Source organism: Paroedura picta, chromosome 13 (genome assembly GCF_049243985.1).
Source record: "Paroedura picta isolate Pp20150507F chromosome 13, Ppicta_v3.0, whole genome shotgun sequence".
Lineage (NCBI taxonomy): Eukaryota > Metazoa > Chordata > Lepidosauria > Squamata > Gekkonidae > Paroedura > Paroedura picta.
Genome location: NC_135381.1, coordinates 33326677 through 33398765, shown reverse-complemented (window position 1 = coordinate 33398765; position 72089 = coordinate 33326677). Strand labels below are relative to the sequence as shown.

Genomic DNA, 72089 nt, shown 5'->3' with positions numbered 1-72089 from the left:
GACCACTGCAAAAAAACAGACGTCACAGTTACAATGGATGGTGAAGAGATCGAATGTGTTCAAGAATACATTTTTTTTGGATCACAAATGGATATGAGTGGCAATTGCAGTATGGAGATGAAACATCGAATTGCTCTGGGTCGCTCAGCAATGATGAGCTTGAACCGAACAAGGAAAAGCAAGGACATAAGCCTGACTAACAAATGTAGATTAGTCAGATATATCATATTTCTAATAGCCACTTATGGCTGTGAAAGTTGGAGGATGAAAAAATCAGACAAGAGAACAGATTCATTTGAACTCTGGTGTTGGAGAAGGCTTCTGCAGGTCCTGTGGACAGCAAAAGTCACAAACAAGGAAATACTACAGTGCATAAAGTCTGATATATCACTGTCAGTCAAAATCACGGAACTCTGGCTCACTTACTTTGGCCTTATCATGCAATCCAACTCAATGGAGAAAGGAATTTTGCTAGGACTGGTCAGTGGGGAAAGGAAAGCCAGCCGACAAAGAGTGCAGTGGTTGCACACAATCAAGGTGGACACCTGTGAGGACAGTTGGGTATTTGGTCTCTACATAAGCACCCCCCTTTTTTTCTTGTCCCTGTTCACTTTGCAAAGTCCCATGGCAAAACTAGTTACAGCAGCTTGGGGTGCTTTAAGAGTTGTTCAGAGAGGATCCCCTTTTTGGTTGGCCTCTTACATCAGCAGGATTGGGCTGTAGATTCACCCCTTGAGGTCTTGGGACTTTCCAAGGGTCCCCATAAATCAATTCATAAATTGTATCTCTGTCTCATTGTCCTTGTCTCAGGGCCATCTCATGGTGAACATGCCAGAATTTGGACAGAACATGGAGTTGCAACCCCTCTGGCCCTTTACCTACAATCCCACTCAGGGATCTCCTGCTGGCTGGTATGCATCTTGTCCAAAGTGGAATCAGGGCCTCAGGAGTGTGGGCTAGTGTTGAGCTCCCAAGTCTACTTTACCACCAATATTGCTTTTGCTGTTCTCTTGCCGGCTGGACATGGGCCAGTTGAGGATACCTATCTAGCTATTTGAGCTAGACGTGCATGCCGGGTTCGATTCTGCACTCCCCCACAGCTGGGTGACCTTGGGCTTGCCATGGCACTGATAAAGCTGTTCAGACCAAGTAGTGATATCAGGGCTCTCTCAGCCTCACCCACCTCACAGGGTGTCTGTTGTGGGGAAAGGAAAGGGAAGGTGACTGTAAGCTGCTTTGAGACTACTTCGGGTAGAGAAATCTGACATATAAGAACCAACTCTTCTTCTTCTTCTGGTGTTTGAGCCTTGTGTCTCATGGGAAAGAATACTGCATCAAGGCGAACTGTTCTGTCAGCCTTAAATTGGAACTCAGGAGAGGTGTGTGGGTGACCACCTCTCTCTAAAGGTATGATGTAGGGAGGCGGGTGAGTGACCATCTCCCAGAGGCAAAGAGGGTGAGGGCTGTCCCACACCCAGAAACCATGTCCACAACTGGGGGACTTCACTCAGGTGGATCCACGGTGAATTTCATATCTCTAGCACACTGGGAGATAGCCCACCACATCATGAACCCAACAAATTGAACCAGTCCATGAACACGATGGAGTTTATGTAAGTTTGGGGTTCGATGTTTGTGATACCCTTCGACCTGCGAACCTGCACGAGCCTCCATCTTTCAAGTTCATGCCCTCCCCTACTCACAATGTTGCAAAAGTGCTGGAATATTCCTCAGAGCGCTCTTCTGGAAACTCAGCACAGTCACACCATATATTGAAAGGCTGGGAGAATTTGAGAAAAGCCCACTGTTTGGATGGATGCCCTGCGCTTCTTACAATGTGCCGCTTCACCTGTCTTCCCAATGACTGAGGTCAAACTTCAGACTGCAGTCCTGTAAGAACCAGAAGAAAAGCAGGCCAAAATACAAGGTGACCTTGCCTTTTATGTGCCCAGCAAGACAAGAACAATACCTCCGTGGATAAAGCGTTGGCAAGTGTGGCAAGGGCTTTGAGAATGAAAGCCATCCCTCCCCAAAGAGCCAGAGCCTGACTTGCATCTTCCTTAATCTTTTCTGTAGCCCAGTAACCTTTCGGTCCTCAGTGGGAGAAATTCCATATTTGGGGACAATTGTTTGCCAACATGCAGTGGTACGGAGCCCAGAGAGAAATCTGCAGCTGACAACAGGGAACAAATAGGCAGCTCGCTGCAGTGCAAAGCCGTGATTAGACACCATGAGAAGGAACACAAAGTGGTTTGAAAAGGACTTGCAGAAAGGGAAAGAAAAATTAAGCCAGGAGCCGCAAAGATCAATGAAAACAATCAGTGTTTTCTGCCAAGGAATGTATAAAAAAGATTGAAACCAAGGATGTAGATAAGTGGCTGAAAATTCCTCACTTTCTGTCTTAATCTGCAACCAAGGATAAGGCTGGGTATTTGGTACACTGGAGGCCAAATTGGAGAGGATATGACACCAAAGGGCTAGCTAGATCAAGGCTTTCCTCCAGACTGAAGGGTTGCTACCACTGGCTGGGGATACAGAGGAATTCATCAGGTGAATATTCCATTGTTGACAGCTGCAATCACTGGTTAATCACCTCTCCTTGCCACCATTGGAACTGAGAATTACAACATGAAAAAAGGAAGGTTCACAATGGAAAATCAACAGAAAAACAAGGAACCTTTCCAAGGCAATATATTTGTGGTCAGATTTTGCCACTTTTGATACAACAAACTGCTTTTGGAGGATTGGAGGACTCAACCACTGATGAAGTCAATGAAAACGGAATGTATCTAGAAACCGTGATGGTTGTTCCTTCTGGTATATAAAAGAAATTGTAAAAGGAATTGTATTGAAGTTCAATATATACATTATCACAAATATATTGCCTCTCTCTTCAAAGTTCTCTTCCGCAGGTTCTGGTTTTAACTCTTAATATTTTAACTCTTAATATTTTAAACTCTTTTAATAGTTTTAACTCTTAATATTTATATCCAGAAAATCTTTTTTGGTCTTCTACTGGGCTTGACAAACATGGCTACCCTCCTGAAACCATCCTCCATCCACTATGCTAAGGAGAGTTATAAATTTAAGCCTGTTGATATTGTTGGTAGAGTTTAAATATGCAACGAGGAAGTAACCACCAAGCTGTTTAAAAGAATAAAACCATTTTATTAAGAAGAGAAATAATTTTGTTAGGAAAAAGGAGAGTTAAATTCCTAACTAACTATCTCACTGTTGTTCTGCATTCATTCAGCCTGTTCTGGAGGCAAGCAAGGAGGAAGTGTGCTCAAAGGAGCAGGAAGACTCCAACTGGGCCAGTCAAGGCATAGGAAGAGACTATTTGAAAAATATCAGGAAGTTCCTGATGCTAAATACTCATCCCTTCTGATGCTTCCTGCAGGATATTCTTCATGTACTTATAGTCATGCATACTATACATCTCACATAGTCCAACAGAAGTCTGCTTACCCCTTTCTGAGGATGCCAGCATAGTATAGTGGTTGACATTTTATTTTTATATGTATTTTAAATATTTTATTCTACTGTAAGCCTCCCTGAGTCCCATAAGATAGGATAGATGATGATGATGACTACGATAACAATATAAAACAGATTTGATTCCCCACTCTACATGGGTGACCTTGGGTTAGTGTAAGTTCTCTTAGAGCTGTTCTCACAGAGCAGTTTACTTAGAGCTCTCTCAGCTCTCACAGGGTGCCTGTGGTGGGAAGAGGAAGGGAATGGTGATTGGAAGCTATTTTGGGACTCCTTCAGGTAGTGCAAAGCAGGGTATGATGACAATTTGTTTTATTAAAATTCACTTATTTCAAAATTCTGCAGATGTTTCACCCAAAAGGAGATCTCCAGGTGCACATCAAATCTCACAATTATATTTAGGGGCAATTGACAGATTGTTCCATACATCCGGAAATTTTGTTGGTCAGATAGACATTTCTGAAAAAGAGTCATTCTTGAAGGATACAACAATTTAATTATATATATATTTTACTTTGTTCCCATATTCCGGATTGATTGAGAGTTTGGGGGTAATTTTGTTTTTTAAAAAGTGAAAAGGAAAAATAGCTGTAAGTGTGTGTGAGTGCATGAAATCTATGTGAGAGTAAGCTCTGCACTGTCAACATGTTTCATGCTGTCTTCCTGCCAAGAACCCATTAAAGACGAGCTTACAAAAATTCCCAGCTGTCTCCCCTCCCCATCTAGCACACAAAGGAAGGAGCCCCTCCACTGAAATGTGCGTTGTGGGAAGTTCTAATGTGTTAATGAAGCATTTGGTTCAAAGCCCTGTGTGGCTGCTGGCGGGGCCTGAAATAACTCCAGGTCCTGATATTTTAATTAATTCCATTATGATGAGGCTGTCTCTGCTGTTCGTGTCTAATCTCCTGGCTTTTGTGTTCCCTGTTTGCTTCTAATGGTTGTGCAGCTCCCCCTCGTCCCTTTCCCTAAATCCAATGATACGATCGCATCTTTTTTTCCATCTGGTTTTTAATTTATTTCTCCTCTTTTTACATGAGATTTCTTTCCTCCCCCCCCCCACTCCCAAATGTCATGACAACAGCTTGACTTCTCCTCATCCAAGATGTATTTACACATTCTGTTTCAATTTGGGCCACTTTCACGTTCCGCTTATTGTCACTCCCGTGAGTTTGTGCCTGGGTTGGCTTTGGAGTGGGGTTACGCTTGACCACTGATGATTGAAACAAGAGTTTTGCAAAACGCTTTCTAGTCTTTCTTGTATTCCCTTTCTCAGCAGCCATTTGAGGCGGGTCACTGATGTTGTGAGCCACATTGCTGTCTCCTTTTCTGCCAGTTTGGTGTAGTGGTTAGGAGTGCGGACTTCAAACCTGGCATGCTAGGTTCAATTCTGCACTTCCCCACATGCAGCCAGCTGGGTGACCTTGGGCTCGCCATGGCACTGATAAAACTGTTCTGACCGGGCAGTGATATCAGCGCTCTCTCAGCCTCACCCACCTCACAAGATGTCTGTTGTGGGGAGAGGAAGGGAAGGGGATTGTAAGCCGCTTTGAGACTCCTGATAGAGCTGTTCTGACGGAGCAGAAATATCAGGGCTCTCTCAGCCTCACCCACCTCACAGGGTGTCTGTTGTGGGGAGAGGAAAGGGAAGGCGATGGGAAGCCACTTTGAGACTCCTTCAGGTAGAGAAAGTGGCATATAAGAACCAACTCTTCTTCTTCTTCAGTAATATCAGGGCTCTCTCAGCCTCCCTCCCTCACAGGGTGTCTGTTGTGGGGAGAGGAAAGGGAAGGCAACTGTAAGCCGCTTTGAGCCTCCTTCGGGTAGGGAAAAGCGGCATATAAGAACCAACTCTTCTTCTTCTAAATAGCCCTTCTCTTTGGTTTCAGTGTGCATGGGTCATTGATTAGTAACCATGGACCCTTATGGGCAATCCTTTTGGCTCAAGATCTGAGTCTTGCTGGGATCCTAAGCAGCACAAGCAAGTCATTTTGTGTCTCCCACACTGCAATCCTTGCATAAAAAGAAGTTAGATGCAGGGGAGGGGACTGATTATTTTACTTGCTGTGAAATTTCCCCATGGGCTGCTGCCCTGGTAGACCCGTGGTGGCTGGAAGCATGCCAAGCCAAGTCCTGGCAAATGTGCCAGTGCTTCAGGGACACTTAGCTTAGCTTGTTGAAGGGCAAGGTCTACTTCCCAGTCCAGTCCAGGATGGATGACACAAGCGATGTCCTCGATGGGTATATAGGTATTTCTAAAATTACTTCTAGTGGCTGTATTATGCAATTCAGTTAATTATTTTAGTGTTCTAATTAACTGGATTGCATAATACAGCCATTAGAAGAGCTTCATATTTAAATGCAAAGGATTATTAATATTACAACTTTGGGTTTTACTCTCTTTAGACACATTTACAGTTATAGGTTTTTCAGTGCACATGAAGCTTTACTATATAAAATAACAATACTGGGTTTTTTCCCTAACTCCCAATCCATTCCTCCCCCCCCCCCAAAAAAAAATAGCCTTGCAGCATTCTATTGTTCAAAAATTATTAGTAGTAGTACTATTCTGCTTATGTGTTGGTTTTTTTTTTTTTGGATCTCACTAAAAGTAACATTGTTTCCCTGTTTTAAGTGAAGAAGAGCTCATTATGTGAAAATTTCAAAGCGCCCCCTAAATCCTTTTACTGCCTGTATTCAGGAGATAAGCAAAACAGACTGATGGTTTGGAAAGACTATGAAGGAAGATGTGAGGCAACAGTAACATGCCCCAGTAATTTTTTTGGGGGGTGTACATCTTTTCAGGGAGGTACACAGAAGAGTGCTCAAATGGCAACATTGCAATAGATGGGGATTAGGTTTAGGATGGGGATTACGTTTAGGTTGATTAGGATTAGGTTTATTAAGTCAGTCCTAGAGGAGATCAGCCTTGCCTGCTCCTTAGAAGGCCAGATCCTGAAGATGAAACTCAAATACTTTGGCCACCTCATGAGAAGGAAGGACTCCCTGGAGAAGAGCCTAATGCTGGGAGCGATCGAGGGCAAAAGAAGAAGGGGACAACAGAGAATGAGGTGGCTGGATGGAGTCACTGAAGCAGTAGGTGCAAACTTAAATCGACTCCAGGGAATGGTAGAGGACAGGAAGACCTGGAGGATCATTGTCCATGGGTTCGTGATGGGTCGGACACGACTTCGCATCTAACAACAACAAGATTTAGGAAATTCACTAGCTTGATATTTGGGAGAAGGGCTATTACGGGAAGGATGCTGGAGCTGTTGAGGTTTGCTGTGTATATAGCATTTTTGTCACACGCTTACTAGGAGGTTTTAGGTTAGGTTCCAACCTATCCTGGAGGAGCCTGAAGATCTCCTGGAATTACAACTGATCTTTAGATTACAGATATCAAGGCCCCTAGAAAAAAGGCTGAATTGTTTACTGCAGCGGCCCCCAACCTTTTTAAGACTGGGGACGGCTAGCAGGGGTTGGGGGGAGAGTGTGGCCCGGGGCGCTGCGCATGCATGGCTGCTCTGCACAAACACGCATGTGCAGAGCTGTCACACACATGCATTTGCACCCGCCGGGCATGATAGTTCTGCGTGACAGCTCTGCGCATGCAAATTTGCACAGGCCGGCGTGCTGGCAGCCGCGCCTCCCTCCTCCCCCGCAGTGAGAGCCGGGCCGCAAGCAAATGGCTGGGGGGGTGGGGAGAGGGAGGCGTGGCCGCCAGCGGCTTGCTGCCAAGGCTCTTGTAGCCCGACAGCGGGCCACGGCCCGGGGGTTGACGACCCCTGGTTTACTGGATTGAATGGCATTATACTCTATTGCAATTCTTCCCCTCCCTTCCCCAAATCCTGCCCCCAAATCTCTGGAAATTTCCCAACTCAGAGCTAGCAATGTTTTTTGAGTTAAACCATTGTCTTTCAAGCGTCAGTCCTTCACCTGCAATCTGAGAATAATAAAGCTGACCAGCCTTGCAGGGTTATTATAAAGATTATACTGTGATAATCTCTGCAGGATGCTTTGAAAATGGAAAGTGCCAAACACATTTTAAAATGTACATTCCAACCCATTAAAATCATGGGCCCTGCTATTTCCAATAATGTAGAGAAATGGAGGCCAAATTTAGAAGTAACTTTATTGCTTCTGTGTAGGGGTGCCAGCCTCCAGGTGGGACCTGGGGATCCTCTGGAATGGCAGCTCATCTCCAAACTACAGAGATTAGTTCCTATGGAGAGAAAAAAAGTTGCTTTGTAAGTGGACTCCATTATTTCAAGTGTATTTGTGCAGGTGTTGTTTGCTCAAATGGCATTATAGGTTTTGGATTCTTAAATTTCTACCACTTGACTAATCAGGATTATGTTTGTTCTGTCACAGAGCCCAAGCAGGGTGGCTCATTCATAGACAGTGTCAAATGAAGATTAAACTCGTACTAAATCACATTTATTAGGTATCTCATAGCAACAGACTTACCTGGTTGCTGGAGCTCATCAACCGCCCACAGCCGTATGGAAGGGTGGTAAAGGTAAAGGTAAAGGTAAAGGTATCCCCTGTGCAAGCACCGAGTCATTTCTGACCCTTGGGGTGACACCCTCCAGCGTTTTCATGGCAGACTCAATACGGGATGGTTTGCCAGTGTCTTCCCCAGTCATTACCATTTACCCCCCAGCAAGCTGGGAACTCATTTTACCGACCTCGGAAGGATGGAAGGCTGAGTCAACCTTGAGCCGGCTGCTGGGATCGAACTCCCAGCCTCATGGGCAAAGCTTTCAGACTGCATGTCTGCTGCCTTACCACTCTGCGCCACAAGAGGCCCAAGGTTGGCATAGAAATCTAAATAAATAAATAATCAGATGGTGATTCAGTGTTGTCTGGTGGAAAAGAGTGTGGGTTTCAACAACTAGCTGCTAGCTAGGAAATTGGGCTGATCTTCCAATCACATTCTAGGGAACAAGAGCCATTTGACTACAATACCCAGCATCTTAAAGCAAAAGGGAAGAATATATCTTAATTCTAGTATTTTGACTAATGGCTATCTGGACACCACAATGTTTGTTATTGACTAGTCTTGGTGGTAGCTTTGCATGCTTCCATTATATTCTAAGGGTGGAGTTCCAGAAATGAGAAAAAAAAATTAGTCTACTGAATACATATAGTAGTTAAAGATGGGCAGTCCTTTTTGCTGCCCTCGAGTTGGCAGCCAGCCAGAACAGAGCATGGGCAAGGCAGAACAGGGATTGCAAAGCAAAAGAGGGCTAGTTCAATTTCAAGACCAGTTGGAAGTATAATGGTTCCGTGCTTCAGTTTCCAGCAAATGTTGCAATCATGCTTTCAAGCAGTGGCTTCTGCTTCACACTGAGTGGGATTTTAGAGTGTAATGTTAAAAAGTCAGTGATTCTGCCTGCTAGTTACTAGCTCACTGGCCAGCAATTCTAAGGCAAGAGGTTTTATCAGTAGGTACAGCTTCCCACATCCTTGCCTTTCTCTGGGTTTGATTCCCCACTCCTCCACATGCAGCCAGCTGGGTCACCTTGGGCCAGTCATAGTTTTCTTAGGGTTGTTCTTACAGAGCATTTCTGTCAGAGTTCTCTCAGCCTGACATACTTTACAGGGTTTCTGGCATGGGGAGAAGAAGGAAAGGTGACTGTAAGCTGCTTAGAGACTCCTTGTGCTGCCCCAGTGGTAGTCCTGATACAGTGGTCCCCAACGCCCATTCCAGGGACCGGTACCAGGCCATGGATCAGTTGGTACCGGGCTGCAGCTCATCCTCGTCCTCCACCCCGGCTGCTGCCTCAGGTCTGCCCTGCCACTCTGCCGCCGGATCACCTTTGGTACTGTCCAGTGTCCACCATGGCTGGGGCTCCCCCTCGGCATGGCACTGCACAGCTGCTGCTGGCAGCGCCCCCCAGCAGGTGGCAGGAAGTCAGGGGCGCTGGTGGAAAAGCAAGTGGAGCAAAAGCTCAGGCAGCAGTGACATCCCTCAGTAAAAGACTACCCCTCCCTCTGGGCCTCAGCAAAATTGTTAAGCATTGACCGGTCCCCAGTGATAAAAAAGTTGGGGACCACTGTCCTGATATATAAGCTCTTGGCAGGTAAACCAAGCCCAAATCGTAAACCGCTTAGCAAAGTCAGAGTCCAGTCCGGGACTTAGCACTAACTGAGGCAACCAAAGTCCAAGGGGAATATCAAAGAGCCAGCTGAGTTCGGGAACTGGGAAAGTGGAATCAGGAGCCAAAACCAGTCCATTTGCCAGAACTGCTGTCCAAAATCCACAAACGAATAAAAACCAGAGATCAAATGAACAGAGCTTCACTGGAGTGAGGGTAAGTCAGGAACTGGTGATCAGACCAATGTGAGGGCTTACACACAGTTGCACCCACAAGAAGGAACCAACTCCTTAAATACTGCTGAGGACCAGCCTTTAAATGCCTGTACCTGGAACCTCAGGCATTGCCCGTCTAAGTGTCTTCACTTGGGCTCCATCTACATTGACAGCGTACCCTGAGCTGGGTGCTCCAGTGGCGCTCTGAGAGATTCGCCCTTCTCTGCTGTCTCCTGCACTCTGGCGAGCTGTCCGGGCTGTGCTGGGGCCCTGGCATGGTTGGAGCTGGGGCTAGAAGAGGCAGCACTAGGTTTGTTTGGCCACGTCCCTGGGTCAGAACTCAGATTGTGCCAATCTCCTTCCTGCCCTTCCTCATTTGTCCCTTCCCCCTCTGTCTCCTGTTCTGATATCCTTGGAGGTGGTGGAGTCAGCCGTACAAGCGTATCTGGGTCCTCTTGCATGGCAACAGCTTGGAGACTGGAGACGGGGTCATGAACAGAGGTGGGGGTGGGATCCCCCCCGGGGTCATGAACAGAGGTTGGGATCCCCCCCATTGGTCGGGACCCAGTTTGGCTGGGAATTGGGAATGGAAGTCCTGAACCAGATCTGGCACCTGTACCTTGCTGTCAGTGTGCGCGCCAAGTTATGCACTGGCACCCGTGCCTCCCCCCCCCTGCAGTGCTGGCTATGTCATCATCGAACGGCCAATTCAGACGCCGCCACGCAGAACTCTAATGCAGAGGGAATGTCTCAACACAGAAGGAGCTGGCTCTTTCTAATGGAACCATATGATCTAACTCCTACTGCTGGTTCAAGCGGAAGACATTTCTACATGGGAACCTAAGATTTAAGAGGCAACATACATGAGCGACCATCACAATGACAGAAGTGACAGTCACAGAAGTGCACAGGATTCATCACAAGGGCTGTGTATGTTGTGAAGCAGAGGACTTTGTGAGATCTGACTTGTTACTTTTTGAAGACTGAGCATTACCTTTCCTAGACGTTTCAGAGAGCAATCCTCACCAGTTCTAATCACAATCGTACTCAGTTCTGTTCTCAGGAAAATGTTGTTAGGTTTGCACTGTCAGCCATTTTAAGGTCCTCAAAACAGTCCTACTTAGCAAATGCAATGTTGACTTTGATGGAAAAGTAAGAGATATGGGCGATTCATGCTTGGGAATTAAATGTACATAACCTTAGTCAGTGGAAAAGTTATTTCCGTTCCGATGTAAGATTGTCGTATTTAGTTAGAAAACCTGCTTCAGCGAAATTTTGGATATGAAATGCTCTTCCATTTAACATCTATCAAACCATCAAGTATGACACAAAGATGTGAGCCTCAGACAATGGCAACAGAGCATCAATGCTGCTAAACTAATTTCGTGTTCTTTAGGGAATATAGCCTGTAGATAGCTATAGATCGCATATGCAGGTAATCCTCAGAAACAAGAAAAAGATTGTACACTTCATCTCGTTTTGGTTACTAAGCTCTGAATAATCAATTGGTGGCTTTGGCACTGGTGATTTCCCTTGAAGCTGGGCAGGAGGTGATATTCTGGAGAAAGAAAGAAAAAACATAGTTGTCATGCCAGTAACCGTTAATAATTTTAACTAGTTCAACAAAAAAAATTTTGAGCATTATTTTAATGCAGTTGGACATCTCTTGCAACGGCAGCTGGAATTATTTTTAGTTACAAGTTAATACAAATATCCTGAGCCAAAGATTTAATTTAAGTCTGAACTATTAATAATCTTTTGTTTATTTTTCTCATTTAATTCCATTGTACCATACTCTTTCCTTATTTCATATTAGATTAATCGTGGCTCATAGAAACTCAATTGTTTCATGACAATCAATTTCCTTTGCTGAGAACTCTGTCTTATAATTTCGTCTTGATTTGTAACAATCCCAGTAAAGCTGTAAATGCTAAGAGTGGTTCTTTTTGTGACTGAGAGATGGCAGACTTGCTGGGAAGTAAAGCTGGAGTTATATATGAATATAGGATAATCTCCTACATCATGTCAGGCCATTGATCCACCCAACACAGTACTGTCTGTTCTGAATGTGTTAGTTAGGGACCTAAAAAGTTGAACAGCGGCAAAATAGGTATTATAAGAAATTAAAATGCAAATATTTATTTTAATACATGTGCACATATAAAACTTAAAAACATCAACATATATCACTCTCTATTGCACAAATCCAAAACATTTTGACTCATTAGTTTACCGCCTTATAATCCCCATTATATCACATGAGTGCATTTAAATATTAGACCACTGAAAAAGACCACAAGAGGGGATGAAATGTGCTTGGTTATTTGGTCATTTATCCATGTGTCATACAGTTGGCATTCCTTCTCCTGGTGTATCCCAGCGATTTTTGCTTGCTGGGTTTCAAGTTCCTGGGCTGTTGGTATGTTGATAAATCAGTGCCAATGTGGTGCTGGACTGCATGCGCTGCATTTGAAGCATTCAGCACCTTCCTGGAATGAGAAGTGAAGGACAGGAAACAATTCCAGGAGGCACTTCTTGGATGATTTCCTGTTTGCAGGTGTGAGAGGATCCAGGGACTGTGCGGACCAGCTAGAGGCCTTTCAGGCCCTGGCAGATGAGCTGGGGGTGCCCCGAGCTCCTAACAAAATGGAGGGCCCTTTGATCACACTCACATTCCTGGGTATCCAGCTGGACTCTGTCACTGGCACCTCCCGACTGCCAAAGGACAATTTGCAGGCTTTGAAGGGACTCATTGGTGATGCACTCAGCAGGCGGAAATGCACGTTGAGAGAGATTCAGGTGCTTCTAGGGCACGTTAACATTGCCTGTAAGGTGATGTCCCCTTGCAGAGCCTTTGGCGCAAGATTAGCCAGGGCAATGGCTGGTGTGCAGGTTCCACCTAACCACATCCGGCTGACAAAGGCCATCAAAGAGGACCTGGAGGTATGGCAGGTTTTCCTGCAGCAATACAATAGAGTGTCTGTCTGGCAGAACCATCTGACACTGGGTCAAGCCCTGCAGGTGTATTCTGATGCTGCAGGCACTCTGGGGTTTGGGGTTTTTTATGCCAACAGGTGGTGTGCGAGCAGAGGGCCCGTGCACTGGGGCCCTGAGGTCCTTAGGGATCTCACTTTCCTGGAATTGTTACCAGTTTTAGCAGCAGTAGTAATCTGGAGGGATCTATTTTCCAATAAGAGAGTAAGGTTCTGGTGTGATAACCAGGCGGTGATGAGGGTGGTCGGTAAGCAGACATCAGCCTCAGAGCGGGTCATGAGTAAGCACATGCAGGCTTGCGCTTACCTGTCTATTGAGCAACATCATGTATAGTGCTAGACACATAGTGGGCATACAAAATGAGAAGCTTTATCTTATTTTCAGACTGGAAGATTTTGGCAGCTGGTGCCAGGGGTGCACCAGGACCTGGAGGAGTTCCCCGTCAAGCTTTGGAGCCTTGGTGATGCCTGAGCTTCCAAGAGGCACTGAGCTCAGTGGCCATGACAATGTGGCATGCATACAAGGGAGCAGCCAGGGGGGTTTGCACAAAGGATAGGCCATACAGCTGCCTGACCTATGTGAGAACCACTGATGCTGTGGTATCTGGCACACCTACAGCAGCAAGGGAAGTCACTGGGTTCAGTGCAAATTCACTTGGCTGGCCTGTCTTTCTTTAGCAGTCTTTTGGGCACCTGGAGGCTTTCCTGGCCCATTGCTCACAAGTCCCTGGGAACCTGTTTGCGCATGCAGATGGGACATAACTGTCTCAGGCAGGTTGAGAGAGGTTCACACCTCCTTAGGCATCCCAGGCATTCACTAGGTTGAGCAGACCCTGTGGCAAAGGGACCCTTGGTAGGATAACAGAACAGGTCCCCAGGGTGTCATTAGGGTAGTTTGCTATTAAGGATCTAAGGATCCAGGTACAGGCTCCCTCTCCCCTTGCTGACAAACACACCCAAAAATGTTAATGTTAAAATGTTAATAAACCTGTGGCCTGTTTGCCATAAGAAAGTGCGTGTGACTAGTCTCCTTCCACCCTCAGAGTGCCTGCCTGCAAGTCAACAATAATAATCAATTCCCAAAAGATTCAGGAAAGAAACAGCAGTGATCAGGCTAATCTGAACTTTGCAGTCATTGGTGTTATGGTAGGATAGGCGCAAGTCTGCTGGAACATTGAAAATAGAAGCTGGTCAACGCAGACACCATTCCGTCCTTTCCCCCATTCTTGATCCTAGCTTGAGCACATCTGACTGGGCATACATGCATACATAAGACCTTTATTGGCATTACTAGTATCAAAGTCCATTTTAAAAATGGGCGTTGTGACCCAAAGGAAAGGGAATCCTCCCCTCCCCCACCCTGCCACTTCACTTTGGGCTGCAACAGGAAGGGGGCCAACGGGAAGGGAAATGTCACCCTCCCCCCACTGTCCCCCACCCCCCCGGGCACTTACATGTGTCCTGGGGAGCATCCAGTGGCAATCTGCCAATAATGGTGGCAGAGAGCCCCTGGCCAGCTGGGTGGGTGGGAGTGGCCATGGCCTGTGCAAGGCATGGCCCAATCGGGACACACCTCAGACTGGCCAAGCCCACTCTCTGCCCACTTAGCCCTTAGCGCTTTATTTATTAACAGCGAGCCCACTGTTACAGATACGAAAGAAAACAAATTGACAATAGTATATAAAACAGATAAAATTCCAATTATAATCTTAACAGCACCTCTGATGAGTAAACGGAATACTCTGTAGGTAATTAGCTGTGTTTTCAAGTCTCTCAGGCACCATATCAACCATAAGACTATGGAGGTTGATTAAATTGGAGATATTAGTATTCTCGGCTAAAAAACTCTCCATGTAAAATTTACGTTGAGGGTCATAAAAGGCACAATAAAACAGCATATGGGCTAGGGACTCACTGGCACCAACAACACAGGGACCTAATCTATCTTCAGAGGGTATCCTTCAATATCTGCCTTCCAGGATAGCAGATGGCATTATATTGAACCTCGCCTATGAAATAACTACGCAGATTTGGGTTGGTTAGGATACTGGTGCATGGGGCCATTTAACCTGGATGAGGGAGGATGATGATGTTTTATAAGCTTCAATTATTAGTTTTTGGTAATCAAGCTCAATTAGCCTTTTTTAAATACAAGAGACGATTTCCCTCTCTGGTTGAAGCAGTAAGAGGTCAAAATCGAATTTGAGTTCATTAAGTTTGCCCTCCACAGTTCAATACCAGCTAGACGTTTCAGATTCCTTCAGCAAAGTCAGACTTCCCTCATTACTATTGACACAAACCCTTAACCAAAATTTGAAGACCATAATCCAAGCTTTAATTGTTAGGAGGATTCGACCCGTTTCAGGACACAGGGCAGCATATGGGACACATTTCAGCAGACTCATAATCTTATATAAAAAGTTGGACTGAATCTTCTCAATATCTCTGTTCAGGCCACTTATCCAGATGGGACAGCCATTTGCCATCCTTCCGCAGGACCTGCAAAACAGAGCTCTTCCGCCAGGCTTATGGTTGAGGCTGGTTCCTTCCCTTTTTAGATCAGCCCCCCCCTCTACATCAGCAGTGACCCCTGGTTTCCCGCATAGTTCCGCCGCCATCAGGGGGGTAGGTTGGGGGGGGTTGGGGATTGTTTTTAGGTGTTTTTATGTATTAGGGGTTTTATGGGGTTTTTACATGTCACCCGCCGCGAGCCTCAGGGGAGCGGCAGGTTAGAAATCCAAAATAAAATTAAAAAATTAAGTGACTGGTATGTCATTTTGACATTAAATACTTGAACAACAGCTGAGATAAACTGGTTGCCCCGACTAAACTGAAATCTTGCAAAGAGTGAGATACTAGTGTTAGAGACATTGATTGCTATGTCTATCAGTTCACCATGAACTATTTTGATGGAAGTGAAGTCTAAGATATTTAGGGGACTTAACCTGTTCTAAATCTTGTCCTTCTACTGACCACCTGTGATTTTCTGCACTTTCCTAAGACTATGATCTTAAATCTGTTGGAATTGAGTTCTAACTTCCTGAGTACGCAATATTTAGTAGTCTTTTTAGTCCTATGTGGGTATGGGAAATAATAACGGCATCATCAGCATAGAGGAGTATATGTACTCTCTGGGAGGCAGTTGACGGGGCATGACCATCTATTGAAAGCAAAGAATGGTCTAGGTTGTGCAGAAAAAGATTTACAAGGATGGGCACAAGAGGGCAGCCCGAGCAAGGCTGTTAGACATGTTGGAGGGCACCAGTTCATAGGGTCACCGGATATTAGAAACGGCTTGATGACACATAACACAATCAGACTTAGGCTTTGCGGTCCTTCAAGTAATGTGAACTTCCTAATCAACATATCATCTCTTCTATTGCAGTGGTCCCCAACCACCGGGCCGCGGCTCCCTCTCCCTGCCCCCCCCCACAGTAAGAAACTTCCCAGGCCGCAAGCAAATTGGCCGCAAAAGCGCAGGCACGGCAATGCGCATGCGCAACAGGTCCATGCATGTGTGCTTGCGGCCACGCATGGCACAAATGTGCATGTGTGGACCTACCACGCATGCGCGGCTTCGCATGCATGCCATGCGTAGCCACATGATCGCCCTCCCCACCACTGCCAGTCCACGGCCGTGGAAAGGTTGCAGACCACTGTTCTATTGCATGGCAGAGACAGGTCAATCATTAGTGGTATGCAGCCAGTGATCATGCTGGATCAATATACTCGACTTTGGCTGTGAGTCTACAGAGTATCTACAGGCAGGATACGGTATCTTACAACCACAGTTACCTGTAGCCCTTTATGTAAACATTCCAAGGATGAAACTTGCTTGGGCCCTCTGCATGCAAGGCATGAACTCTGCTCCTAAGTTAAAGTCCTCCAAGAGACATTCTATTGTAATGAGTATAGTTCTGGCTGTTCTACATTCGAACTTACCAAATTCCTAACTGTTATTTCACTGGTCAAAGGCCAGCCCCTTTTCTCTTCTATTGGGTAATGAGAAGAGCAATTGGGTCTTCTGTTTGCCTTCAATAAAAAAGCTGTAGGGAGCCACTGCTCTGTTATCAACCTAGAGCTTTAAGCACTGCAGGCTTGTGTGATTTGCAGTTCCATAAAATTAAAAAAAAACACAATCATGGCTTTTTATATATATAATTGAAAAGTAAATAATCGACGGCAAGTTCAGTCTGAGGAATTGCTTCAAAACCTCAGAGATATAAATGTCTCCGGTGCAGTAAGCTAGCGCTGCATGACTTGTGTTAATAAAAGTCTAAAAATAAGGCAACATTATTTTTAAATAGTAAAAAGGACCAAGCCCCCCTCCCCGCCCCCAAACACCCTTTCCAATTATATTACCATCAGGGAGCTGAGCAAAAAACCCAGACTTTTTCCCATCTTGCATTGAAGGCCCTGCTTGTAAACTTCCTGGGAGAATTTGGCTGGTCACTCTTGGATACAAGAGAGATTTTGCTTGCTTTTCCCCTCTGATTAAAATTCTAAAATATCTTCTTCTGCTGACAACACCAAGATATAGAAGGGCATTTATGTTACCATGGTTGAAAGCCTTGTGGCCTGCAGTTTTAAAGGGAAGATATCAAAGTATACCATTTTCTGGATAGATTTTTGTATCTGTGGTTTAGATTAAAGGTAAAGGTAAAGGTATCCCCTGTGCAAGCACCAGATCATGTCTGACCCTTGGGGTGATGCCCTCCAGCGTTTTCATGGCAGACTCAATACGGGGTGGTTTGCCAGTGCCTTCCCCGGTCATTACCGTTTACCCCCCAGCAAGCTGGGTACTCATTTTACCGACCTCGGAAGGATGGAAGGTTGAGTCAACCTTGAGCCGGCTGCTGGGATCGAACTCCCAACCTCATGGGCAGACAGCTCCAGACAGCATATCGCTGCCTTACCACTCTGCGCCACAAGAGGCTCATGTGGTTTAGATTAGACAGACTTTATTGACCATATGGTGTTAGTCCTATTTTTCTTTTCCAGATTTAAGATCAACCTTCATTCCTCTATGGAGTTGTCCTTGATCCTCCAGATGAGAAAATTTCTTGGTTATTCCCAAAATGTAGCAAATCACGGCACTGTACAGGTGGATAAATATTTGGCAGCAGGTATTTAATAAAGATTTTTCTCTGATTGGCTCTTCTTAGGCCTTTCAATATGAACCTATGAACTTTGGTTCTTTCTATACTTTCTTACTTGAAGAAGACTTTCGTATCCTCATTTATATTTCTAATTTACAAGTACAAGTATACTTCATTGCGTATGGCCATAGGTCTTTGCGAATTTTATGCACAAACATAAAATACATTCCAATAAAAATTTAACACACCAAAAATGAGATATATACGATGGGCAAAATATTTGCAATTATCTGATTCAAATGAGTAGCCGTGTTGGTCTGAAGTAGTACAATAAAACCGGAGCCCAGTAGCACCTTTAAGACCAACAAGGATTGATTCCGGGCATGTGCTTGCACTCGAAAGCTCCCAAGCCATTATCAGACAATGAAAATGGTATATAAAGTTTTACTACTAAAAGGGTGCTGCATACTGTCTCCCAAATGAGAAGGCACATAACCATTTCTAAGGTGTGGGGTTAAGGGAGAAGGGTGGCACAGCATCTCAGCTGAATCCTTATTGTGGGTTGTTGGACCCATCTTTGGCACAGCATGAGATGCCGGTGTTGGGATACGGTTGACCTTTCTGGCCATGTTATGCCCATGCAGTGTGCAAGGTAGGCAGCATCAGTTAGTTGTTGCTTACTCCATGTGTTCATGATTGACAATGAGAACATTGAATGCATTGATGATTTCATCTTTTTTGGCTCTATGATCAATCAAAGTGGTGGATGCAGCCGTGAAATCAAATGTCGAATAACGCTGGACCGGAATGCAATGTTAGGCACAAACCGAGTAAGAATGTTAGCCATAATACGAAGTGCTGGCTAGTCAATACCATTGTCTTCCCCATAACAACCTGTGGATGCAAAAGTTGGACCCTGAAGAAGGAAGACAGGAGGAGAATAGATGCTTTCGAATTATGGTGTTGGAGATGAATGCTGCGAATACCATGGACAGCCAAAGTTACCAAGAAGAGAGAGGAGCAAACCAACTATGTAATTAGAAGGCAAGATATTACGGCTGAAGCTCACTTACTTTGGACACATCGCTAGAAAAATCATTAATGCTCGGCATAGTCAGCGGCAAAAGGAAACGTGGTCGCCAAAGGATCTGCTGGCTCGACATGATCAAAGATGATACAGGGATGACCAACTGAAAGAAGCAGTCAGAGACAGGGGGTACATGGCAAAGACTTTCCTGTAGAATCGCCGAGGGTCAGTCACAACTGAACAGATAACATCATCATCATCACTCCATGTGTTCCAATTTTGAAAAAGACTCTGGGGGAAGTGCTATGGCATGCCACATTGGTCATCTCCAGACCAGCCCCTACTGAGCTAGCTCATATTTTCATAGGTTACCAGCATAACTTTCCCCAACATTTCCAGGGAGAGACAAAACTGGCATAGCCAATGAAATTTGCCATGGACACCTGCTTTTTCTTTTGGTAGATGTTTCAGTAATAGGTTCGTAGCATGGGATGGGTTCCCTGGACTCATAGTCCTGGAAGGAATAATCTCTTTTGCTTTCCCTGCCCTTGCCATGCTTGGGCTATGAACCTTGTTCTTATCCTCTTTCCTTCTTTGGTAGCATTCTTAATGCTTCCATGCACATTCATATAGAAAAGCAATACCTATGGTCTATTAAGCTCAGTTATGCTGGGTGGTATACCAACATCTCATCACATGTGCCACTTAATAAGGAATGTCTCATTTCTTTACCAGTAAAATTCTTCCTTTGACATCTCTGAAGTCGAAGTAAAAAGAACCATGTGTGTACGTAAAATGATTGACTGGAATTTATATCTTTTCCTTATCTTCTTTCTTTTTCCCTTCAGCATCCAAAAGCATTCTAGAGTCTAATATATTTCCCTTTTAAGATCTGGCAAACTTTGGCTTGTCCTGGCTTGTCCCCTTATGACAAATTAGAAGAGAACTGATAATAACAGGAAGATTAGAATAGTTCTTTTTTTATTTCATGCTCAGGCTACACTTCTAGATAAATCCACATTCAGAGCAGCTTCATAAACTGAAAATAAATACAGGCTTCCTCTCTTTTCCATGATTGCCGACTTAGCAAATGGATTGCTCAAAATCACAACGAGGGGAAGAGATATTTTCTCCTGAGCTGCTCGACTGGAAATACAATTTTGAGCAAAGCAGAGCGGTATTTTCTTTTTCTCCCCCACTCTTTCTATTTTACTCAGGTTGATCTTCACCTCTAGGGACGTAGCATTTCTGATTCTACTCGTTCCTTTGGCTCAATCCACTTTCTTCCTTCTTTACTCTTTCACAAAAGTCCTGACAGGACAGGGAAGTAGAAAAAAACACTCTTCCATTGTTCTATTTCTGGTAATTGGTGGGGCTGTGAATGAGCTACAGATGAGTATTTCTTAGACTATGTGGCTGGGAGGTGGGGAGGATGCCAGACTCCCCTGAGGAAGCCGACTAGGCTTAACAAAACTCTTTTGGCTTCTTTTAAACTCCCTTGGATGTTTTGCCTAGGGACAATCAGATCTGTCCCTTCAGTTCTTTCAGTATTCTTTGGGTTAGCTCTAACTTGATTTCCATTCCCCCTCAAGTCCAGTTTAAAAAGGTAAAGGTATCCCCTGTGCGACCTCGGAAGGATGGAAGGCTGAGTCAACCTTGAGCTGGCTGCTGGGATTGAACTCCCAGCCTCATGGGCAAAGCTTTCAGACGGCTGCCTTACCACTCTGCACCACAAGAGGCTCTTATGGGAGCATATTCAGTTTGGGGTCATTGTTCATTTATTTCCATTCTTTTGTGACTCCCCCCCCCCCCCGGTATTGGGTTGGATGGCTAGTCTGATCTGGGAAGCTAAGCAGAGTCACTCCGGGTTAATATTTGGATGGGTGACCACCAGGAAATTCCTGGGTTACTATGGAGAGGAAGGCATCAGCAAACAAACGTTGTTCATGGTTTGCCTTGAAACCTTAAGGGGTTCCCATAAGTTGGCTGCAACCCGTTGGCATTTTACACCACACATTGGATTGGTTTCAGCTTCTGAAAAATGGAGAAGGAAGTCCATTTTGGTCGCAAGAAAGTCATGAGTTTGTGAAGCTGCCTTATACTCATTCAGGTTGTGGCCATCTCGGTCACTGTAGTCTACTCAGACTGGGAAAAGCTCTCTGGAATCTCAGGCAGGCATCTTATGTAACTTATTGCCACCCATCCCCTTGCTGGTGGCCAGGAGGGACCTGGCAAACCCTAGTTCTGTGCCTTTAACAACTTTGGGAAATAGAGGGGATGCCAAACAGAACATTCTCGATAAGCTTTCTGAACTCCAAATATTCTTTTTGTAAGTGTGCAAACTAAAAAAAAAGATCTAAGATTATAGTAAAACAAAGCTCCACACAATTTCTAGGTTGGATACAAACTGCTGGAAAAGGAATGAAATGTAAACACTCCATGTAGGTTCAAACAGAGGCGTAGGGTGGGTTTTTTTGATAGGCCCCTTCAAGGACAGGATCATATCTCGGCACCAAGCTGAGAACGCCTCTCCCAAATGCTTCCACTGGCACTTTGGCACGTGGGGTACTGTTGTGGTAGTGAGAAAACAGGCCCTATGAATCTTTCCCCCAAACAATCCATTTTTCAAAGTGAAGGCTCCCTCATGAGAAATATTCAAGTTATTGCTCTTAAAGTGATTTTGGAAGCTGTAAATTTGCCAATGGGAAGAGAAATGGGAATTTTAAACAGACTCCCTTGTTGACGGGGCTGTTGTGGTTTTGCTTTTGCTTTGTCTGCTTCTGCTTGGCTCTGCAAACCATGGCATCTCATAGATCTGTTGCTGCCCCCTGGATTCAATGGCGCCTTTCCAGACATGTGGTTCCTCTTACAGAACAGCCTTTTCCCATTTGCAGAAGAACAGCCAAGGATTTCTGCTAATTTCCCCCCACAACAGACCTTCCTTCCCCTTATGCTGTTTCTAGGGTTGCCAGGTCATCTCCTAATACCTGGTAGAGCTTTGGAGGAATGGCAAGGGACAGAGATGACTTTGTACTACATGGCGACTGTACTACATGTCTGGGTGAAAACCTGGATATGACATCATGGAATCAGAGTTGGAAGGGGCCATAGAGGTCATCAGCATGTCAGACAACACTTTGGTATCCCGCCCCCCAAATCTTTGACATCAGAGGCAAGGAGGGGTGGGAGGGCTGGACTGATGGGAGGTTGCCCACCAAAAGCAGGCAGGCAGATGGTAAGCTTAGATGTCTCTGAGGGCCTGCTGATCCCCAGGAGCAAAATGTTGGGTGTCTCCATGGACTGTTGCAGCTGGGGTGGTAGGAAACTTGTTCCCTGAAGTTCTTGGGTGTTGGAAATACACTGGAGTTTCTGGTTTCCCTTTTCCAGTGGTTTAGAAAGAAGGGGGGCGGGGAACATGGTGATACAGTAGCCCGCTGTTCCAGCGAGCTCTCGAACCAGGAGCGGATCTATTGGCCAGCTGATAGTTTCTCCCCTGGGAAGCTCTTTGGGGCTCTTCAGAGCGCCAGGGGCCCATTGCTGATCCGCAGAGAATCTTCTTAGGATCGTAAGCCTCCCGAGCTTGAGGCCATGGTATCGCCTCTACCATTTTTTTTCTGTTTTATTTTAACTGCATTCCTTCTACTTACTAGACCTTGAATCTTAACTATTTGATGCTAACCTTCAGATCAATCTGACTTTGACTCTGTTAAAACCCATCAGCAACTAGAAGATATCTGTGAGTCCTTTGAAATGGATACTTCTTGTTTCCCTTCTCTCCCCCTTCACCCCTCTTTTTCTTCCCAAAACTTAATGATGATGATGTCAGGAATTAGGCTGAGCCCAGCCTGTGGAGCCCCAGGTAAAAGCGCATTCGAAATCCGTCGGTTGCAAATTTCAAAAGTAGCTTTATTTGGCTAAGTCCACAGAACGCTAAAGCATGCCAAGATCTTCCTAAGCAAAGATCTTGATAATAACAAAGTGTGAGGGAAACAAGTGGGGTAGTTATAGGGCCCACCAAGTAGGGGAGGGGGTCGAAAGTATTTCGGCGGGAGAGGAGAAAGGTAACAGAAGAGATGGCTCGGAATCTTATCAAGCGGTTGGCACTTTGTTGAGACTTTGAGTTGTCTCCGCAAGGACACTTACAGTAAGATTGATACATTCGCATGGAGCCTCTCCCGCTGGGAAAGGAAGGGAGTGAGGATCCCAGAGGACAGGTTTATTGCTTTACGGCCTTGGCCAGAGCCGGCCGGGGAGAACAGAGAGGTGTGAAAAAATGCAGCAACGGACGGAGCCATGGATGGCATGAATCGGGGTTCATGACAGATGATGATGATGATGACATTTATATTTATTTCTTGCTACTCCCGGCAAAGCTAGCCTGTGGTGGGTTACAAAATAAAATACCCCTATTTCCCTTAAAACCAACATTTAAAATAAACTACTCAACAACAACCAGTGGCAATCAACCCACCCGCCTTGCTGGGGAATCAGGGAGAGGATAACTCCCACCAATGGCATATGATGGGGTATTCCTCCTTTCAGGAGGCCCCTAGATCTTCTCCTTGCCCTGGCCTCAACCATAAGCCTGGTAGAAGTGCTCCATTTTCATGGCCCTGCGGAAAGCCGGAAGCAGTCACCCGCCTCAGATGGTGGGCAGGCAAGCTGCCTAATCAGGTTTATTGGGGGAAGATTCCTACCATATTCCAGGGCTTTTAAAGCAGTGCTGATATTGTTAATTCAAAGAAGATCTTGCTGCTGATAGCTGACGGAAACATCACGAGAGTGCTGGAGAAAGCAGAAAACTGCATAATAACAGCAGATGCCCTTTTGCTGACATCATCTGTAATCGACGCCTGCTTCATGCAGCTACTGATCTGAAGGACCCAAGGGTAGGACCCATGAAGCTGTTCAAAGATCACCTGGATTATAAATAGGGCAGGCGCAGTCATTGGATGGGTGCAGGATTATCTGTCCTGGGGAAACAGTAGGCTCTCTGAAGGCTTTCTTAGGAGGTGCTTAAGATTTCTCTGGAATACAGGAGCTTGGGGAACTGGGAGCTTTCTGGGCAGCTTTGGATGATTAGAAGATGATTATTAGTATAAGCTGGATGCTGCGTGGACTGTTACACTAATCATGTTATTATTATTCGGACTTTCCCTTCTTTTTCTTCTGTAACTGGGGAACTTATGAGGATCTCTTAGATTATCTTTATTCAGATGCTATGGTAACTTGCAAACAATTTATAGTAACAGCCTGATTAATTTCATATTATGCTAATTACTCCTCTATATAATAAAAATATGCATATTCTCTCGGTTGTTTCATATATTAATCTTTTTAAGTGGATGTCAGTTAGGCATTTAAAAAAAATCACCTCCCAAAAGGCTGACACTGATCTGATCTCATGTTGGAGGCGCAAGAAAGATGTGTCTACTAGAAGAAATGGAAAGAAGACTGGGGGAAGAGACGAAGAAGAGGCAGAGCAAGAACCAGTACATGTTGAACAAATGTTTCATGCCATTGAGAAGCAAAACAGAGATTTAAGAGTCTTGGTGGAAGGTAGCTGGTGTGAGACAAGAAATATAGGACTGCAAGAAGGAACTATCAGAGAGGATTGATGGTTTAAAAGTGTCTGTAGATTCAAATAGCAAGCACATTGGAGAAGATCACAAAAAAGTTCATGAGGTGTAATTGGAGGAGCAAGAAAGATACGTCTACTAGAAGAAAAGGAAAGAAGACTGGGGGAAGAGATGAAGAAGAGGCAGAGCAAGAACCAAATGTCTCCCAGAGGAAGATATTCATATAGATAAAGTTTAAAGGGTTTATTCCAGAGCAGAAGCACAAAAGAAGGTACCAAGAGACATCTTAGTTAGTTTTGACAGTAAGGTGGACAGGGATAACACACTCCAAAAAAATCGTTATACCTCACTAAAACTTGCTGGACAGGAGGTGAAAATTTTTCAGGATCATCCCAACGATACTTTACGTAAAAGAGCACAGTTTCACTTTTTACGTCAGATACTGATCAGAAAGGGTATCTGGTATTTTTGGAAAATTCCATTTGCTCTTGAAGTAATTCTTTGCATGGTCAGGAAGGTTATCAAGAATCTGCACATATGGACAAAAGGGACAGTTTGTTGTGTATAACCAAAAAGAAAGAAAAACCCATCCCAAGGCTACTAGGAATGTTTGCAAACTTTATATAGAATAAGGAAAATAAGATAAAGGGTCTCTTCTTTCTATATGGCTTTACTGCAGGATCCAACCAAAATGGATTTCTAGATATCTCCCGTTTTCAAGGTAAATTTTCCTCAGTGGTTGTTCCTAAACATAAATGCTTCCAATTAGTACTTTATAACACTGAAAAGAATATACATATATAAATAAAGCTATACTCTAGCTCTCAGTCACAAATGAATTGGTACTTCAATACCTGAAAGGATATAATCCTAAAATCATTAAATGTTCTCTCTCATAATATACTGAAATGCTCCCAAATCTTGTATATATCTTACCTCTATGAAAAGAAATTATTTAAATCAGGGGTAGTCAACCTGTGGTCCTCCAGATGTTCATGGACTACAAGTCCCATGAGCCCCTGCCAGCAAACGCTGGCAGGGGCTCATGAGACTTGTAGTCCATGAACATCTGGAGGACCACAGGTTGACTACCCCTGATTTAAAGTATACCCCAACCTTTGGCCCTGCAGTGTAGGGATGCTAGTAATTTAACTGCTACTGACCATACCCTATCACCCTCCATTCATTGTTAACACCTGTCTGCCTGTGCCAATTCCCACTTGCAGTTCCTGTTAAAGTTACAGTGAAAGATATGCACTACACAATTCCACATAAGGTTACAATTGTTATCCAATTCTATCAAGAATCTGCAGCAAGCTCAAGATTTAGCCAATGAACTGTCAGAAGAGCCAGGTGATTTAGGCTAGCAAGAACAGCAGCAGCAGCAGCCTCCATCTCAACCAGAACAACAGGGAGCTTCGGGTGCAACTATTTTAATTTTATGTATTTATTTTATTATATTTGTATACCCCCCTGCCCTGAGGCTCAGGGCAGTTTACATGGAATGGAAATACAGTACATGTATCCCCCCCCCCTCCCCCATGCAACAACTGCGGCGATAATTCTGCTCGCTAAAGTTTGGAAACTTTCAGAGACACCGTCAGTTTTGGAAAGGTAAATTATCTAAATTAGCTAAATTATCTAAAATGGCAAAGCTAACCAGCTTGGTTAATGGGAACTCTTTGGAAGAATTTCAAGAACAATGGCATTTCTTAAAAAGTAGACTTTGGGGGTTTGGCAGGGAGCGGAATTTAATAGTTATCTTGTTAAGCATGATTATTCTGTAAAATGTTGGATGTTGTTTATGTCATGTATTTTATGTATTTTTCTGGCAATTAATAAAGGCCGGATCTATAAATCCAGCTAAAAAAAGAGAAGAAGCTGCCTAAATATATAAATCTCTGAGCAGCTTGAAGCCAGGATACTGGATCATGAGTGCTGGCATTGGCCATATGCCCAGGGATAGGCTGCTTCTGTCCTGCAACATCACAGCTGGGCCTGAATAGGCCTTTCAGTTGAGAAGGAGGTTTACTTCACCGGTCACATTCTGCCCTATGGACCTGGTGGCTCATCACACTGGGCAACATGTGACGCTTTACTGGGTCTAGACCTGATATCTCCTGACACAGAGAGATGACTTTTCATGTGCACTTCCTTTGACACTGAGATTTAGCAAATTTGATAGTAGAAGCTGGTTCCAGTATTGGAAGCCATGCTGATTCCATCAAGGAGCGGGGCAATTTCCTTCTCTCTCTATTTACATTGCAAGACATGGAAGGACTTGCCAGAACTGTTCTCAAGGGACAATATAGTCAACTGCTGGGGCTCCAGGAAGTCCTGTCACTGAGCCCTGACCATGAGAGAGGTTGTGGCTCAATTTCAGGGCTTTTGTTTGGCATGTAGAAAGCTTCAGGTTCAATCCCCAGTAGGTGATATGAAAGGCCTCTACCTGGGACACCCTGGAGAGTTGCTGCCAGTCTGAGAAAACAACAATGACTTTAATGGGCCAAAGGTCTGATTCAGTAGACGACAGCTTTGTATGTGTGTGTGTAGACTGGTCTCTAATTGAGGGCTTCAGTCCCCTGAATTTCATCTCTCAGTCCCTGGCTTCTCTTTCTTCCCCTCCTGCTCTAAGGGCCATTTGCCTTGGCACACAGGTGACAATGGCTGGTAGGAGCCGCTGCTTCCATCTCAAGTGAGATTTACAAGTGGGCATGTCAGTGACCAAGCAACATCACCTACTGTGACATTCCATCCTTATTGGTTTACTAGAGGCCAAACCCATTGCATTCAGGAATACAACAGGCGCTAGACGGGGGAGGTGGTGGATGTAGATTGCCTCTCCCTCCCCCCAGGATCTGGAAAGTCTGGAGGCCCCTGGGCAGGGAACTCACCGCCAGGCGCAGCTCTAACACAGCAGGGATCTGTAGGCTCTGAGTCACTGAGGGAAGTGGAGGGGGTGGTCAGGGGTGGGGGATGGAAGGCGATTGGCTGGCTGCTGGACAAACTGGCAAGCCGGTTGGAGGAGGAGGCACTCAGGGCAGGAAAAATGCCCTGAGTGGGTGTCAAGTGCTGAGTGGTGTCCTCTAAGACCTTACCAGAAATATATTATCTGGAACAGATTTGCTTGGATAGGTGAGTGGCAGGAACAACCAGGATTGCTCACCTGCCTCCTCTCCTTTTGAAAAAGTGCCAGCAGTTGGAACGTTGATCTTCTCTTGCCCTTGGGAGACGAGTGGATGAACAAGCCAGTGGCAACCAATGTGCTGCAGTGGTTACTGGAGTAGGATTTGGTTTGAATTCCCTGTCTCCCATGGATAACGGCTGAGTGACTTTAGGCAAGACATCTGGTCTGACCTACCTTAGCAGGATCTTGTGAGGTTAAAATGAAGGTAAGGAAAACTATGTCCCATTGGGTTAAAGGTAAAGAGACAGATTTTAATGGTTAGCAGTCTCTCCAGAGAACAGGGTTTGATTCCCTACTCCTTCACATGCAGCCAGTGGAGTGTCTGTTGTGGGGAGAGGAAGGGAAGGTGGTGGGAAGCCACTTTGGGACTCCTTTAGGTAGGAAAAAATGGGGTACAAAAAAAACAGTTCTTCAAAGTGGAATTAAAAAAATTAAAATTAAATAAATGTCTAGGTTCTATTCCCATCTGTGTGGATAAAACAAGGAAGGGAGAGTCACACAAACTGCCCTGAGCTCCTTGAAGGAAAGGATAAATGTACAAGTTAGGGAAGGGCTATGATCTTTGTGAACAAAAGTTCAGACTGATCCTGAACCTTTGAATGTACACATGAGCACCCAAATGACACTGCCTGGTACTAGATCAGGTCTTTGGTCCATCAAGGTCAGTGTTGTCTATTCAGACCAGTGGTAACTGTCTGGAATCACAGCTAGAGGTCTTTCATGTTTGGTGTAGTGGTTTGGTGTAGTGGCGTAGCCAGTTTGGTGTAGTGGTTAGGAGTGCAGACTCTCTCAGATACTCTCTTTGTCTCAAAAATTCAGAAAATTGCACACAAGACTTATTGAAGTCCTCATTATAGGCATTATGTTTCCCATGCTGCAAAAACTGACCAACTGGCAAGTTGCTTTTTAGATGAAGCAGGTGGAAACTGGAATAATGAAGGAAATTGTTCCTGTCTGTAGGTAGGTAGAAGTCACCAATTTACCTGGTTCAGTCAAAGAGCCAGTTTGGTGTAGTGGTTAGGAGTGCGGACTTCTAATCTGGCATGCCGGGTTTGATTCTACACTCCCCCACATGTAGCCAGCTGGGTGACCTTGGGCTCACCACAGTGCTGATAAAACTGTTCTGACCAAGCAGGAATATCAGGGCTCTCTCAGCCTCATCCGCCTCACAGGGTGTCTGTTGTGGGGAGAGGACTGGGAAGGTGACTGTAAGCCACTCTGAGCCTCCTTCGGGTAGAGAAAAGTGGCATATAAGAACCAACTCTTCTTCTTTCTTCTTTCTTCTTTCTTCTTTCTTCTTTCTTCTTTCTTCTTTCTTCTTTCTTCTTTCTTCTTTCTTCTTTCTTCTTTCTTCTTTCTTCTTCTTCATGTCATTTACTACCTTTTTAACTGGAGATGATAGGGATTAAACCTGGGAATTTCTTCATGTAGACCAGGTGCTCTTCCATTGAGACACGGCCCCTCTCCTTGTGACCAGCATGACTTGTGCTGCTGCTGAATGCCCTCGTCCAAAAGAGATTAAGGTGAGAGCCACCTTTTGAAGAGAGAGAAGGATAAATGATGTGGGCCCAAAAGAAGTGATGAGGCGAAAATGGATGAATCTGGATAAGAGAAGAAAAAGATAATGGAAATGGAAATGAATTACAGAATAAATTTCACTTGTCTTAAGGGGGGGGGGAAGCATATTTGGGACAATTCTCATTTCTTCTTTCCCTGCCTTGCATCCAAATCAAGACATCCTAATAACAAAGAAGGTTGTGAAACTCATTGTAGCTCTTAAGGTTGTTGGCTTTCTTCAAAAACAGTTTGAATATTCAAATTGAATAAAGTCATTGTTCAATTAAAAATTATTAAAATGAGCTTCAGGTTTTGTATTTCTCCCCCCCATCTGTGTATCATACTTACTGTTATATATTATACAGCTCAGTGATGCTTTGAAGCAAAAAATAATGTCTGAGGAACTCATTAAATACTAAATCCTATCAAAACTAGGCCCCCTGTCTGAAATTAATATAATTTGCAAAGTATTATTTTTTTCTGTTGCTGATAGCCGCACACCAGTGGAACAGAGGGAAGAAACCGTAAAAAATAATGAATTGGGATTCTGCAGAAAGCAGAAATTCAGATATTCACTCTGGATCATAATTATCCTTCCTGCCCATGGGAAGAATTACTTCAAGAGCAAATGGAATTTTCGAAAAAATATCAGATATCCTTTCTGATTAGTATCTGAGGTAAAAAGTGAAACTATGCTCTTTTACACAAAGAACCATTGGGAAGATCCTGGAAAATTTTCACCTCCTGTCAGGCAAGTTTTAATGGGGTATAACGATCTTTTTGTAGCCCGTTATCCCTGTCTACAATACTGTCAAAACTTATCAAGATGTCTCTTGGTACCTTCTTCTGTGCAGCTGCTCTGGAATGAACCCTGTAAACTTTGTCAATACGAATATTCAAAAGCAGTTGTTATCTCTTGGCATAAATCTTGCTTACCAAATTCTTCTACCGCCCCCTTAATCTTTCAATTCCTTGTTCTGGTCCGGACTTCCAAGACTTCAAATATTTCTTCCGCTGTTGCTTTCCAATCCTTCAGATGTGACAATTCTGATTCTACTTTATGAACTTTTTGTGGTCTTCTCCAATGTGCTTGCTATTTGAATCTACAGACACTTTTAAACCATCAATCCTCTTTGATAGTTCTTTCTTGCAGTCCTATATTTCTGGTCTCACACCAGCTACTTCTTTATGTACACCTTCCACCAAGACTCTTAAATCTCTGTTTTGCGTCTCAATGGCACGAAACATTTGTTCAACATGTACTGGTTCTTGCTCTGCCTCTTCTTCATCTCTTCCCGCAGTCTTCTTTCCATTTCTTCTTGTAGACACATCTTTCTTGCGCCTCTAATATGAGATTAGATCAGTGTCAGTCTTTTTTCGGGGTGATTTTTTAAAAAATGTCTACGTTTAACTGACATCCACCTTAAAAGGATTAATATATGACAGAACCAAGAGAATATGAATATCTTAATTATATAGACAGAGGGGAAATTAGCATAATATGAAATTAATCAGGCTGTTACTATCAATTGTTTGCAAGTTACCATAGCACCTGAGTAAAGATAACTGATGAGATACTCATAAGTTATCCAGTTACAGAAGAAAAAGAGGGGAAAGTCCGAATAATAATAACATGATTAGTGTAACAATAGTCCACACAGCATCCAGCTTATACTAATAGACTCTTTCATCCAAAGCTGCCCAGAAAGCTCCCACTTCCCCCAAGCTTTTATACTCCAGAGAAATCTTAAGCACCTTCTAAGAATGCCTTCAGAGAGTCTTCTGCGTTCCCATGGCAGATGGAGGAGCTCCGTTTTGCAGGCCCTGCAGAATTCTGGGAGTTGGGACAGAGCCCTGATTTCTTCAGGGAGCTTGTTCCACCGGGGGGGGGGGGGGGTCAGGACCGAGAAGGCTCTGGCCCTTGTTGACGTCTGACGTGCTTCTCTGGGGCCAGGGATCTTCAGCCTCACCTTGGAGGTGACATAGGATCCTCCAAACAAAAACCAGAAAATGGGGACATTCACTAGTAAATAGGTTTTGATTCTTTCCTTCCTTGAGGAAGCTCAGGGCAACAAACATGCTTCATATCTCAGCCTTTGCCAATGATCCAAGGTCACCCAGGGAGCTTGATAGGTAAGGGTAAATGAGATGATGTTCATGCGTATAGATCTGTCTATCAAATGCAAATTATAGGATCTTGCCTCCTAAGTTTGCCTAAGGAGCAGACTGGAAAGAGTAAGAAGGTATTAAACCTTCCACCTCCCTTTGGTTTTCTTCCTCCTCCCACTGTTTGCATTTTGACGATGCTTTCTAGGTTTTGTCTTGGCTTCCCAACACACCGAAGTGGGCCAGTCCACGAACTAGGCCAGCACTCAAAGAGAAAGCAAGTTGGTGCAGGGCCAATTGAAACAGCTGAATAAAATGGAAGAAAATTTGTTGCAAAATGATGAATATATTAAAGGAAAACCGTCGTCTCCCATTTAGGGAGGGCGGGAAGTGAAAATGAAGTGATAAGAGCAGTTTCATCTCATCTAAAATAGCTGAAATTAACACAGATCTATCCTCACACCACACAAATAAGTTGTGGGTTAAACTGTGAAAATTAGGGAGGGGGGGGCTTGAATTTATCAGGAGGCAGGAGGTGGATGGACACAAGAATGCCCCCCCTCCCATGTTCAGCTTTATAGAACTAAAAGTTTTTGAAGGTTTCATCCCAAGAGTCAACCCAGCTAAACTAATTGGTTATTTCACAGAACATGTTCGCCGGCGAGTTTTCATAAAATATACATCCGCCGGACAAGCTTGACTTTAATAAAATCCTGACTCTTTGTTGCCTCTTGTCTGAGGCGGAGAAGAAGGAGGCAATCAATACCGTCTGAAACGGACGTTACTCATTAAAATTCTAGACTGACAATACAGGCCTGAGTCTATCGCTTAGGAGACTATGGAAAATGGCAGTTGCCTATTGTGTTTCTTAAACACTTCCCTTGTATGCTGTAAACTTAGCAGGTGTCATTTCCTTTCTAGACTTCCTGCATTTGATGGCAGGTAACATCTTGAAGGCTTTGTGCTTGTGTGTGTGTGTGAACACGTACTGGCTGTGGTGGTGGTGATGTTCAGGAGAGCGTAATTCTCCTTTAATTTCCTTCTCCTAATGTGGAACATCCCCCTCCTCCTTCTCCTCCTCCTCAAACAGCCAGCTCTCATACTGCATATAGGCAGTTGTCTCCACAGAGCTTAGCTGTTATTTTTAATGCGGAATGCGGAATATTAAACTGTTTATCTTGTTATTGAAGTCATAAGGAGGCTCTTTCATGTCATCATTTCTATTTTATTTGGTTTCCGATGCCTTCATTAACTTTTCATAGGAGAGATCTGTAATTTACAGCTTCAAAGAACTTTCAAAACGTAAGTTTTAGGGACGACAAGTCAAATCATGCACACGCAGAGAGCTATCCGGTTTTCTCCCTCTCCCCCTTTCCTCCCCCCCCTTCCCTCCTTTCTGGCGTATGAGTAAAAATCACAAGGGATTCATCTGGAATAATTCAAAAAGAATTATATTTCGACTCAATATCAATCAATGCACACTGAAGGTCAAACCGGCTCTAACAACAAAGTTGGGGGTTGGTGTGTGAGTGCGTGTGGGTGCTGTGGAGACTTTTCTGTTCGGGAAGGTCAAAGCATCACATGAATTAATTCCTGGCATTATGTTGTCCGGAGACCAACTACGTTCTGCATATATTTATTGATATTGGAATTGCACCAACTGTTTTGATATCCTAACTCTGTAAAAGGAACGTGGAGGGGGAGGAAGAATACAACAGCATCTGCACTGCAGGATCTTAGTTTCTTTCTCTTTTATGTTTGCAGGATATGCCTTGTTTGGGAAGATTGGCAGACCCAACACAGAGCTAGTGAAGTCGATTGGACTTTGATGTACATCCTCACTTTGCTTCGTTCCTCATTCTGTTTCTTCCAAGTAGAGTTTGGAAGGCCTGCGTTCTTTAGAAGGGTCCCGGTATTGTCAGAGTCAGGCTTAAAAGACTGAAGTATGAGAACTCGCCTCCCGGTGCTTGGAAGAATGATTCTCTTTCTCCGTATAGCAATTGTCCCATTGATTCCAGATGAAATATGCTTCGGAGACAGAAAGTATTACATCTCTTCCTGGGCTACAGCAACTTTAGAGTAAGAAGAGCATTATATATGTTGCATATTCATGATAGGATCGTTTGCCTTTTTATATCCTGTGGCCTCCTAGCTGCTCCTCCTCGGGATTAATTTGGGGATTTATGAACATTTTATTTCCCGCAGTACCCAAGATCTCCCAGAATTACAACCAATCTCTGACTATGGAGATTAGTTCCCCTAGAGCAAGGGTAGTCAACCTGTGGTCCTCCAGATGTTCATGGACTACATTTCCCATGAGCCCCTGGCAACATTTGCTGGCAGGGGCTCATGGGAATTGTAGTCCATGAACATCTGGAGGAGCACAGGTTGACTACCCCTGCCCTAGAGGAAATGGCTGCGTTGGAGGGTAGATCTGCTAGCATTATACCCTACTGAGGTCCTTCCATCAAACTCTGCCCTCCCCACAGGTACATGAATTTTCCAACCAAGACTAAACTCGGCTATGCTACACCAAGGCCATGGAGTAAGACACCCCTCTTAGTTGCATGAATGGAAACTTCCAGTTTCTCGTGTAGACATTGAGATTGAGAAGGGGTCACTTAAATTGATCTTTGTCTGGAACCTGTCTTCCATGCTGTTGTCAGACTTTGGTGCAACGGAGACCTCAAAATTGTCTGGAAGTGCTGATGGAAATTGGGTGAGAGACAGGATTGGGTGGGCAATATTCCCTTTTATCAAACGTGTCCATGTAACTGTAAAACATGTCTCCTTGCAGTCTCTGCACTAAGGAATATTGGTCAACATACAAAGTTAACATTGGGGTAGAATAACACTTCTCTTGTGTCAGAGTGGTCAATGCACGCTTTGAAGATGGTTTTAAAGGTGGACTCAAACTTGGTTCTGGATATTGAAGTTTGACAACTTGTCTAGCTTAGAAATCTTACTGATCGGAATCCTTAAGGGTTATGATGGGACAGCTCCAGAAGAAGCTAGCAAGCATGCGGAAACATGTCTAAGAAGGAACTGAGAGAAGTGAAGCGGGTGTGCATTATTAGATAGACTAGTTTGGCTATCTCAGAAGCCACTTCTCTCCACATCAAATGGAGGTCAGACAAGAAAGGAGTTTTCCTTTTTCCTTTTAAGAAGACCAAAGAGTTTCTACAAAGCTGTTAAGTGTTTTGGTTTTTAATTGATTGCCGTCAAACACTGGGAACCTTGCCGATAGTTTGGATTATGGGAGCACATGACGCAAGCTGCTAATTAAAAGGTAACGAGGCTAAAAATTCAGAAAGTGACACTATGTAATTGCTGTCGTTTAATCATATGCTGTGGTCGCTGAAGCTCTCAACTGGTACAGAATCTGTGAGTTTGGCACACATTTAAGTCTTTTTCTGCCTAAAGGAACAGGTGGATGGAGAAATGTTTACACATCTACTAAATCTACTCAAAAGAAAGACTTCTTTTCCCCCAAGCATTCAAAGGAAAAAATGCAATCATCTCACAGTGACATACAAGTTATAGTTATGTATGAGTAAGAACCCTTTTTTGTGTATTACTTCCTCAGAGGAGTCATCTTATATTCAAGGTTGTCTTCCTTTCAGGTATATATGGTAATTGTGAAGACAAATTATTGCTTGTAAGTCTTATTGAATGTCCGTTAGTGGCAATATATATTTTTATGTTAATTCCATTTAAAGGCGGCTGGGTACTTACCCGAGCCGCAGTTGACGCGGCGGGCGGGCGGGCGAAGGAGGACGCGACGGGCGGCTGGCACGTGCGTGCGGACGCGCGCACGTGCGTCTGGACGCTGCGTGGGGTGGGGCCGCGAGCGCGGGCCTATTTAAGGGGCCTCGTGCTCGTGGCTCGCCCCTTTTCGCCCGCAGCCGAGCAAGAGCGACTCGGCTGTGCTGCTCGCCGCGCTACATCGGGCCTAGGGAGCGTCAGCCCGCCTCCGGTTACTTTCGCGGCGCACGTGATGCCGCGACGGCAAGGAAGCAGGCGGGCTTCGGGCCCGAGGCGGCAAGGCGGGGGCGTTGCCACCCCCGGGCGGGGGGGAGACAGGGGCGGGGATCCCCCGAGGGGGAGGGAGCCAGCCCTTCGGCAGGGCAGCGGGCGGGCCAGCGCGGCAAGGGCTAGAGCCGCGTGGGCGTCGGCCTTGCCCGCAGCGACTCGGGCCGCGTCGGGCCGGGCGTGCGAGCCACGTGGCCCGCGTCCGCAGGGAGAAGCACCGGGGGACCCGGGGCAAGCGGCTCCAATGCCACTGGGTAGGCCCGGGGATCAGCCCGGCAACCCCAGACGGGGCCGGAATAGGGCCCAATCGGACAGCAGCGCCCGGGGCGGGGAGGGGAGGACACGGAGGAGTCCGTCGGTGGCCTGCAGGGGCAGGCCCCGAACTCGAGCAGCGGCCCGCACGGACCCACGTGCTGGGGCCTCGACCCCTATGCGGGCCCGGTGGGGCGTGGGAGTGAGGGAACGCGGGCCTATGGGAGAAAGGCACGCTAGCCCAGGCCTCTCCCCCAGTGGCCGCAGGGCCTCACGTTCCCAGCCTGGCTCCAGGGCGGGCAGCCCAAGTGAAGGGCCAAGCACGCCTGATAGCAGCACGTCAGCTTATTGGAAGGGGTATGCCCGGGCGGTGGCTCAGTTCTCGGGCACGCATACTCCTTTAGGGGAGGAAAGCGTTACCAGCACTGTGGATGACAGTTCATGGGGTGAGAGTTCTGCCACCGTGGACACGGAGAGGTCGGGGGGTCCTACAAGACGGAAGAGGAAGAGGAAGTCGGGCCATAAGAAGCGTTGCAGGGCTCGCTGCTCTTTTTCTTCCGGTGAGTCAACCTCCAGTGCGGAGGGTGACGGTGCCCATAAAGAGGGCAGGTACTGGCTGGATGGCGCTTTTGTGCCAGGCCTGCCTGATTGGCTTCACCGGCGCAGGGCTGAGGCCAGGCGCCGGCTGGAGAGGGCAGGGGACGAGGGGTTGCCCACTGAGCCACCTGGCAGGTACAGGGATCCAGAGGCTCCTCCAGGGATCCACTTGTCCCGCAAACTGCGTGAAAGGGCCCTGGATGGGTACTTTATGGATCTGTACGCCTTCGTGCGGGTGGGACACAAAGGCGGGGATACAGGGAAGTCAAGGGACAAACACAGCAAGGACCTGCCCCGGTGTGAGAGGAATTTTGCCAATTGGCTCAGGGGTTACGTAGAATATCTTGCCCTCATCGCCGCAGCTTACCCCGAAAGGGGATGGCATTTAGCCAAACATTTGTCCCATGTGTTGGAAGCAAAGGAGGTAGCGGGCGAGGATGCAGCGTTAGAGTACGACCAGGTTTTTAGGGAACGAGCTTCCTACAACGCCCTTGCGAGGTGGGACTTGAGGAATAGCGACGCCTGGTTGATAAAGGTGGGGCCTAACGTACGCCCATCTAGGGAACGGGAGCGTAGGTTCCCAGCTTTTAGAAAAGGGTCTGGCCTCCCATGCTGGGACTACAACCGAAAAACCTGTAAGAGGCCTCAGTGCCGGTATGCCCATGTGTGCGAAGTATGCGGGGGTGGCCATGCTGGCCAAGCTTGTACGAAACCGGCAGGGAGCCAGCAGCCCTTTCGTGGGGCCCGGTCTTCCGCTCGGAAGGATGGGGGACCGGGTACGGGAGGAACTTCCGCCACAGCATAATTTGCCAGTGAGCCCAACCAGTGGCATCGGGGGCTTAGCCCCGACCCCGGTACAGGTGAGTGCCCTACGCCCCTGGTTGGACAGGTATCCAGACAGGGTGGCAGCTGCTTACCTAAGGGATGGTTTTGAACAAGGTTTTCGCATTCCCTTTGAGGGTGAACGGGTGGCCACTGACAGTGGGAACCTGCGGTCTGCCAGGGATCTTCCACACATTGTGGCAGCTAAGATTGAAAAGGAGTGCCGAGCTGGCAGGGTCGCGGGCCCCTTCCACCACCCTCCGCTTAATAACTTGCGGGTCTCTCCGCTGGGGGTAGTCCCTAAGAAGGCTCCAGGGCAATACAGGCTGATTCATCACCTGTCTTACCCTGCAGGATCGTCTGTGAACGACTGCATACCGGCAGAGCTTTGTACGGTCCGGTATGTGTCGTTTGACCAGGCGGTGGCCATGGTTAGGACCTGCGGAAAACGGGCTCTGATGGCAAAATGCGACATTCAGTCTGCATTTCGCCTATTACCAGTGCATCCCGAGGATTATTGCCTTTTGGGATTTAAATTTGCAGGGCAGTGGTATGTCGATAAGGCTATGCCCATGGGTTGCTCCGTGGCATGCGCTGCCTTTGAGAGATTTAGCACTTTCCTGGAATGGGCGGTGCGAGTCCTGGGGCAATTTCGGGAATCAGTCCATTACTTGGATGATTTTTTGCTGGCGGGGCCTGCGGGGTCAGGGATCTGTGCTTCCCGCCTACGGACATTCCAGAAATTGGCCGAGGGCCTGGGTGTGCCGTTAGCGCATGAGAAGACGGAGGGCCCCGCAACACAGCTCACCTTTTTGGGCGTGGAGTTAGACACAGTGAGTGGAACTTCCCGCCTTCCCCGGGAAAAGCTGGACCTTTTAGGGGCTTTGATCCGGGACTTGCTGGGTAGAGCGAAGTGCACGTTAAGGGAGTTGCAGGTGCTTTTGGGGCACCTCAATTTCGCTTGCCGGGCTATCGCCCCGGGCCGGGCTTTTTGCGCACGTTTTGCGCGGGCCACGGTGGGCATCAGGGCGCCACATCACCACATTCGTTTGACACATGAGCTCAAGGAAGACTTGCGGGTGTGGCAAGTATTTCTTAGCAGTTTTAATGGGGTGTCCATATGGCAAGACAGGCTGGATCTGCATGATGCATTGCAGGTTCACTCCGATGCAGCGGGTAGCCATGGGTTTGGGGTTTACTATCACCCTAATTGGTGTTATGCAAAATGGCCTGTCCATTGGGGGGAGGAGGTCCGCCGGGATCTGACGTTCCTGGAACTCTTCCCCATCCTGGTAGCGGTCCATGTATGGCGAATGGCTTTCACTAACCGCAAGGTGCTTTTTTGGTGCGACAACCTGGCAGTAGTTCAGGTGGTGAACAAACAGTCGTCAAAATCGGCACGTGTCATGCGGCTAGTGAGGAGACTGGTCTTGTTGTGCCTGCAGGCCAACATTTCCTTTCGGGCTCGACACGTGGCGGGTGTGGATAATGCATTAGCAGATTCCCTTTCTCGCCTGCAGATCGAAAAATTTCGCCATCTCGCCTCAGGAGCCGCTCAGGATCCGGAAGACTTCCCGGAGGAGCTTTGGACACTTGGAGAGGAGTGATCCTGAGGGGGATCATGGGGTCCCTGGCGCCAGCCACCTGTCGGGCCTATGAAGGAGCAGCCAAGGGGTTTCTGGCCTTCGCTGAAGGACAAGGACTTGAGTCCGTCTGGCCTATGAACGAGCATGTTTTGCTGCGTTATTTGGCTTGCCTGCGGATGAGGGGCATTGCTCCTGGGACAATGAGGGTTCATGTAGCAGGATTGACATTTTTCAGCAGGGTTTTTGGGTCTTGGGATCCCAGTACGTCATTTTTGGCGCGCAGGGCTGTGGAGGGGTGGAAAAGGGCAGAGCCCATCAGGCAGGACACCCGCCGTCCTATTACAGCTGCCCTCCTGAAGGAATTGCTGGCTCTGGTACCGTTGGTTTGCACCAGCCCTTATGAAGCCTGCCTGTTTTCGGCCGCCTTTACTTTGGCATTTTTCGGGGCCTTGCGTAGCAGTGAGTTTCTTGCTCCTTCCAGGTCGCCAAGGGAGCGAGGGCCTCTTGATAGGCAGGATGTGGTGTGGATGGGCGGCCGCTACACGGTCACGCTGAGGAGGTCCAAGACAGACCAGAGAGGGAAGGGGGCTAGGTTGCATTTGGTTCCCCAGATGGGTTGCCCCTGCCCCGTAGCCAGCATGAGGGCTTATCTGGCAGTCCGTCCACAGGTGGCGGGGAACCTGCTGATACATGCGGATGGGACCTGCCTCTCTCGTTTTCAGTTCTTGGCCGTACTCCGCAGGTGCTTGAGGCAGTCAGGAATTCCGGCGGAGTGGTTTGGGGTACATTCGTTCAGGATTGGGGCAGCCACTCAGGCTCACATGCAAGGGGCATCTTCCCAGCAGATTATGGAGTTGGGTCGCTGGCGATCTAAGGCCTACAAGTCTTATGTGCGCTCTGACCTTTAATTTTGCAGGTCCTTCTGATGTGGTGCCTATCTGGATCGTGGGACACAGCTTTGTGCATTGGGCTGGTCGGTATGCTGGTCGCACCGGATGGGGACTGCATCTGGGTCTGGGTGATGGCGCACATCTTGAATGGATCGGGCGCCGCGGCATGTTGTGGACGGCGCTCCTAGAGACGATCCGCCGGAGACTCTTCCTGACTGGTCCTCCTGCAGCTGTGGTCATTCACGTGGGAGGCAACGATTTGACCAGAATGACGCGAGTGGACTTAAAATTACTCATCAAATCAGACTTGGCGGCATTGCAACGGTTGCTGCCGGACACTGCCTTATTTTGGTCAGACATTGTCGAGAGACGGGTCTGGCGTGGGGCCAGTTCACCTAGGAAGATAAATCGGTCGGTTCGAAAACTTAACGGGGCGCTTGGGAAGTGGGCGTCCTCTTCCGGGGTGGGGGTGGTGCACCACTTCGGGATACGGAAGGAGGAAGAGACGCATTACAGGCCAGATGGAGTACACTTGTCTGATTGGGGGTTGGAGGTCTGGCTGCAGGATGTGCGGGCCGCACTAGCAAAATGGTTGGAGGATGTTGGCGGGAACAGGGCCGGCTGGCCCTGTTCTGGTGGCGGGGCGGCACAAGGAGAGGAGCCAGTTTAGGTAAGAAGCAGGGCACGGTACCTGCTAGCTTAAAAAGGGACCTTCATTGAGGTGGCCAGAAACTGCGAGTCAAGCTGAACCCGGATGGGGAATGCTGTCACGACTCGCAGGGGCCGGATGGCTCGGGGTGGGGCCAAAGAAGGTTTACGCCTTCTTTGGCACCCTGAGTGGGGCATCTCCCTTAAGTAAAAAACGCCCATCGGCCAGGCTCAGGACTGCATGAAGTAATGCAGTCAGGCTGAACCGATGGGTAGGGGTGAGTGTGGTCGGCTGACCACCAACTGGGGCATCCTCTCCTTGGCCTGGCCAACATTCTCAGGTATTTGTGTTTTCCAATAAAGCTGTGGCCAGAATGTTTAAGCCATACAGGTCTACGCGTCATTCATGAGTACAGACATGCACGACCTGCAAGTCAAAAGGCGGCTGGGTACTTACCCGAGCCGCAGTTGACGCGGCGGGCGGGCGGGCGAAGGAGGACGCGACGGGCGGCTGGCACGTGCGTGCGGACGCGCGCACGTGCGTCTGGACGCTGCGTGGGGTGGGGCCGCGAGCGCGGGCCTATTTAAGGGGCCTCGTGCTCGTGGCTCGCCCCTTTTCGCCCGCAGCCGAGCAAGAGCGACCCACCCTCCCGTTCCCCCCTTACTTGTTTTTCTTGTGATTGTTGTAGTATTAATAATGTTGGATGATGATGTTCATGATGTTCTTTATGTTGTCACAGCTGGCGGGGCGGCACAAGGAGAGGAGCCAGTTTAGGTAAGAAGCAGGGCACGGTACCTGCTAGCTTAAAAAGGGACCTTCATTGAGGTGGCCAGAAACTGCGAGTCAAGCTGAACCCGGATGGGGAATGCTGTCACGACTCGCAGGGGCCGGATGGCTCGGGGTGGGGCCAAAGAAGGTTTACGCCTTCTTTGGCACCCTGAGTGGGGCATCTCCCTTAAGTAAAAAACGCCCATCGGCCAGGCTCAGGACTGCATGAAGTAATGCAGTCAGGCTGAACCGATGGGTAGGGGTGAGTGTGGTCGGCTGACCACCAACTGGGGCATCCTCTCCTTGGCCTGGCCAACATTCTCAGGTATTTGTGTTTTCCAATAAAGCTGTGGCCAGAATGTTTAAGCCATACAGGTCTACGCGTCATTCATGAGTACAGACATGCACGACCTGCAAGTCAATAGCTCGTTTACCTCCGCAATGGAGTCCAAACAGCCCTGTGTGATGGGTTAGGTTGAATGTATGCCATTGGCCCAAAGTCACCCAAAGTTATGGTAGAGTAGGGATTTGAACCTGAGTCTCCCAGATCCAAATCCAGCACTCCATCCACTGAACCACTGGGGTGATAGGTGGTTCTGTACAATGTATATTTACCTAGCTATGCACTGGAAATCAGAAGCAGACCTTGGCTCTTGGAGATGACATCACTTAGAGACAAGGCCTCTATGAACAAAGCTAAAAGGGAAGTCAGGGGCAGAATGTTAGTGATGGGAGAGGCCTTGATGTTGTCCAAGGAGAAATTGTCTCCACCAGAGGAAGAATAATTAGTTCCCTACCCATAGGAAAGATTTATAGGGAAAGAGTGGAAAAAAGCAGGGGGATTTGAGAGTCACTCTCCTAGTATAAGGAGGAAGATCCTGGACTACAAGTTGATTATGGAACAGGACATGCAACTGCCCTAAAGGACAGCAGGAGTAAATTGGAGAAATCTGCTATTAGAAGGGGCAGAATAAGATGTACACTGCAACTCTAAATGAAGTACATTTACCTGTGTTAAACAGAGCTGGCACAAAGCTGCCTGACTAACTCAACCTAAAACCTTGTGACCTGTCGCCTGATGTGCTGCGACCCTTGTCTTGCGGCTGATCAGAATTATTTTTTTTCCACCATTGCTGCCCAGTCCCATGCCTCACAGCTATTAGTACACCTGCGTTCTTGGGGCTAAACTTTCTTGGGGGTCAGAAAGGGCCCAGTACAGATGATAAGGTATGGAAATACCCTGGGCCATCAGTTCTTTCTTCTGGCAGGTTGAAGGATCTAAGTCTATATCTGTTGGAGGGATGTTATCAAATTTCATGCCCCCCCTTACAATTTAAAAGTTACAATTTAAAAGTTCCCATTGCTGATGTAAGTCTCCCTTCTTAGGACAAAAATTGCATCTACTCCCCCCCCCCCCCCCACCGGGTTCTTAGTGGCAACATTCAGTAGAAATATTGCCAAGCATTCAAACTGATTCCTGCTTTTGCATCGATAGGAAATATGCCATAAAAAGAAGTGAAGAAGGAATATTTGTTCTTCCCTAATCTGGTGATTTAGCACGTTATTTTCGTATGTTGAGATATTGCCCTGTGGGAGATTTATTTTGCCTTCACACACTTGAATCAGTTTGTCACTGGCAACCAGGAAAGGGTACTCATGCCTGTAAAAAGTGTGTGTGTTATTGCAACTCTCTCTTTTTGAGAAGCTGAAAATATTAGAGCAAAGTTTATATGCCTCACTTTCATGAAAGGAGCACAAAGTATATTCCACAGCAGTTTTTTTTTTAAGAATTCTACAAGCAGTGACCTAGATTACATGTCTTCGAGTTTTATAATAAAGATACAAGAGGAACTGCTTTTTTGTTTTAATGACGATAATGTAACACTTCTTGCTCTTTCTGTAGTGATAGAAAGCCCCTTTCCACCAGTTAACATGACCTCGTCTCCTTTTAATATTATTAGAGTCTTAATGGAAAGTGGGTTTTACAAATATCCATTCTTGAATTGCAGAAGGGCACCTTGGGCTTAAGGAAGACATGCACACCTTTCTGTTGGCTTAAACAAGCCCACAGCTTTATTATTAATTCCGCAGGAATGTTGGTGCAGCATGGGAGGGGGAGCGTGACTTGCAGTCGGCCGACCACAGGAACCCAGACCCTAGTGGCACACTGGGGTCCACCCGGTTCCCCCAATGGGAATGCGGTTCCCTTTGCCACTGGATTCCCACCATAGGGAAGTGTCCCATCTGGGGTGCCAAGAGGAAGCACATACTTCCCCTGGTCCCACCCCAAGCCACCTGGCACTGACAACCCTGGGGTGCAAAGGAGAGGCATGCATTCCCCTGGTCTCACCCTGGGCTACTTGGCACTTTGATCCCCATGCCTCCTCTGCTGGGTTGGCCCTGGTTGCAGTCCAATGCGCAGACCAAACTCCCCCCAAACAGGCTTCATCCCATGCTAAACCACCACCAGAACGAGGTCCAGTAGGCCTTCCTGCCAGCACTCTGAAACCTTCAGCCACCCTGCAATGAAGACTGGCATCCCAATTTACTGCATCGCAGCCACAGCCCCACTCAATGGGTTCTGTTGCTTAGTGGGGAACTCTGGGCTACAATGGGTAGGCAACCTGAGTGTAAATTCCTTAGAGATTATCTGTTCAGCCAAGTGGAGACTCCTGGGACCGTCTTTCTCCAGACTCCAGCATCCTGGCAGCAAAACCCAACATCAGTGTCCCATAAAACTGACAAAGCCCAGACATGCCAAGTCCACAGAAGAGTTGGCATGGCATGGAAAATATTGCAACTGCTAGAGCACCTCCCAGTGCTACCTTCCAAGCTCAAAACAGAGGCAGTCATGTGTTCCATGAAAATCATGCTCTGCAAATAGATGAGATGACCACCGCTGACCCACCAGTAGGTTAAACCCTGCCATCACAATGACATCCAGGAAAGCTGTCACCTCAAGCCGTAGTCTCCAGACCTAGTGGTGCTAAGGCCTCCGAGTAACATCCTCTTCTGGTCCTCTGGCACACTGTTCCATTTGCTACTCATTGCCATGTCCCGCAACCAGTACCGGCAGCACTGCCGACATCCATCCAAGTGACATACCTGCAGCCCATGCACCTTCGGTGGATGTTACATTTTAAACATGCAGCCTCACAGCTCAGCCAGCACACATAGCAATGCCCCATGACCAGCAATGGTAGCACTGATGACAGCTGTTCTGGACAATTTCACAGGTTAGTCATAGAATCAGGAACCCATATTGTTAAAACTCCAGCTCCCTGGACCCCTGGGGAAGCACCCTCACATATCTCCTGGAAGGCAGCCCCAAGGCGGCAAGCTTGTGTCATGTACCATTCTGCCTGGATACTGTCTTCCAGTGAAATTAGGAAACCAAGGCAAAATGGCCAGTCTAGCCCCTTCAGCTCCAGTTCCAAATCCCATGATGTGGCCTGAACATCCACTGGGCAAAGCACTCCTCCCTGCATAAGGATTCCTGCCTGGTGAAGTCCGTATCTTAGCTGCAAGGACTTCTATCGCTAGATTAAATAATAGTGGGTAAAGAGGACATTCTTGCTTTGTTCTTTGTTGTATTTTAACTTTCTCCACTGTGACCATTCCATTTACTAAAAGTCTTGCTTCTTGTTTAAAATATATTTTTTGCATAAAAGGTATCCCTGCATTCCATTACCTGAAGTACAGCATGGAGGAAGTCTCATCGAACATTACTGAAAGCTTTTTCAGTATTCAGAAGGACAAATGCTGAACGTAAGTTCTTTCCCTGGGTATAACCCATTGCATTTAGAACTAATTTTATGTTGTTTTTCATGTGTCTGTTGGGGATAAAACCAATCTGATCTTCATCTACAACATCACTTATACATCTCTTAAGTCTCTCTGCTAAAATTTTTGCAAGAATTCTATAGCCCACATTAAGCAAAGAAATAGTTTTATATGATTGGGGAGTCTGAGGATCACTTCCTTCTTTATGAATCAAAATTATAAAAGCTTGCTCTCATGTTTGTGCATATATTCTGAGCTTTCCATAATTTCATTGAAAAGTTGTATCTGTGGTATTGGATTTCCTTCTCCATTCGATATTATGTGCCTAAAAATTTCATTTAAGATATGGATTTTCTGTTAGATTCTCTTTGCAACCAATATGCCAACCACTTGCCTGGTTTATCAGCATGCTCAAAGTTTTTTGTTTTAGAAAGTTCAACTTTTTCTTAATTTCCTCTGTTCCTATGAGATCACTTTGTAGTCTTAGGTATTTAATTTGCTTCCAAATCACCTTGGAATGAGTTGTCTGGTGTATCAGTTCCAAAGAATGTAACTGTACCAATAAGTTTTTTATTTCTTGTCTTTTTTTCTTTTTCAAAGCTGAATTATATCCAATTAGCTTGCCCCAGATAAAGGCTTTACTTGTTTTCCAAATCACTGATTTTTTTCACGTCCTCTGTTGTATTAAGTTAAAAAAAATAATCCTGCAATTATTTCTGGCATTTTTCCAATCTTTGTCTGTCATTCATCTTCCATCATCTTATCCATGCTCTGAGATAGTGAAGTTGAACCTCCAATGGGCTATGACCCACATAAATATTGGGTAGAATCTCAACATTGTGAACTATAGGCATCATTGTTTCAGAGAGTCAACACTGGTCTTTTCTAGAATATCAATTATGCCTACTTGAAAAAAAAAGGAATCATCACATTTCTTTAGGATTTTTTTCTCTCCAGATGTCTACCAATTTTAGCAATTTACCGATGGTCTTTTCTAGAATATCAATTATGCCGACTTGAAAAAAAAAAGGAATCATCACATTTCTTTAGGATTTTTTTTCTCTCCAGATGTCTACCAATTTTAGCAATTTAAAGTTGCTCAGTGAAGCCTTAGGAAGTTTCTCTCCTGGCCTTCTGCAAGATTTGTCTAATTTTGGGTTTGGAACCACATTCAAATCACCAATAAGAACTTGAGTCTTAATTGTAGAATTGCATAGTTTTTTAAAAAAGAAAAAAAAAACTTTCCCCTGCCATTGTTAGGAGCATAAATATTTATCAACATCAATTGTTTACCATCAGGGAGAGTACTTTTTTAAAACAATTACCTTCTTCATCTTGCGCCAATATTTCTGCAGCTATGTTCGGATTCAATATATAAGTTACTACACCTTTCTGTTTAACATTGACTGAAGCCACAAAGGCTCTTCCCAATCTTTTAAAATGTAACAGGTTTTGATGTCTTTCCTTCATATGTGTTTTTTGAAGACATATTATATTGCTGCAGTCTTGTTTAACTGATTAAAAATTCTTTAATTTTTAGTTGGAGAATTTAATCCATTGACATTTATCGAGATTATTTTATATTTCTCAATTCTGTCAGAGAGTTAACTAGATTATTTATTAGCTGAGGGTCCTGGTTCTGATCCTGGATTCTGAGCTGGAAGATGTTTCTGTTGATCCATGGGCTGACTGGGTGGAGTTCTGTCAAGAATGGTCTGCTAATTCTTGTGCTTGTTGAATTGTCTTGGTAACTCGTCTTCCTTGTGGTAGTAGCACTTCTAGGGCAAAGGGAATCCTCCAAAAAATATTGTATTTTTCTCTGAAGAAGTTTCTGCCATAAGAAGTTAAACTCAGCCCTTTTGCAAATGGTATCTGCTGGAAGATCTTGAAATACTTTAATCTCTTGGCCCTTTCTTTTCAATGGCTCAGTACAGTTCTTCTGGAGAACTTGCTTGTTTACTATCAAAGCTGATTATCAGGTCTCTTGGTTGTTTGCTTTGAAGTGCAGCTCTTGAGAAGATCCAGAAGGTCTTCTCTATTTGGATCTCATTGTCAATCAAGTAGTCTTGTATTAATTCTGTAACTTCTAGCTGTAGGTCTTGCTTACCAAATTCTTCTGGGGTCCCTTTCAGGTTTATTAACCAGCAAACTTTGTATTTCCAAAGTTTCAACCTTTTCTTCAGCTAGTTTCTTCCAATCCTTTAAGTCAACTACCTCTCATTCGACTTTAAAAATGTTAGTCTTTTTTTTTCTTTTATCTGCTTGGAATTGGTTTTAACTTTTTTTAGATCATCAATTTTGGCTCACAAATCTGTTTTGGCTTCTACAATTTATTTGATTAATCCTTCAATCAGTGCTAAAGTTCTTTAGTATGTTTGTCTATTCCTCTGATTATCTGAGCTGTATCAGTCTGTTCTTCTTTTTCTTCCAGTTCTTCTACTTTTTTTTTTTTTTTGGCTATGCCAAATGCTCCCAGTACTTTTCTGCCACAAGATATATATTTTATTTTTCTTCAGGAGGCCATTAAACAAGCCAAACATTTCTTTTTATGTGATTTAGCAGAGTCTTCATTTCGTAGACATTAATCTAGCCCTTGACCTTAAAATTCATCAGATTGTTTGCATAAGATAATCAACAGTAATCAACAATCAATGATCAACATACATTAATCACTCTACTAACCCAACAAATTTCACTGTCTTCAATTCATGAATATTTATATTTATTTCAAATTAAAACATCTTTTAAATCAAAAAGGCAATTCATTCAATTATGTCTTTTGGGTATATCAATATCAATTATCAACAATACATCAAATTAATTTAAGTTTGTTACTAGAATTGATCAATCTCACTTTAACTCCAGAGTGTTTTATATATATCTGGTTTATATCTGCTTATTCCTTCCTCTTCTGTCCCCTTCTGGCCATTTCTGTCCACTTCTTCTTCTTCTCTTTGCCTTTATGTTGGAGCCATTCTCCAGGTGCCCCTGTAAGCTTACAGGTTCAGCCAAACTCTTCGAAAGAATGTATTCCTAGGTATTGTAATACAAAGCTCTTGGTTCAGCTGCTCTACAATGCTAGGCATACTACTTCTGGCTTGTTTACAGATGTTGCTCTCATAGGTACTTTTGACCTCCTCTAGGCCCATAGGGAAAGTTCTATGATTTACCAGAAATAGCCACTCTAGCCTCTGTCTTTATGCTCTGTACCAAGTTCCTGTTCTCATAGGCAAGTCTTGCATGAATTCCTTATCCAGCAGTTAATCTCCCTGAGTATAAACAAGTGTTATAAGCAAAGGGGTGAGGGGATGAGAGAGTTTTCTCTTCTCCATCACATTGAATTCAGCTTCTTTGCCTCTCAGAGTTTTCAATCAGGTAAGACATTACTCAGTTAGGGAGAAGGAAAAGAAAGTTGGAGATAAGCCACAAAAGGAAGGGAGTGGGATCAATTGGTCAGTAAGCTTACCAGTCAAGACTTTTGATGCCAGTTATCAACTTCTCTTCTTAAATGAGCAAAGTAAATAAAGGGAGGTGTAAAAGTTCAGCCAGAGGTAGGAGTCTAGGCCTGGCATACAAATGACTGTGTTGTTTTAAAGGGATTATAAAGCCCCACTGGTTTGCATTGCCAAAACCCCAGTGCTAGAAGCTGTTGGGGGGAGTTTTTGGGGAGATCACACCCCCTCCCCCACTTCTCTGCTGGATCTGTATTCACATTTTTTTTGCTTGGTGTTGGGGATGAGCAAAAACCCATCCGGCGACTCTGTCATAATGCCCCGCCTCCTGTATTCAAACTCTTAATAACAATTTTAGCTTTGTGAAGGGGAGCCTAAAACGTCATGGAGCAACCTCTCTTTTCCTGGGGAGGTACACTCGAAAATAAAACAGGAAGAATTGGGGCTGTTTTCAAGGGATGAAAGTGCAGCTGAACAGTTACCATGTGCAGTGGGGAATAGCATCAACAGTGGGTACACAGGAAAGGAAGAAAAAAGCCTAAAGACAGGAATGAAGGGGTACCAAAGCATATCCTCTCTCAGAACAGCCTATATTGGGTTGTAACAAATAACCTCTATCAATAAAATGCTGTTTGTCATCGGAAAGTTCTTTTTCTATTGACTTGACTTTACACAGAGCTGGGCAGAGAAAAGGGTGAAAGGTCTGTATTTACCTTGGGATTTGGGATCGGAGAAGGGAGGGTTTAAAGCTGATAGAACATCAGCCGAAGAGCTGAAAAGAAGGCAGATTGATGGGAAATCGCCAACCTTCTGAACAACAGGAGTGGACAGAAATTCCAGAGGGAGATTTTGATCAATTGCTTGAGGGAGGAACTCTAATATTTGTTGCTGATACTCAAGCAAAATGTCACAGAAGGGCAAGGGAAACACATCTTTTTTTCCCCCTGTCCCCCTCATCATACTGTTAAGGGGTACTCAGTGAAAAGATTCAATAGGTGAGGTTGTAGATTCCAAACAAACAACTGCTAAGAAAGCAATATTTTTCACATATATAAAGTATGTAGGAAAATAGAGGACCAAAATAGAGTTGAAGAATTCACAGAAAACAGCAGGTATGGGCTCACTAGAAATGAAAGTGAAATGAGATCCAGACAGCATGATACCAATGGTGACATAGGGAGAATGATGAATTATATTAAGTAACTCTGGATATTCAGAATCCCACTGGCTCACAAAAATCCAAATGGGCTGTGAGGTAACGAACATGAAATATGGTATCCAGACCATCTGTAAAGAGCTGTAGGGGCAGGGAGCCCATTGTAGCCTGAATGCTGCTGCTATGGTTTTTCTAAGGGAGGAGAACATGGAAATAGATTCTTGATTGACATTACTACCAACCCTATGTGATCCCTCATTGGATGAGATAATTTAAAAAAGCCGTAACCAAAGTGTGTGGGTGGGTAGGGGTAGGGAATTGATGTCTTTATGAGGTTATGTTATCCTAAAGGAGGTGTGGACAAAAGGAAGCACTTTGTCATTGGTATTTCTCAACTGAAATGCCCCTTGTCCATTTTCTGTTGATTTAATACTTTGCCTGATTAAACATTCTCCTGGGGTCCCTATACAGGGTTGCCAACTCTGAGCTGGACAATTCCTATAAATATACATAGGTGGCATGAGATTTGGGACAGGAGAGTCTTCAGCGTAGTATAAAGCCATAGACCCCCACCCTCCCAAATAGCCATTTTCTCCAGGGGGATTTATTTGATTTGATTGATTTGATTTTTATACCACCCTCCCAGCAAGCTGGCTCTGGGAAGTGTCCAAAACATATATATAAATACATATTGGGATTGGGGGATCATGGCAACAGCGGAGTAATGGGATTGCCACTACTGAATGGCTGACAACAATAACAGTGTCACATTGTAGTAAAGCAATGGAAACTATCAGGATCGCTATTGGAAACTAAAGCTGATTTATTATATATTAGAAATACAAGTTTTTAGATAAGATGCATTGATTTCTATATTTCGCTCCGATTTAAGTATTGTATTTTGGTAATAGAGAGAATTATAGAGAAGATTTGTGATTTGTAGATTCATAGATTAAATGGATTCTATATTCATAGGAAAAATTTATATTAGATTAGACACCGTTGAGTTATGTTAGGTATAAGGATTAAGTTTGTTAGATAGAGTTAAATTAGATTTATAGACTGTATCTCTGCACAGTGTATCTCTCTCTCTCTCTCTCTGTCTGTCTCTCTCTCTCTCTCTCTCTGTGTTTGTGTGTGTGTGTGTGTGTGTGTGTGTGAGAGAGAGAGAGAGAGAGAGAGAGAGAGAGAGAGAGAGAGAGAGAGAGAGAGAGATTTTCATTTCCTTTTCTATCTGTGATTCCACTGCCAATGAGATCCAAGAGCTGGTTGTAAGTGAAGAAGGAAAGATCCAAAACCATGAAATCCAAAAGGTACACGGTTTATTCAAAGCAAGACCAAGCCAAAACAGGGTTTCGGACTTTCAACTTTCATTTTCCATTAACTTTCCCAGTGGCTAGTTCCTAAATTAACACAATATATTTAATGAAATGCCTCATATATAATTATAATAGAATAAAATCAACTTAATGTTTATATAAGATATAATATGAAAATGTAACACAGAAGGTAAAAAGGTATTGCACCTTATGAAAAGGTAGGTATATTGTCAGTTTCAATAGTGTTTGTATTCAGTCAAGATTATTCTATTTCTATAATGTACAAATAGAACCAGTAAATCATAAATACGAACAATGTCACTTGTATAATTTTTTAAAACCCAGATAATAAATTAACAATCACAATAAAATATCAATACCTTGTAATAGACCCATGGTTCTTCTGGTAAAGGTGGTTACTTGCATATCTGCTGAAGTGTGCCCTCAAGCATTAGTGCTTAATCATTGTTAATGTACTTGTTTGTTAAATGACAAGTGTTTGTCCCTGGGAAATCTTAAAGGGAAACACTCATAAAAAACAGGAGAGGACCCAATTTGTGTTGCATCCAGAGGCACCCAGAATTTCACGTGCAAAGATATAATAACTCTCCCTATGTGACAAAATGTGTGTAATGTCCATCCTATGCTGTTGAGGAATAGACATTTTTTCAATTCCAAAAAACCAAAGGTCCTCAGGGACACGATGATGAGTTTCAAAGTGCATGGTCAGAAGGGTGTCTCTAATACCAAGTCTTAATCTACTGGGATGCTCAGGAATCCTCACATTTAAGTGGTTGGGTGGCCCGGGCCCAGTATGCCTGAGGAAGCCCGCTTGACCTCAACCAGGGCCAGAGCCTTTTCCATTCTGGCCCCCACCTGGTGGAACCAGCTCCCAGAGGAGATCAGGGCCCTGACAGAACTAAAGCAGTTCCAAAGGGCCTGCAAAAGGGAGGTCCTCCACCAGGTATTTGGTTGAGGTCGACCTATCCATCGCTTCCGATTGGCCCCCAAGCCCTCCCCTCCTACCATGACTGTTAACAAATCCACCCAATCCCTGGGTCTCAGTACGAGTTGAGCTAAAGCTCTGGCAGTTTCACCTTCCTTTAATATTGTTGTTATTGTTATTATGTTAATGCTATTTTTGTTGTTACCACCTTACTATTACTTGAATGATGTTACCTGTACTATTTTGTTTTTTTCATGTAAACCGCCTTGAGCCCTTGGGGAGGGGGGTATATAAATACAATATAAATATAAATAAAATAAAAATAAATAAAAGAAATTTACAGGTGCATAAGATTCCATATATTAGATTTTTAATAAACAGTTGGTAAATTTATTAACTCTTATGATAAACCCATTCCTGAGATTGGTGAAACAATCTATTGTCAACATCAGGGGTAGTCAAACTGCGGCCCTTCAGATGTCCATGGACTACAATTCCCAGGAGCCCCTGCCAGCATTCGCTGTCAGGGGCTCCTGGGAATTGTAGTCCGTGGACATCTGGAGGGCCGCAGTTTGACTACCCCTGGTCAACATGAATATGCATGCCCTACACAATCCACAACAAAAGTTACCAGAGGGGAGTGAACTCAGGGGTGTCAAAATATACTCACTCTTGGTTGTAAGCAGTTCCCTCAAGTTGTGGCTTCTGTGCCAAGCAAATAAAAGTTTTTCATTGCGCCCCAGATTGTCTGAAATAAAGTGCCAGTATTTAAAAATAATAGTCTTGATCTGATTGGAAAATATAGAATATTCAAATGAGCAAGTTAATCTGGTCAGATTACGTCTTTCCCTATATCTCAGTAAGTTCTCATGTTTATATGAAAGAGCTCCGTTCCCAGCCTTAAAAAATCACCTCCTTCAGATACTCTCTTTGTCTCAAAAATTCAGAAAGTTGCACACAAGACTTAGGCCCATTATGCACGGCCGCCGAAACAGCGATTTCGGGTCACATGGAAAATGCGGAGGGGGAAGACGCAAAGCAAACCGGTTATGCACGGAACGGGGCGCGACGGCAGCAAAACCCGGAGCGGCGGGTGTCGAGGCATCGATGCGGAGCCAAGGGGAAGCGAGGCGAGCGAGCTGCTGTGTTGGCGAGCGTCGGAGGCGGAGGCAAGGAAGGGCGGAAGCAGCCTGTGCAGGCGCAGCCCTGCCGGGTTTGTCGGGCATGGAGGGGGAGTGAGGATGTTTCTCCTTCCCCTTAGTTTACTCCCAGTTCGCCTCTCCCCTTCTTTGCTGCCTCTACTCCTTTATATTGTTTCCCCTACTTTAAGCTTTGTATTGTATTGTATATTTGTGCTTTGTTCATTCACACTGTTTTATAAAGGTTTTGTATTTTCTGAGAGACCTAGCCTCTGTTCTCGTTTGTCGTTGGGGTGTGTGTTTGGGAATGGGTGGGAGGTGGGTGGCCGGTCTCTCTGCCGTCCTTAGCCGCAGCGATCCCCTCGCCCCCCTCCACTGTGAGCTCTCTGGCCGCCTTTACGTCTGTGTTCCCTTGGGTTCCCCTGGCCTGCACCGCCGTTCGTTCCGGCAGCCGCTTGAGCGGTCGCGCCGCCTCCAACCCTCCAGCCTCCCCAATTATGCTGGCGCCTCCGGTTCTGCCCTGGTTGCTCGGGAAGCTGCGCTTTCTTCCGCATTCCACTAACGCGGCTTTTTTGGCAGTGTGCACTGAATCTGCGGTCGGTTGCAGCCGACTCCGTGCATTATCGGTGATTTTAGTCGCTGCCATTCCACCCGGAATGCGTGCTAAAACCCCCATGCATAATGGGTCCTATTGAAGTCCTCATTATAGGCATTATGTTTCCCATGCTGCAAAAACTGACCAACTGGCAAGTTGCTTTTTAGATGAAGCAGGTGGAAACTGGAATAATGAAGGAAAGTGTTCCTAGGTAGGTAGAAGTCACCAATTTACCTGATTCAGTCAAAGAGCCAGTTTGGTGTAGTGGTTAGGAGTGCGGACTTCTAATCTGGCATGCTGGGTTCGATTCTGTACTCCCCCACATGGAGCCAGCTGGGTGACCTTGGGCTCGCCATGGCACTAATAAAACTGTTCTGACCAAGCAGGGCTCTATCTTCCTCACCCACCCCACAGGGTGTCTGTTGTGGGGAGAGGAATGGGAAGGCGACTGTAAGCCGCTTTGAGCCTCCTTCGGGTAGGGAAAAGCAGCTTATAAGTACCAACTCTTCTTCTTCTTCTTCTTCTTCTTCTTCTTCTTCTTCTTCTTCTTCTTCTTCTTCTTCTTCTTCTTCTTATTATTATTATTATTATTATTATTATTATTAAGTCACAGGAGTATCCAAAAGAACAATTTTTTTGTGGTGGGAGGTGGCTGTAAATGTAATAGTTGGATACTGTAAATTGCTCGAAAGTATAAATCCCCCAAATCTTTCAGGATCCTTGAAAATCAAAAAAGTATAATCAAGAAACCTACAGTAAAAAACAATATCAGAGTAATAAGGATTGACAGTAGTATTATAAATATTGGTGCACTTTAATAAAGAATTGTTAACATTTTATATTGTTTTATAGCTTCAATTTTTGAGTCCTTGACTTTGTTAAGGTTGGGTTTTCGTTCCCTTTTTGGTTTTGCATTGAATAGTACTGTAAAGCCAAGCCTCCTTGATCTCCCTCATGAAAAGGTTCATGATGGCCGGTGCCACCACAGAACCCATCGCTTTCCCATGTACTTCGAGGTAAAATTAGCCTTGGAAATCAAAAACATTGTTTCCAAAAATGATGTCTAGGAGGTTTAATAAAAGTGATTAGGGGGCTCCTGGTCAGGTCAACTGTAAAGTAAATTGGACGCAGCGTTTCTAACCTCATCCAAAGAATGTTCATATATAAAGCTCCAGGTGACCAAAATTGAGTTCACTGGTACCTGTAGTGGTTCAATAGAATTAACAAAATGGGTTGTGTCTTTGAGAAGCACCACAGACGAAGGCATGCATTTTTGAAGATAAAAATTAATGAATTTAGAAAGTGGTTCAAGAAAATCATTCTGCTGCACCATGATATGGTGTCATTGCAGGGGTCTGATGTCTTTGTGTACCTTCAGAAGAGCATAGATACAAGGATTACCGGATGCTAATTTTCCAAAAATCTAGCCTCAGATTTAGTGACGTTATTCAAACCAAGTCCTTCATGTACAGCGATCCTGATCACCTGGAGAATCTCATCAATTTTATTATAGTGTGCAGATATGTAATATTTACTATAATTTTCTCGTGATTTCAGCCTCATAGTTAGAATGGTTAAGAATGACAATGCCCCCACCCTTGTCTGCAGGCATGATGGTAATACTCAGGTATGCCTTTAGATCTTTAAGAGCCCTAAATTCCTCTCAAGAGGTTTAAAGTAGGTCTATGTGGATTCATTTCCAACATTTTCAAATCCTTAAGAATCATTTTTTCAAAAGTTGCAAATTCGAGGATCTCAACATTTGGAATGAATACAGGCTTACCTCTAAAGGACAAGGGGGCATTCATTAAAGAAAATTTACCAAAGAAATGATTAAATTTAATCATTCTTATCAATTTAAAGCAATCCATTTCAATTCTAAACGCATTGTATTTTGCCGTGGGAACAAAACTCATCCCGTTATTTAATACAACCTACTCCAAATCTAACAGTGGTCTCTGAGATCTAAAGAACATTTAGTCAAAATTGCCACTCATTTATCCTTAAACTCATCGTTATCTATAAAGAGTGTGGGGAATTTCTGCACTCTGAGGCCCCTGGGAATGCGATTATTTTTAAATATTCATTGAAATAAACTGCATGCAATTGCATCTTAAGCTTTTTCTTACTTAAAAAAAAGTTGGTCTCAATCTCCTATAGAATTACCATTTCCAACATCCAGTGATGGGAAGTCCTTCATAATCCTTTCACGGTTGTCTTCATTGAAGGAAAAATCCTGCGTCCACGTTGCCATCATGTCAAAAGGAGCAGAAAAGTCAAACTGAGAGTGCAAACTCGTCTCAAAGAAACATTGGTCTGTTTTTCAAGAATTCTTGAGCATCTCAGTAGATTAAGGCTTGGTATTAGAGATGCCCCTCTCACCATGCAATTTGGAACTCATCACTGTATCCCTGAGGATCTTTGGTTCTTTGGAATTGGAAAAAAAAAATTCCTCACGTATCCTCAGAGTTTTGGCATCCATTCATCCAAAACTCACCATAAGCTCACTTCTTCTATTGACAGCCACAGCTCACACTACAAAATCCATGCCTTTGTGGCGATGCCATGGGACAAAAACCTGGTTCAAAAGCACTGATCCTCAAGGATCCACAGGGTTTTTACATCAAGTCACCTAAAACTCTCCATAAGATCATCTATCAATAGCCACAGAATATACCACATGTGTATGGTGGGCACGTTTGTGGGTGGTGCGGTTGTAGAGTCAGTGGGTGTGGGGCCTCCTCCTCCTCCTTGAGCTCGGCAGGCTCTGTGCGGGGCAGTGGTGGCTTGTGAGCATGGCTGCCAGGGCGGCGGGGTTGCCAGCTCTGGCTCTCTTTTGTCAGCGGGCTCCATGCATGGGGCAGCTCCCCAGTGGGCGCATTTCAGTAGTCTGTGGGCTGGCAGCCACCACTGCCCCTGGTTTGTTAGTGGGTGGTGGGGGTGGGGGAAAAGTCCTGTTGACCCATCAGAGCTTGGGATTCACCATGGATGGAGCCTCCAATAAATGTGCTGCATATTTTGGCAGGTGCCAACCCATCTGAGTGGGCAGGTGTGGATTGCATTGGCAAGTGGTCATGGCGATCCAGATAGAGTCTAATGCTCAGTGATCTGCCCGGATGGTCTCAATCCAGGTGGGATTACCAGCAGGGAGTAGAACCATGGCCCTGTTAGGGGACTGTTCTCCCTCTCATGGAATCCAGTGTGTCCCACAGAAGGCTTTTGATGGGAAGAGTACCACCTCCCAGGGCCAAAGGGAAGAAAGGTAGACACTGGACAAGACCCAGAAACTATGTCCACAATAAGATGATACAATCAGGGGGCCCCACAGTGAATTTCATATGCATAGATCCCCAGTAAACCACTAAACAGTTAATGAACTCAAGTGACCCCAAAATTCATGAATGGGGGGGCTCCTTGCAAGTTCGAGGTTTATGACTTCCCCCCAACTTCCATTTTCCAGGTTCGTGCCCACCTCTAATTCTTCTAGCATTCAGAACCCAAAGTGGCACAATTGTGAGTCTGAATTTTTGTGGGGGTGCCCATCCCCACTTTGTGCCTCGCCATCCTGAAGGGATTAGAGAAACATCACAACTGGCCTTTGCTCTAAATCAATGTTCTGGCTTATCCTCAATTACTGTGTGAAGACATTCTACTTTTTGTTGATGGATGGCTTAATAGACCTGTTACCCACTTCCCCACCTGTAGATATTTCATAACAGCAAATTGATTTACATCCCTGCTCAAGTAGCTCTTGATGAATTGGTAAGGCTTGGTTGTCGGTGGACAAGCGACATTTGAGCAACCTCAATGAGGAAAAGGTAGTGTGCAATGAACCAGCTTTATTTCTCCCCCTTTCTTCTTAGTGATATTCTTGGGGCTCTGCCAGACTGTCCCCACTGAAGTCTGGGAGGAAAATGTCCTCTTGAGGGAAGCTGAAATATTCTTCCCCAAAGCTTTTATTGTCAAGTATGTTTACCTTAGAGCCTCTTGTGGCGCAGAGTGGTAAGGCAGCTGTCTGAAAGCTTTGCCCATAAGGCTGGGAGTTCGATCCCAGCAGCCGGCTCAAGGTTGACTCAGCCTTCCATCCTTCCGAGGTCGGTAAAATGAGTACCCAGCTTGCTGGGGGGCAAACGGTAATGACTGGGGAAGGCACTGGCAAACCACCCCGTATTGAGTCTGCCATGAAAATGCTAGAGGGCGTCACCCCAAGGGTCAGATATGACTCAGTGCTTGCACAGGGGATACCTTTACCTTTACTTTACCTTTATGTTTACCTTTCTTCTACTTCTTACTTATAGGGTTGCCATCTCTGAAGTGGGAAATTCCTGGAGATTTGGGGATGGGTGGATGGAATCCGGGGAGGTGAGGGACATTGATTCATTCATTGATTCATTCATTGATCCATTCATTGATCCATTCGTTCGCTCATTCATTCATTCATTCATTCATTCATTCATTCATTCATTGCCATTGATCAGTAGTAAAAGCAAAAGAAAAGAAACATATGGCAGAACAACATCAGTTGGGACATGACCAGATATACCAACACCCTAAAGGCAATCTTATATGAACTCCCCATTCATCTAGTCAGAGATCTTGATAGCTATATAACAATACTTGGCTACACTATAAGAAATAGTGGTTTCCTTATGCTCAAGTGCTCATGGTTTCCAAAAAGCCTAGTCAGCAGAGGTAAAATCAAATGATACCCAATATCACAATAAAGATTATAAAGCAATTAAATATGTGTAATTGTTTTACAAGGGGAGGGGCCTCCGCAAGGTATAATGCCATAAAATCCACCTTCCAAAGCAGCCATTTTCTCCAGGGGAGTTGATCCCCATTGCCCGGCAATCAGTTGCTATCCTAGGAAATATCTAGCTGTTGGCTACCAATTTCACTCACCGTTGTTCACTCAGCCTTCCTCGAGCCTAAAGAAAGAGCCTTCTCCAGTGGGAGAACTGTAGACACCACCTGAATCTTCATGGAGGGAAGGAAAATAAAGTTGAGATGGAATAACAAAGTTTGAGTCCGATGGATCCTTTAAGGCAGTGGTCCCCAACCTGCGGGCCGTGGCCCAGCGCCAGGCAGCGAAGGGCTGCGGCTCCTTCTTCCCTCCCCCCCGAAGCGAGAAGCTCGCCAGGCCGCGAGCAAATCGGCCGCCAAAGCGGCCGATTAGCTCGCGGCCTGGCGAGCTTCTCGCTTCGGGAGGGGAGGGAAGAGAAGCTTGCCGAGCCGCAAGCTAATTGGCCACTTTAGCGGCCGATTTGCTCGCAGCCCGGAGGGGCTGGGAGGGGAAGCCGTGGCCGCTGGCATGGGGCCGCTCTCTCCGCCCACTACGCCGCAGCGGTCCACAGCAAGCGGAAGCTTGCAGACCGCTGCTTTAAGGCCAACGAGTTTAATTCAAGGTGCGAGCTTTTGTGTGCATGTACACGACTTCAGACAATGAAATGGATATCACTAGACTACGTATATAAGGAGAGAGTAAATTAGCAGTAAATTAGTAAACAGCATCATGAAAATATCCAACAAGTATGCACTCTAATGAAGATGTTTAGCTGATTCAAGAGCCTTGCGAGAATAATAAACTGAGTTTATAAGATTATCAGTCCTCTGAGTCCAGTTGTTTGTAAAAGGTGACATTTGAGAGTCTGATCAGTTCATAATGACAACAGCTTCTCTTTTGTCTGTCTCTTTAATTAGAATATCTGGATTGTTCCTGAGTCTGTCTATATGGCCTTCCTTTCAGCATGGCTGATATTTTGCTGTCGATCACATCAGTTTGGACCCTGCAGCAGAAGCATTCTGTGCAAAGATTCACTATGGCATTGTGACCATCTTGGGGGGGGGGGATGTGTCGTCTCTTTTCTTGTAGTGCTGTTTTGATAGGATGCGGTGTTAATTGATGAGTTGGAGGGATGGTAGCCCTTCTCCTGTAGATTCCATGAAGGCACATTGTAGAGAAGCTGTATGTTCTTGCTCATTCTGTTCTTAGAATCATAGAATCATAGAGTTGGAAGGGGCCATACAGGCCATCTAGTCCAACCCCCTGCTCTACGCAGGATCAGCCCTAAGCATCCTAAAGCATCCAAGAAAAGTGTGTATCCAACCTTTGCTTGAAGACGGCCAGTGAGGGGGAGCTCACCACCTCCTTAGGCAGCCTAATCCACTGCTGAACTACTCTGACTGTGAAATTTTCCCCCTGATATCTAGCCTATATCGTTGCATTTGTAGTTTAAACCCATTACTGCTCATCCTTTCCTCTGCAGCCAACGGGAACAGCATCCTGCCCTCCTCCAAGTGACAACCTTTAAAATACTTAAAGAGGGCTATCATGTCCCCTCTCAACCTCCTTTTCTCCAGGCTGAACATTCCCAAGTCCCTCAACCTATCTTCATAGGTCTTGGTCCCTTGGCCCCAGATCATCTTGCATATGTTGAAAGAAAGAAAGGCTTTTCTCTGTCTAGCATCAGTGTTCTGAACTGTGGAAGAACTTTGTGTTAATTTTTGGGTGAGTGCAGGAACATTCACATAAATGACAACCGAGCCATGGCTTTCTAATCAAGAGTTTGATCAAGGCCCTCCGTGATGCCCGATGAACCAACAGCCTGATCAAGGGGCTCTCTGATGTCATGGCTGAGACTCATCCTCCCATTTAACAGTGCAGGAGAGAGAAGAAAGCTCTAATCAGAATAACTCGCTGGAAAATCCCTTGACAGCTCCATTGTAACCTTGACTCTGCTTGTGGGCTTTTAATCAAAGGCTGTCAGAATTCACATGGCCACAGTCATCCTCATGCTGTCCATGGGGTATGATTACCTTTGAAACACAAACTTCAGGAGCTTCTATTTGAGACAGTGGCAATCTGCTCTTTCATTTTTGTTTTTCCAAAGTTCCAAGTTACCAGTCCTCATTGTACTGGAGCAGAAGATGAAAGAAAGAAAAAAAATATTTACTTCACTTACAGCTCACCATTCCCCACCCAATGGGGACCCAACACAATTTATATTGTTATCCTCTCCGGAGTTTTATCTTTGTAACAACTCTGCACTGTAACTTAGGCTGAAAATAGATGACTGGGCCAAGCTTTCATAGCAGGAGAAGGATTCTTATAGGGTTAAATGTAATCTGCTTGCCTGCCTGCCTGCCTGCCTGCCTGCCTGCCTGCCTGCCTGCCTGCCTGCCTGCCTGTGTCTGTCTGTCTGTCTGTCTGTCTGTCTGTCTGTCTGTCTGTCTGTCTGTCTGTCTGTCTATCTATCTATCTATCTATCTATCTATCTATCTATCTATCTATCTATCTATCTATCTATCTATCTATCTATCTATCTATCTATCTGCTTCTAAGCAGAGATGCTTTTCACAGAATCCCTGATCCTCCATGTTTTCTGGTTAAAGGGGGGGGGGACAAATTACAAAGATGACCTTCCTAATGGTAACAAGAGAAAGAAATTTTACTTGCAAAAAATAGAAGCACATTTTCCGTGTCATTCATGCTGTTAAATTTATCTTATTGTGAACAGACAACTACCGAAAGATTAACTGGCTACAGCTCCGAACTCAAGTAAGAGAGAGAGGAAAGATCCGGTGTAAGATGAATCAGATGGCAATCACAAGCCAAAGAGTCTCTGTGTCTAACCGTTGAAAGGGTGGGGCCAACTGCCAAGTGCTAAGATCTGCTCTGAAGGTCTGTTTTTCGGAACAGTGGCATACAAAATACATGCAACCCACTACTCAGTTTGGTTCTGTAAAGCAGGCAGATGCCTACCTGAAAGCTACTGACATCCTCTGTAGCATTGTGGATCCGTGTGTGCCTGCGGACACTGCATTGTGTGGAGGAGCCTTGGGCTGTATAAACTGGCTTTGTTGCTACAGATGGGCTCCTACTTTAAACCTTCTTTCAAACTGGCTTCAATCCGATGGCTTCTCCACCAAGAAGCCCTGAGGACTGTAGTTGCTTAAGGATGCTAAGATGTTTAGCACAGTCTTACTGGAAATTATACAACTTTAAAAATCAGAAATTAATGTGGTTCACCAATGTGTTTTATATTTATAAAGCAACTCCTCCCCCCCCAACACTTAAATTTCTTTAACAATTATGACACAATTAATCTGTATTAAATGCTCCAGTGGCTTTAGAAAATAAGCATTGCCTAATTAAGTTCAGACAGGGGGTTGATCTGTTCCTGGGTGGCTTACTATACATTGGACAGTGATCCTCATTTGACCATTTCCTGTGTTAGCAAGAGACTCTTAGACATTGACAGTTCCCAGTTTCTGGTGAAGAGAAGAAGAGTTGCTTTTTTATACACCGGTTTTAACTACCTGAAGGAGTCTTCAAGTGGCTTACAATCATCTTCCCTTCCTTTCCTCACAAAAGACACCCTGTGAACTGGGTGAGGCTGAGAGAGCTCTGAGAGAAACTGCTCTGTCAGAACAGGACTGTGACTGGCCCAAGGTCACCCAACTGGCTGCATGTGGAAGGGGAGTAGGGGATCAAACCCTACTGGAACCAGGTGCAAATCGGATGTCAGCTTCCAAAGGAAACCCAGACAATACAGACAACAGCAGAAAAGCTCCTAGTGAGGCTTATTTATTAGAATGTCAGGCTAGGTGAACCAGGCTGGGAGACCCGGGTTCTTATCTCTATTCGTCAAGTCTTCTGTGATACATCCGAGACTGAGGGAAGCGCTCAAGGGATCAAGGGAATCAAGGGAATGATGGAGGACCCACAAAGTTACCCCATTGTTATTGCAGCCCTCTCTTTCCCTTGGCTGTTTGTTTGGGTTTCTTCCCTTCTCTCCAGCATCCTTTGGGACTGTCCTTCAACATGACACAGTGTTTTGTTAAAAAAAGACATAGAAAGCCACCACCGACTCTCAGAAGAAATGCTGTCACCGCTGACTCTGTGTTTTGTCTGCATGTGCCGGGATGGAACAGTTGTCACATCATGCTCCATAACAGCCTGGTGATGAGAAATGAGGGAACTCATTTTCTATTGAAATCTCAATGGGAATTTAAGGCTGCTGAATGGAGTTGCTACAGTCAAGATGGAGCTATAAAGGGAACTTTTCACCCTCTCTGAGCTCGGTCCATATAAAGAAACACCGTTCGTTTCTCGTAGAAATACACCCAAAAGCAAACGAAGCGAGTAGGCAAGAAGTGGTACCTTCTTGAGATTTATTAAATACAGTCCTAGCTTATTTAAATAATTTTGCAACCAGAACAGGCTCCCAGGTATTCAATCCCACTTTTTGTTACTTCTTCAGTGGTTGCAATTATAGTCTTAATATAAAGATTTAACATCACCAGTATTCATTTCAGTTCTAAAGGTAAAGCATATGACATTGGCAGTAGCTCTTCAGTAAAGGGGTCAATTCTTCAATTGTGCCTTCTCTGAGCTGGCTGTTTAGAAATCCCATTGCTCAGTGGATTCATCATCATCATCATCATCATCATCATCATCATCATCATCATCAATTTGCCACTTGGCCTGGGTTGTATTTGGAATACAAGGGAGTGGTCCATCCTTTTAGAGTCACTCAAAGATAAACATGAAAAGGTATGCAAAGATTTCAAGCATTCTAAAAGCTAGCTCTGTGTTGTTCAACATATTTATAAACTAGATATTAAGCCCGCTTTAACCAAAATACAGTGGGCGCTAGTGGGGTGGGTGAAGGGAGGGAGGGAGGGAGGGAGGAAGGAAGGAAGGAAGGAAGGAAGGAAGGAAGGAAGGAAGGAAGGAAGGAAGGAAGGAAGGAAGGAAGGAAGGAAGGTCAGAGGTCGGAGGGGATGGGGGTGCTTTACAGAGTGCATGGTGGGTGAAGCCTGGGCGGACAAACACTGGCAAAAGTGAGGGGGAATGGGGGGCTTTGAAGAGTGCACGGGGTGGTAGTGGTGGAGAAGGTGGGGCAGGAAAGCGAGGCAGAGGGCGGGAGTGAAGCGGTGGTGGAAGAGTGTGGTGGGGATGTGTGTGTGTGGGGGGGTAAGTAGGTTGGGGGGTGGGAGGGGAAGAGTTCCCAGTGCTGCATGGCAGGGTAGAGCAGGCAGCTGAATACCTGCCTTGTTGGCGGCCAGGTGCGAAATGTCGGCTGGCAGCCAAAGGCGGGCTAGGTTGGGGGGTGGGTGGGTTGGGAGGTGGGCTGAACAGCCGAGGGCACAAAGCACCAGTCGATTAGGCCCTCTGCTGGTCAGTTCAGGGGCAAGGGGCCAATCGTTGCCCCACCCACCCAGGACCGAGCCCTCCCACATAGCCCTTAGCCTTTTATTTATACTGCTTCCGCGGTTGGGATGAGGGGTTAGAGGGGGTACTTATTAAATTTGCAGATGATACTAAACTGGGAGGGGTAGCAAACAGAACAGAAGACAGGATCTGTGTTACAGATTTTTTCAAAGAAATTTTGACTGAATAATAAAATATATTTTCACCTGATTTTGCACCATAGGCCTTGGCCTTATTTTTTAATCTCGGGTATTTTTTTCCAGTATCATGGATTTCAGTGGGTGAATTAATGCTTAAACCTTGCCTGTTGAGCAGATTACTTTTAACAGTAGTTATATATTTCTAAACCCCTTAACTTTACTGGATTTGCAAGGATGTAACTCTGCTTAGTATATGACATTCTTGGGCTGGGTCATATTTCTGATATAACTATATTATATGTATGGAACATTTTATATGGAATTTTTTTAACAGAGGCCGGCTAGCCATCTGACAGAGAGGCTGATTCTGTGAAGGCTTAAAGGGGTGGAAGTTTACAGTAGATGAGCGATAGGGTTGTGAGTATCCTGCATAGTGCAGAGAGTTAGACTAGATCACCCATGAGGTCCCTTCCAACTCTATTATTCTATGATTCTATGTTTCTATGTAATAATGGCAAGCTGGGTCTCTGACCTGGATAGGCCAAGCTGTAAAGTTTCATTGGTTGGCCAGAAAACAGTCTTTGACTTGGTGCAAAAGATGCATTTATTCTAAAGCAAGAAAGTTAACCTGACAAGTACCTTGTAAGAACTGCCGTACAATAGAAGAAGCACAGCATGTAACCACTTCCCCCCATAAGAACCCGATAAATGCAGGAGTTCTGTAAAGGGAACCAACAAGGCAGATTGTGAGGTGCTTGAGGATGTGGTGTGGCATTCCGGTGTGGAATTTCAAAATACAGTCTTGAGAAAACCACTGCTACCCTTCTAACTTTACAACATACATAATCTGAGCAGATGTACCCAAGGATGCGAGCCAGCTTGGTGTAGTGATTAAGAGTGGCAGCCTGTAATCTGGAGAACTTGATATGATTCCCTACTTCTCCTCCACATGCAGCCATCTGGGTAACCCTGGGCCAATCACAATTCTCTCATAGCTTTCTGAGCCTCACCCACTTCATAAGGTGTCTGTTGTGGGGAGAGGAATGGATGGTGATTGTAAGCTGTTTTAAGACACCTTAAGGTAGTGAAAAGTAGGGTACAAAAACCTAGCTCCTCTTCCCTTGTAGTGAGTCTTTGGTCAGATTGTACTGCAACATTGACCTTAAATATATTGTCACCTTTAGTGGCTGTTTGGATGGTTGGTGACGACTGACATTTCTGCTGGTGAAGAGGGAAGGGCAAAAATGAAATGCAGAGAGTCAATGGAATTGCTGTACAGAGTTAAAAGGTTGGGACAAACCTTCAAGAGTTTAGAAACAGGGTAGGTTGTGTGTTTCATAAAAGGGAATGCCTAACTGTGAGCCACTCTGAAGGGTTTGTGGCCATAAAATCATTGGCCTTCTCATCCTACCAGTCAGAGGAGAGAAACATTAAACCCTGCTCCAGAGGTGGGCATAGTGAACCAAAGGGACAGAAGGTCAGGAGCACTGAGTGGTACTCCTAAGTACTGCCTTATTATATGAAGCGGTGGAAGTAATAAATCAAAATCATCCATGGTGTTAGGAGCCAGATACTCCATTTCATTCTTACCTGAATCCTTTCTTGTGAGTGTAGAAGAATGTTGCTTCTTTAGCCCTGCATCCAAAGTGTTTGAAGAGTGTCTTTAAAATTTTTTAAATAGAATATTAATTCAGTCCAACTTTTACATTCCCTTTAGAGAGAAGTCTGAAGGTCTAACCAGTTTGGTGTAGTGGTTATGAGTGTGGACTTCCAATCTGGCAAGCCAGGTTTGATTCTGCACTCCGCTTTGAGACTCCTTCGGATAGAGAAAAGTGGCATATCAGAACCAACTCTTCTTCTTCTTCTAACCAGATGTGACTTGATCCCCAAGTACACTTCCTGGTACCCATAATGTCACATCCATCTGTGCAAGCCTGTTTCCATATCATCCCCCTCTTTGCCCATCTTTTCTCTCTGTTCTTGTATTTCCATTGTTATTATGATTGCAAACCAATCTGTAGCTCAACAAAATGGCTGTATGCAGTGTTGTTCATAGCTTAGATTTACACAGATTTGTTTATGATTTTTTTTGTCTTCCATGCTTGCATTTGGGAAGGTGTACCACAAAGAAGTCACATGTATCACGATTTTGATACATTGGCTTCTCTGTGTGATGGGGGCAAGGGGCTATTGTCAATTTTTTGGGCATTGGGTATCAGCTGCCCTTACCTGAACACATCACCTTTCACATGATCGTTCAATCAAATGTTCACATATAAAAGATCAAGGCTTTTTGAAAAAAAAATGAAAGCAATATATGATTCATTCATGTACATCATCAGACATTACTGAAGCCACACTGTGTCCTGCCAAAACCAAGCCCTTTCTTTTGGGGGGGGGAGCTGTAGAAGAGTCTGTGTTTGGCAGGCAGAAGGTCCCAGGTTCAATCCTAAGCATCTCTACTTAAAAGTATCAAAAAGTAGGTGATGTGGAAGAACTCTGCCTTTGAACCTGGAGAGCTACTGCCAGTCTGATTAGACAGCTCTGACGTTGATGGACCAATGATCAGTTTCATTCATTCATTCATTCATTCATTCATTCATTCATTCATTCATTCATTCATTCATTCATTCATTCATTCATTCATTCATTCCTCCCCAGAGGCAGCTCCACCTGTGTTCTGTGTTATTTTGAGGATGGTAAGGCACACAATCATAACTGTATGGGACACTCTCACAACCGTCATGATAACGTGCAGTGGATGAAGGCCCCATTATGGTCCTGTAATACAGATTTATGCTTGGGCAGGGGAACATGAGAATAACTGCAAATATGGCTGAGTACCCCATCTCATGCAAGCAGAAACAAAGGCAGATCAAGGAAACATTAGTTAACACAAGGCTAACAGCACATCTGGTTTGGCCCAGTCACAAAAGGAAGATGATATTAACTGGGCTATCTGGGAAAGAAGTTTCTCTTTAAATAGCTCTGGAGATTGTAACTGAATGGAAATGGCCATAGCTGTTGTTCTTGTATTAATTAGAAGCATGTAGCGACAAATCAAGCTTGATTGCTCCTTTCATGCCTAGGGAGAATGGCAAGCATTTGTAACCCGAGGCATTCACTGAATGGCAGAGCTGTCTGTGTCGACTTTGTGGGGAGGTGCCAATTCCTGGCTCACCTCTGCACAATCTTGGCACACCTCACTGCAGCCTCAGAGCTTCCTTGGCTGCTGTCCAGCATGGTGGCTTGATTTGCCGACTCTCCATCCAGATGCTGTTTTGTGAGCAAAACATAATTCCTAGGTATGACGAGAGAGAGAAATATAGAAAAGGGCAGAGTGTCAGAATGCTGTGCTTCTGCCATTTCTTTTGATTCTGTTTGATGTGTAGATGCAGAGACCATTTCCGCACAAGAAATCTGCCCCTGGACAGCCTCTGGTTGCTGGCAGGTTTCAGAGCCCCCTCCACAAGACATTACCTGCATCCTGAGGAGGTCCAAGGGCTGGCTTACGTTTTGCCCAGATTTGCCTCAGCATGAGGGAAATTACAAAAAAGTGGATTTGCCACATGTTATTTCACATCCCATCAGTGAGCAACTAGTGAGCAACCAGAAGTAAGACTGTATGGAAGGGGGAAGGTGTAATTGTCTCTGCAGCATTGTCCCGCCCTTGCACCCACCCTCCCCTCTCCATTTCCTGTAATTTTTTTAATGGTGTGGTCTGCATTGCAGAGTGACTGCAAACCTACATTGTCAAATGTAAAATAACATCTTTTTTAAAGTGTCCATGGTCTTTTTGGGACCAGGCAGCCAAACACAGCCAATTTTCTGTTTTCTGAAGGTAGAGAATGAGCTGGGAAAGGGGGGGGGGGGGTTCAAGCAGCCTTCTCCCAATCATACAGTGGTCTGAGCCCCTTGTTTTAAAGCCACCCATTTACATAAAATGACTTTTTGGGCTCCAGGGACCATGTTCAGCATCTCAGAAATCCAGCCAGACATAAATAATATTCAAAAGAACATGAATCCCAAAGGGGGGGGGGGATGCCGTATCATTCTGGCATTTCTCCAAAGCAACATAGCAGTGTTGATTTTTGTAAAAAATGCATCTGTGTTGTGGGATTACTGCATAGCAATGTGGAAGTGCCTTTAAAAAATCAGGGCTGGATGGGAGAAAGTTTCTGTCCACGAGAAAATTGCTGTGCTGTGATTGGTGGCTTGTTGTGATTACAACATGAAAAGAAAAGGGATGGTTCACAATAGAACTCCAACAGAGAAAGAGGGAACCTATCCCAAGGCTATATTACTGTAATATGTAATTTATACATATTTCCAAATAAATTAACAGTTTGACAATCTGTTTAAATATTGAAAAAAAGATTGTCAAACTGTTAATTTGGAAAATTGTATAAATTACATATTACAGTACGACAGCCTTGGGATAGGTTCTCTATTTCTCTGTTGGGCTTGTTGAGATGGACAAGTCAAGGAGCCAATGGAGAAGTTCAGCTGGTTTTCCCTTGCAGCCTCATCAGGGGTCAAAAAGCCATGACGGGACAGAGTGAAAATGAGGGAGAGGTCTTTTGTGAGAAGGGCTACAAATGGAAGGTTTACCATCCCACATTTATAAGAAAGAGGCCATGCACATTTTACCCCTCTGTGAAGAAACGGTCAGAGAGTTTATTGCACCCAGCTTCCTTTCCTTCCTTCCCCCTTTCACACCCCCTCATCCATCTTTCCTGTTTATGGAATGCAGCATGGCAGCCATGAGGACCTCACTGCCTGGTCTGTTCTCTTTGAAGATCTCCCACATTCTCGGGTTCTCACGGGAGGTGGAGCGGGTGAAGTGGTTATATGCTGTTGCTCTTATATTGTACCCCAGTTTCAACATGGCCCTTGTTGGGTTAACTTTCTAGCTTTAGAATAAATGAATCTTTTGCACTAAGTCAGAGACTGTGTTTTCTGGGCAACCGAAGAAACTTGACGCAGAGGAATGAACATAGTATCAGAAGCATGGGGGAAATCATACCCAGCCAGTGATACTTATGACATTGTCATTCATATTTCACCAACAGTTTGGTGTAGTGGTTAGGAGAGCGGACTTCTAATCTGGCAAACCAGGTTTATTCTCTCTGCACTCGTCATCAAACCAAGCACTTCCCCTATTGGGAGTTGGGTTTTGGTGTTTCTTCTGCAGGAACAGAGGCTGTAAACAGTTTATGATTTCCATGTAATAATTTATCGGTTGACAGCCTAACATTAGGTTTTCTCTTGCATGTAGCACAGATTTGTCACTAACCAGAAATTGGCCTATTACAGTTTGAAGTTGGCCTGACCACTTGGGTTTTCTATGCCCTACCATAATTTTAACCCCAGCATTAGGGGAAAGAGATACATCATTCCTGCAGCAGATTGAAAGCTTTAGAGGGTTGTGATCACTAAAGGGGGTTTCCAGCACTTCAAACTGGAGTATACTGGGCAGTAGATCCATTGATATAGCAATATAATCTATTGTGCTAGGTTTATTCTGCACTCCCCCACTTGCACCCAAGTGGGTAACCTTGGGCTCGCCACAGCACTGATAAAGCTGTTCGGACTGAGCAGTAAAATCAGGGCTCTCTCAGATGTACCTCCCTCACAGGGTGTCTGTTGTGGGGGGAGGAAAGGGAAGGCAAATGTAAGCTACCCGAGAAACCTTTGGGTAGAGAAAATCGGCATATAATAACCAACTCTTATTCTTCTTCTTCACTGCTAGTGGGGTAGTTGGATCCCATGCCCAAAGCATTTGCTACTGCAACCTACATCCTTCTCTTCAGTATGAATGCTCATCTGGTCATTGAGAAGACACTGTGAAAAAGCAGCGGTGATATGAGGGTATATGATAGTAAAGGTAAAGGTATCCCCTGTGCAAGCACCGAGTCATGTCTGACCCTTGGGGTGACACCCTCATGGCAGACTCAGTACGGGGTGGTTTGCCAGTGCCTTCCCCAGTCATTACCGCTTACCCCCCAGCAAGCTGGGTACTCATTTTACCGACCTCGGAAGGATGGAAGGCCGAGTCAACCTTGAGCCGGCTGCTGGGATTGAACTCCCAACCTCATGGGCAAAGCTTTCAGACGGCTGCCTTACCACTCTGCGCCACAAGAGGCTCTTGGTATATGATAGCATGAAGATAAATTTGTGGTGTATTGACTGTGATGCAAAAGTGCATGTGTGCACCCGTGAAATGCCACCCCCAAATCAACATGATATAGATCTACAATGACACCGTGATTGGGTTTTATTACAGTGTTTCATCAAAATTGGCTAGTAACATGGAGGGATAAGAAAATTACCAATGAAGGGAAGGCTGCAATAGACTGCACATTTTTTTGGTTTTGGTGCAGAATAACTTACAGTTCTATTAATTACAATAGAATCAGAGGGGCAGTGATAATTTCTGCGAAAAGCTGGGTATGGAAACTGGGAATTCTACTGAGATCTATCATTTATGCATTTTTGGTGCATTTCTTTCTACAAAAGAAACAAAGAAAGGTTTTCTTTGAAGTGCTCCACCTTTTTAGGGTTATGTGTGTGTAAATTATTGCAAGAGGCTCCCTTTTCCATGGCAAGTCCACAAAACTTACAATGACACATGCAGCACATCAGCCAAGCATGGTAGCATTTCAGGTGCTTTACAACTATCTTCTGCAACAGCAACTAAGCGAGTTACGTCAAGACCTTGGATTACATGCCTTTGTTCTGCATGCACTTCTCTTTGTCCTTTCTCTAGGTGGTCCTCTACTACAAAGCCCTTTCCTGTCATGCGTGTCACTTTAAGACACCTTGGAAAATGTCTGTCTTGCACAACTAGAATAACCAAATATCTGAAGAAGCTTGACCCACAATGGACAATGATATAGATGAGATGTAGGAAACCCCAAGTTCCCTCTGAAACAACATTTATCACTTTGAGGGATCAGAGACCTGTACAAGGAGAAGCAGCAGGAGCCAAGCAGCAGAAGTAGCCAGGAAAAACAATTATGTGTCCAACTCAGATAAGTTATTGTACTCTATGGGTTGGTTTGCATGTGCATGCAATCCCTCAAGTTCCTTACACTCTACGGCATGCCACTGACTGTGGGACCAAGTCTTCTGGAAAGCAGTGGGAATACACTCCGGCCTATATCTGTGATGGTACTTTCACCCCTCAAAGTCATCCATTGGTAGGGCATCATTCAAGAGATGAATGTTCACATGTGAACTGGACTAATGTTGAGCCAACTCACTTGAAAAGCATTTAATCTAAAGGGAACTAAATGTCTATTCTGTGGTGCTGTACCTGAAATAGCCCATTCACCCATGCAGCCAGCCCATACATTCCAATTCTAATGTGACGCACATGGCTCTGTTTCTTTGAGTTGCTAGTCAATCACAGAACCCTTACGCCTTGTGACAATGATTGCAAGTGTGAGACCCATCATAACACTGTTTTCCACTGAGTTAAACTATAGATTTGTATAAAATATTCATAAAATTCCTAGACTTAAAAAAAAAAATCCACACATTTTGAAGTGGACAGGAGTGTTTTATTATAATGATTTTGTATTGACATGATGACAATATTCTACTAAGTATTTAGGGCTCTTATATTTCCCTGATGACTTGCTAAAGCAGTGGAAATTGAAATGTACATTAAAAACAGTCAATCTTAGTTTGCCAGAAATGGCGAGGAGAAAATGGACTGCATTTTTTTGTGAATTAAATAGAAGGAGTCTTGTGGTATCTTGAGGATGTGTGGCCTAAGGAAAGGGAAAGATTGTCCCTGTTTTTTTGGTAAGGCACGACTGGAAGCTTAGATTGTAAAACAAAGAAAAGAGAAGAGAATGTGCCACTGTAATCAGCAGAATGCCTGGCAGGGCTGCCAAGAGTAGAAAACAAAGTCACACCATTCAAGAGACCTTGGTCACTGAGATATGCAAATGACGTGGTTTGCATCCACGTTACATGGGAGTGTACAACCAATGGCTCCAGCACTAAATATAGCTCAGTACAGAACCAAATAGGACTCTCTTAAAAAGAAATTAAAAGTTAAAGTATATTGGGGATGGAGGTAGAATAACCAGTATGTGAACAGAACAATGGGCAGAGATTTTTTATGGACCTAAAAGGTCAGGTGCTTTACAGAAAAGGGAAATGATAGAGATGAGCAGTTAGAAATGTAGAAACACAGAGAACTAGAATAAGGTGACCAGATTTTAACATTGGTAAAGCGGGACACTATTGACCAGGGGGGTTCTTGATTAAAAATTTGGTCTATATGAAGCAACAAAAAGTTTATATATATATATATATATATATATATATATATAATTTCAACATAAGTACAATTTGCCAGGTGCCCCCTCC

The 72089-nt window shown here is 44.9% G+C and overlaps 1 long non-coding RNA gene across 1 annotated transcript; it reads right to left on the bottom strand.

Moving 5' to 3' along the window:
- Window positions 1–27374: 27374 nt before the first annotated feature.
- Window positions 27375–52567, bottom strand: LOC143822697 (uncharacterized). Its single transcript, XR_013226235.1, has 3 exons — window positions 52282–52567; window positions 30190–30597; window positions 27375–29297 (listed from the first exon to the last, which is right to left on the bottom strand). It is a non-coding gene; the product is annotated as an uncharacterized LOC143822697 (long non-coding RNA).
- Window positions 52568–72089: the final 19522 nt, after the last annotated feature.